This window comes from Diceros bicornis, chromosome 35 (assembly GCF_020826845.1).
Source record: "Diceros bicornis minor isolate mBicDic1 chromosome 35, mDicBic1.mat.cur, whole genome shotgun sequence".
Lineage (NCBI taxonomy): Eukaryota > Metazoa > Chordata > Mammalia > Perissodactyla > Rhinocerotidae > Diceros > Diceros bicornis.
In genome coordinates, this window is record NC_080774.1 from 30,455,668 (window position 1) to 30,527,524 (window position 71,857).

The following is a 71,857-nucleotide window of genomic DNA, read 5'->3' on the forward strand; positions in this document are numbered from 1 at the left end:
GGGAAGGGCCCTCTGACCTAATTGTGTCCCTTGCCGGGTCCGAGAAGGAGAGAGTCCCTCTCTTAGACCTAGCAATCCTTCAGGCATTTTCCCCTGGGTAAGCCGTGGGCCTGGGAAAAAGGGGAGGAGGAGGAGGAGCCGAGGGGACTCCTTGGTCCATTGTCCCCTCTTCCCTGATCTAGATATGGCGGCATAAAGGCTTAAACATAGGGAATTTTATTTTCCTTTCCTTTCTTCTTGTAGAACAATTCTAGCTGTAAGATCCTATCACAACTGAGTGACCTGTTTGGGGGCCACTTTTCTCCTGAGCCCAGTGTATACTGAGGCCAGGCTACATTACAGTAAAAGATCATCCTTTTCTTTGTCATGGGCTCATAACTGTCATCAGCCCAAGTGGCCAGCATGCACCCTTGTGGGCCCTTTTTTTTTGAATGGACGAAGTGGTGCCCATGGAGATAAAGTGTGTGTCTGACAATTAACGGACTGGGAAAAGTGTGCAGGGCCTGACTCTGGGCGTCCAGATAACTACAGGACTTATCCAATCACATCAGTGCTAAATAAAGCCAAACAGGCAAGAGATAAGATCTAATTTCCTAATGCCAGTGTAGGAGGTCAGGTGCCTAGCAGAAAGTTTCTATTTTGCAGGAATTCCAAGTCCAACTTACTTTAAACCCAAATTTAACTTCCACACAATGACAGCAAAGAAGGTGCCAGACAAGACAGACAAAGAGGGGGAAAAGATAGTCGGGCTGTGCTCTCACAGCTTCCGCCCAAGGGTTAACACACAAACAGCAGTGACTGCCTTGAGTCATACAATTCCGGCTTGACACTTGAAAGAAAAGGTTGCAAACTTTACCTCCCCACAGATGATGTAACAAGCACCGGAAGTGTGCTGTGGGATTCTGACACAGAGAAAAACGCACATGAACTAGTGAAACAACACACACACTCAACAGAACAGACCATACAGGCGTGCACACCACAGAAAAAACCAGAGACTAGTCTTCCAGATAATATACTAGGCAGTCTGTACTTTCCTTTATCCCTAAAACATGGCGCCTAAACCAGATGGACCTTGGCCTGCCCAAGACCCCCAGACAAGGGAAAAGGAATATAGTACCCGGGAGGTGCACTCCGGACCACTCACCTACCTGCAGACGCAAGCTCGTCAACTTACGGTCCAGTCCTTCACTTCCCTATCACTAAAACGTTAGAGGGAGTCAGCAAGTGAGGAAGCTACAAAGGAAAGTCCCTGGGCAGAAAAAAAGCTGCCCAGCAGCTGTGGGGAAAAGTCCCAAAACAGCTTCCTCCAAGTCGACTAGCCACGGGCAGAGGCTGGTCCCATCTGGGTCGCCAGATTTTGTTACTGAGCAATGGGCTCACTCTGCTTGCCACGATCTGAGCCAATTAACCACAATGAGTTAGAGATCGAGAAATGAAGTTTAATTAGATTAGCCGGCAAATCGGAAGACAGGTGACTAATGTCTCAAAGACCCATCTTCCAAGATTACAGAACCTTGAGGCAGTTATACAGGGAAAATGGGCAGTGAGGAGGGGGTCCAGGGAGGTTGGTCTCCAGGCATGACGGGCTCCAGGTGTCACATTGTTCCATTCTTCTGTCAGCTGTGATGGATACCATGTAGGTGTGTTCCCCCCTGTGGCCAGCCTGTTCCTGGAGAGAAACTCATAGAACAAAGTTTTAATTTATCAAGCTATTGGAGAGTACATATGTAAGCAGAGGCCATAAATCAGGAGAGAATGTGAATATTTTTTTTTTTTGTGAGGAAGATCGGCCCTGAGCTAACATCTGCCAATCCTCCTCTTTTTGCTGAGGAAGACTGGCCCTGGGCTAACATCTGTGCCCATCTTCCTCCACTTTATATGGGACACCGCCACAGCATGGCCTGCCAAGCGGTGCATCGGTGCGTGCCCGAGATCCAAACTGGTGAACCCTGGGCTGCCGCAGCGGAGCACGCACACTTAACCACTTGCGCCACCGGGCTGCCCCGAGAATGTGAATTTTTTGGAGTACGTGCAGAGCAGCGAGTAGTCACACGGAGGAGATGCTGGGGTCATTTAGTGTAACAAGATGGCCTTATGCTCACTTGGTTAGTGTGACTGAGGGAATGAATTTTAAATTTTATTTAATTTCAATTTAAACACTACAGGTAGCTACATGCTACATTTTTGGACATCACAAGTCTTGACTCTTTGGAAGTCAGCCATAAGAAATATTCATTCACAATCTCACCAACTATGAAATCCATTCCTATGAGGCTATTATGGCCTTGGAAACAAAACTGGGCAAGGCAATATAAGACCAATAATTATTAGCCAATCTTACTATTTTTTTTTTTGGTTAGGAAGATTAGCCCTGAGCTAACATCTGTGCCCATCTTCCTCTATTTTATGGGGACGCCTGCCACAGCATGGCTTGATGAGCAGTGTGTAGGTCTGCACCTGGGATCCCAACCTGCAAACCCTGGGCCACTGAAGTGGAGAGTTCGAACTTAACCACTACGCCACCAGGCTGGCTCCTGGCCAATTTCTTTCTTTTTTTTTTTGAGGAAGATCAGCCCTGAGCTAACATCCATGCTAATCTTCCTCTTTTTGCTGAGGAAGACTAGCTCTGAGCTAACATCTATTGTCAATCCTCCTCCTTTTTTTCTCCCCAAAGCCCCAGTAGATAGTTGTATGTCATAGCTGCACATCCTTCTAGTTGCTGTATGTGGGACGTGGCCACAGCATGGCCGGAGAAGCGGTGTGTTGGTGAGCACCCGGGATCCGAACCCTCACTTAACCGCTGCGCCACGGGCCGGCCCTCACTTTTGAAGCTAGATGCAAAAGTTCTGAATAATGAAACACTGGCAAATCAAATCTATAAATATCCCTAAAAAAATGTGATCAAGTATGATTGATACCAGAAATGTAAGAATGATTAACTAATCACTAAGAATGATTAATTATTAGGATTATTAATTATTAATGTAGTTGCGTCAATGGATTCAGGAAAATCAAATAAGGAACAGAAGAGAAGTCCTAAAACTGATATTTAGTGGTGGTGTTTTATAAACATTGTCTTTAAAGTCAGAAACAAGATAAAGATGGTGTGGCTGCCATCCACACCCTCCACACCCTGTACTTCCAACTCAGGGAGTGTAACTGGCCCAGGGCCCACCCTGCTGCCCTTAGGAATCCCTGGAAGCCTTGGAGCCAAGCCCACACCTCCCACATGTTGCTCCCCACCAATGACTGAGTGTGACAGACTAGTTCCTGGGAGACACTTTGGCTTGAGGACTCGCTGAGGGCTTTGCCGAGCCTTCCTGAGAGTGCACTTGCCTGTGAGTTCGTGGAGGTCTAGCGCACTTCCACCCGACCTTCCCTCCCTCTTCACTTTACCCACCACAGAGGTCTGCCACTGTCCAAGCCTTTCCCAGCTCCCTCCGTCCCAATTTTCCCTCATAGGTCGTTCCCTTAGTAAAATCCTTGCATGTTTCCTGTCTTGGCGTCTGCTTCTTGCAGGACCTGAACTAACTCAGATGTCATTATCACCACTTCTATTCAACACTGTACTGGAGATCTTGTCACTTTTATAAGAAAAAAGATTGTGTAAGCATAGGAAAAGAAGAAACAAGACTGCCAATATGTGCAGGTCATATGACTCTTTTGTTTAACAGAAACAAGCCCCAAATGGAGTCACTTGTACTAAGTCCTAACAAGATTTAATACCTAAGCTAGTTGCAGTTTCAGCCTCTCTCAGGAGTGGAATCTTAAACTAATCAATCTAGAATTTCCTTACCAGCACTAGTGAGGTAATCTACCTGATAAGACCCCCTACCTTCCCCTAAGGGAAGGTGACTTTGCCTGAAACAATCCTTTCTTTTCTTTTGCTAGTAACTTCCTTGGTCTGCCCTACTTCTGCCTATAAAAACTTTCCATTTTGTACAGCTCCTCGGAGGGCCTTTTACTTACTAGATGGGATGCTGCCCAATTCATGAATTGTTGAATAAAGCCAATTAGATCTTTAAATTTAATTGGTTGAATTTTGTTTTTTAACATTTTGCATAGGAAATCCAAAACAACAGTAGACAAACCCACAGAATAAAAAGGGTTCAGCAAGGTTGTGGGACACAAGATCAACATACAACATCAAAGGTGTTTGTATATACCACTGACAACCACTGGACAATGTAATCGGCATCCTCAGATCCCAATCACAACTACAATAGATGGTTCTTAACAATAAATTCAACAAAAGGTTTTCAAGATGTCCTTAAGAGATTTAAAAAATTTGGACCATAACAACTAATGACAGAATTAAGAGCATAACATGACAACCACTAAAATTGACTGTTAACTTGCTCAGAAGTGTTCGGATAAGAGTAACAACAAACATCATAAAAACAAAAATAAACTGTTGGAGAAAGAATTAAAATCTCCTGCCATCCCAGTACTACTTCTCTACAAAATGCAGACAAGAATGAACAGTTTTATTATTGAATAAGCATTAAATCAGACTGTGATGCATGTCACAGGCAATCTGCTAAAGAGGTTTCAATGAGGAAGCTGGGTACCTGAGGGTTACTGTAAATAGTCAATAAGATTACCTTTCAACCTTGTTTCCAACACAGACATAGATGAAAGGATGTTAATCTGGTCAATTGGTTGTTTTCTTGTTTAACCTGAGGGGTGACTCAAGGGTCACAAAGATTTATGAGCTTGTTTTACAGAAGAAAAGAATGCCTTCAAGGAAGTTATGATCACCAGCTAACCAGCCCCCAGCTGCTGTTGATGCCCAGAAGTCAGATTGCCCAAGGGCTTATCTGGAGTGAAAGAAACACCAGTTTACCCTTTGTTTCTCCAAACTCCTCCTGCCAAGCCCCTTAGCTCTATAAAACCCCCTGCTTTCTTCTCTTGTTAAGGCAGATTTGAGAGAACCTATCCTCCAGCCTTCTTGTTTTGGCCAATTAGAATAAACCTTTCTCCATCTCCAAGCACCAATGTCTCAGTGATTTGCTTACTGCACATTGGGTGCATGAAGTTGAGATTAAGAGGTTTGGTATCAATGACAGAAAGAAAGCTCACCTTTTTAGATAGCCAGGCAGATACAACCCATTACATACATGCTAACTGTCTTTGTCCAAAGGGAAAAATAAAACTTCTCTTTTTTGAGAAGCAGGAAGTTACAACCTGGAGTGAAGAGCTCTGACGAAACTCTCACAGAGACAGAGAGACAGGACCCTGCCTTCCACTACATCCACATTTCACAGAGGTGATTCCAGAAAGACACTCCTGGGATGTAAAATTGGCAAGAGGTGTATTTAGCCTTTTAAAAGATTTACATACATGTGAAAGAGACAGAGATTTAAGATTACAAGTTTTTGGGCTGGCCCCGTGGCTTAGCAGTTAAGTGCGTGCGCTCCGCTACTGGCGGCCCGGGTTCGGATCCTGGGCGCGCACCGACGCACCGCTTCTCCGGCCATGCTGAGGCCGCGTCTCACATACAGCAACTAGAAGGATGTGCAGCTATGACATGCGGCTATCTACTGGGGCTTTGGGGGGAAAAAAAAGGAGGAGGATTGGCAATAGATGTTGGCTTGGAGCCGGTCTTCCTCAGCAAAAAGAGAAGGATTAGCATGGATGTTAGCTCAGGGCTGATCTTCCTCACACACACAAAAAAAAGATTACAAGTTTTCTACAGGAAATACTGAAAGAAAAGGGAGGGGGAAGGGAAGTTCTCTTTCCCTTTTGGCACTAGGGACATGAATTCTTGAGATTAAAGCAAAGTTTTAGTCTTCTTTCATTATGAAAGACTGGACAAATAAACTCTATAATTCATTTAATAAGAACAAAATCAACTACAAAGAAAGCAGAAGAAAGGGCATAATTTTGAACACTTGAAGACAAAATAAATTAGAGAGTAGAAAAACAGTAGAAATGAAATCCAAAGAAATGAATCCAAAACTTGCTCTTTAGGAGAAAAGTAGAAAAGTCTCTGGCAGATAGTATACAGGAAAAACACAACTAATCAAAATCAGAAATAAGAAAGTGACTACAATTATGGACACCGACTATGATATTATATGAGAACAGACAGAGAGAGAAAGACAGATACAGGAGCAGCACCATGGGTATTTTTGTTGATGTTTGAATTAGGAACAAGCACACACTATCAACACTGGGAAAACTGTGGCCAGTACAACAAGACATGTAACAATGAGGTTCTCTATAGCAGTAAAAAGAGTCAAATAATTATTCTATGTAGGGTAAAAAAAAAATATGTATTTCAATGGAAAACCATGCATCCTCTATAACATACCTTTCTGGGTTATCAGATTCTAGATTACCAGATTGGATTCCTGTTTGTTGTCTTTGAGCTATTTTGCAACTCTGTAGGTTGTAAGTAACTGATAGATATTTAAGTTCTGTCTGGTCTGGTAGTGATCTTCCTCTAACTCTTAACTATGGGAAAAACCAATTTTGTCTCCTTTTGCAATTCACCTCAACATCCCATTACGTCATATAACTCTGTGCTGTTTTGACTCTTCTTTTGAATCGGTTGTAACATCTGCCTGGTGCTTCATATTATATGAGTAAAATAAATTCTTTAACACATCTTCATTCTTATATCTGTATGAGAGTCATGATTCTACCTTCTTCTGAAATTTTTCTTTTAACAATAGAAAGCTAAAAAAAGAAAGATAAAATATGGAAAAGCTAACATAATTAATAGGAGTATTTCTACTGATGCAACTGGACAGGAGTGTCAAGTATATCCAGCAATAACTGAGCAGTAAATGTATAATGGCAACAGTAATTTACAGACATGGAAGAAACCACTCTCTCACTTTCTGTCTATCCTCCAGGGATGACATTAATGACAAATATGTGGAAGCAGTATTAAGAATAACAAAATATTAATGCAACAGAATAAAATTAATAAAAAGAAAGACACGTAAATAATAGGAAGAGCAAATATTGAAAAGACATAAATTTTTAATTTATTGTTCTTGTAATCAGGACATTTTCAGTAATCTCTCTAAATAATTATAACTTTAATCTGAAAGAAAAAAAGAACTAAGAATACTGAAGAGATAGTAATTTTACCAGATATTTTACATAAAGCAATATACTATTGACCTGAGAACAGAAACCAATCGGTGGAAACAAAGGAAGCTCTCCCAAGAACTCACTGTACTATTGAAGGATCTGGTCTTCATTATCCACAGAGCCTGACCGCAGGTAGCTTAGGCAAAAAGAGGAGCTCCCTGGGAGAGGATTCCATTGAGAGGTGGCTCATCTAACTGAAGGAAACTGCCTAGCACAGTTAAGGCCTAGGCAGCTGCAGACTCTGCCCACTCTTCACCCTCCATCCTCCACCGCCAAGGGCTTTGCCATAAACCTGGCAGTGAGAAACTCTGCACAATGGCTTCCTGGCTGTTTCTCCTCTTGCCAAACATCAAATGGCTTTGAGAGAGATGGATTTGTAAGATGCATCACCTAGGAAAGAAAACAATGCTGCCAATAAAATTCTGACACCCACTGAAAGTAAGGCCCATATTGATTTCTGAGACGTCAATCTCTGATGTATCCACGATGTACAGTGAGTGACACTCCTTGGTTGGTGGATGTATAGTGTTAAAAGGTGGAACATAGTGTTAAAAGGTGGAACATAGTGTTAAAAGACAATTTTCTGGCCAATAAGCACGTGAAAAATTGCTTGACATCACTAATCATTAGGGAAATGTAAATCAAAACCACAAGATACTACCTCACACCCATTAGGATGGCTACTATCAAAAAAAAGAAAACAAGTCTTGGTGAGGATGTGGATAAATTGGAACCCTAATACACTATTGGTGGGAATGTGAAATGGTGCAGCCATTATGGAACACAGTATGGTGATTTCTCAAAAAATTAAAAATAGATCCAGCAATTCCTCTTCTGGGTATACACCCCAAAGAATTGAAAGCAGGGTCTTGAAGAGATATCGGTTACAGCCATGTCCATCAAAGTATTATTCACAATAATCAAAAGGTAGAAGCAACTCAAGTTTCCACTGATGGATGAATGTATAAACACAATGTGCTATAAAAATACAGTGGAATATTATTTCAGTCCTAAAAAGGAAGGAAATTCTGACAAGCTACAACAAGGATGAACCCTGAGGACATTATGCTAAGTGAAATAAGCTAGTCACAAAAGGGCAAAAACTATATGATTCCACTTGTAGGGATCCACTTGCACTCCTAGAGTAGGTATGAAGATTATTTTAAACTGAAGACATTTGAGATACAGCAGATGCAGAAAGAAGACTTTCTGGAGCTTCTCTTACCTGGCTAAAAGCCAAGCCTTCCAAGAGTGAGGCTGCCATAAATTCCCTCTTTGGGGGAGCTTCACTCCAGCTTGGACCACTTGCACCTGAGAAATTGCATAAGCAAGCATCCTAAACTGTCATAACTTCCATTTGTTCTCCTAAAGGCCCTTTAGTCTTTCCCATAGAAGCTCCCCCCTTTCCACTATTAAGTTGGTATATAAACCTCTATCTCTAGCTCTTCAGGGAGGCTCTTCATCCAAATGCTCCTCCATGGATGTGTAAATAAATCTTGTCTTTTCTCTTGTCAATCTGGCTATTGTCAGTTAATTTGCAGGCTCCAGACCAATGGATCTAAATTGACAGAGGGTTTTTCCTCCTAGTACACTTATATAAGGTATCTACAGTAGTAAAATTCATAGAGACAGAAAGTAAAATGGTGGTTGCCAGGAACTTAGGTGATGGGAAAATGGAGGGTTATTGGTTAATGGGTACAGAGCTTCAGTTTTGTAAGATGAAAAGAGTTCTGGAGACGGATGGTGGTGACGGTTGTAAATAATGTGAATGTACTTAATGCCACTGAACTGTATACTTAAAAATGGTTAAGAGGGTAAACTTTATGTTATGTATATTTTACTACAATTTAAAAAAGAGGGGCCGGCCTGGTGGCATAGTGGTTAAGTTTGCGCGTTATGCTTCGGTGGCCCAGGGTTTTCAGGTTCAAATTCTGGGCGCGGACCGATGCACTGCTCATCAAGTCATGCTATGGCGGCGTCCCATTTAAAGTGGAGGAAGATGGGCACAGATGTTAGCTCAGGGCTAGTCTGCCTCACACACACACACAAAATAGATAAAAACATAAAAAAAAAAAAAAAAAGAAAAGAGATGATTTTCAAAAAATGATAAAATCATGATTCATACAGACATAAAAATGAACACGTGTTAAAGATTTTATTTAACTGGTTAGTGAGGAAATTAGGGAGGTGTTACAATCAGTACTAGGGAACATCTAAAATAAGATCAAGAATATTAAAATGAATGTGCAAAAGTAGATAAAACTGGCCTTCAGAGAGTGTAACCGTGGGCCTACTAGGACCAGTTCAACTATCAACAGAGTAACTAAGAGTCGTCTTTCAGGAACTGCGAGTCCCCTCTTGTCCAGTTCAGGCCAGTTCAGACTACCAACCTATCAACTGGGACTGTGCAAATGCTCTATAAGTGACCTTTTTGATGTCAAGGGGCTGAAAACTCCACTCTCGGATCATACAAACACCACCGTTTTGTGAATGTGTCCTATGAAGAGGCATGAAGCTTGACTACGCTTGTGGAGATCATTAATTACCTCACTTCTCCTTATCTCCAATCATCTATTTCCACACTTCAGACCACCCTGCCCTTCATCCCATAAATTTTGCCCCAATCCCTGGATCAGGGAGCCAGATCTGAGAGCATATGCCTCTTGTCTCCTTGCAGATTGATCCTGCTATAAAGCTGTTTCCTTTTCCCAAAAGCTGATGCCGTAATAATGGGCTCTTTATGCGCATCGGGCAAGAAGTAACAGGAGGAGGGATGTCAACTGAATGGGGCAAAATACACACGTCTAGAGACAATCAGTATTTTGCATTGCTATCAGTTGTCTTCCAAAGTAGCTCAAAAACAATGAAAGACTAGAAAACAATGAAAGATGAGACTGGAGGAGTATGATCTCAGCAATGCATAGTTTTTCTTATTTATTTATTTATTTATTTATTTATTTATTTATTTATTTATTTTCACCCCAAAGCCCCAGTAGATAGTTGTATGTCATAGCTGCACATCCTTCTAGTTGCTGTACGTGGGATGTGGCCTCAGCATGGCCGGAGAAGCAGTGCGTCGGTGCGCGCCCAGGATCCGAACCGGGGCTGCCAGCACCAGAGCGTGCGCACTTAACCACTAAGCCACAGGGCCGGCCCATAGTTTTTCACTGAAGTACATTTTCCCCACCTATCATAGGATAGGGTCTGTCATTCAGCCAGTTCATTCATCTGAGGCCATACTAGATTCAAGTCTGAGTTCTAAGACAGATCAAAACTGACAGAGCTATTTCATTAAAAAATCCAAAAACACAAATTGACTAAATCATCTCTAAAAGGGAAACTATAGACCAATCTCACTTATGAATATTGATGCAATGGCACTGTTAAAGTAACCAGATTAGGCCCAAGATGGAGTTGCTCATGCTAAGCCCCATGTCAGTGAACTAAAATTTAACTAAGTTTCTATGCATGGCTCTCCCAGAAAAAGAGGCCTAGGTCAACCAATCAGCATTTGCCTGCTCAGCACAAGTTACCAGACCCGGCTCTAAGACTTCCCTTTGCTTCATATAAGGAAAGCAACCTTGCTTTAACCACCTGGCAAATGCCCAGTACGGCCTCCCTGTTCCTGCTCACTTTGGTCTATAAAAATCTCTTGCCTTGTACACCTCTTTGGAGCGCCTTTCTATCTGCTAGATTGGATGCCACTGGATTCATGAATTGCTAGATCAGTAAATTGTCTGTGGGAAGTTTTCTTTTAACAGCACCCAATACCACATGAAAATAATAATAGAATATGACAAAGTGAGAAATACTAGAAATGCAAAGATAGTCCAGTATGAGCAAATCTTTTAATAAAATTCACCATAGTAATAAGACAAAAGAGGAAAAAAAAAACCCCACATAATCATCTCCATAAAGGAGAAAAAATGCAACGGAGTCATATCCTCAATAATCTAAAATTTGGATAAAGGTGTCTTAACAAAACAATTTATTTCTGGGTTTAACGAAATTGACAATAACTGTCAATAAGAGAATTCTGATGGACTATCAGTCAATATTTAAAATGATAATGAATTTATTTTAAATAAAATGGGATAATTTAGACAGGCTATTAAATTTTTTAAGCCTAAAAAAATTTACTATGTAGTGTGTTTGACTCTATTAAGATATATATATATGCCCCAAACAAGCATTAAAGGGAAAACAGCAAGATGCTTTCACTCCTTTTCACACTGTGCTGTAAACAGTCTTATCAGCTCACACATTTCTTTCAACTGGATTGTTTATATTTCCTTTTGGCTTTATGGGTTGGGGAACTGTTGGAAGCATACACAAGGCTCCTTTTCTGGTAAATTGTAAGTAGGCATACATCAAGCCAGAAACTTCCCAGGTTCATTAAAGAATGATATAAAAACATGGGAAAACAAAAAGAAAATGAAACTAAATATTCATCAGACCTCTATTAAGTAATGCACATTTAAAGCTTACAACAGTAACTCTAAAAGCTAACATTAAACAAATGTTTAATACCAGTTTACAACCACTGTCTCATTTAATCTTCACACACACAAAATTTACAAGGCATATAGTACCTTATCCCCATTTTATAGCTGAGGAATACTTTGCTTGAGGTCACACAGCTAACAATTGGAGCTAGTTCTTAACATTGCACACTCTTCTCCCTCTGTGGAAGGTACTTAACTCAGACGGCAGTTCTGAGGATTAAAAGTGCTAAGTTACATTTGTTTCCTTAGCCCAGTGCCTGTCATATAGTAAACAGTCATTAAATGATAGCTATTATTATTAAATTATTAATATTAGTATTTACTTTTGCATATCCTGGGGTCCCACGTAGAGGTTTTCCAACCATTTTGTTCAATCCATGTACTTCAATACTATATGGTGCATGGGTGAGAATACCTCAAATTCTGTGATTCCATCAGTCAATAAAGAGTTAAGGCTAGGGGGGGCCGGCTTGGTGATGCAAGTGGTTAAGTGAATGCGCTCCGCTTTCGTGGTCCAGGGTTCGCAGGTTCCGATCCCAGGCGCACATCGAGGCACTGCTTGTCATGCCATGCTGTGGTGGCGTCCCATATAAAGTAGAGGAAGATGGGCACAGATGTTAGCTCAGGGCCAATGTTCCTCGGCAAAAAAGAGGAGGATCAGCATCGGATGTTAGCTCAGGACTCATCTTCCTCACAAAAACAAAAAAAAAAAGAGTTAAGGCTAGGAAGATACAAGCACTCACAGACAAAAGTTTTTAACTCACCAGTTAGTGGAATTGTGGATCAGGATGATGATATGAGAGAGTAATGAGGTAACAGGGCCATCCTAGTCGCTGGACAGTGTTCTAGCCAGGAGACCACGAGTAGCAATACTTTGGGATGGGCACCACATTCTGGAGTCTGGCTCTCAGCACCTGCAGTCCAAAAATTAGATTTAGTCACTATACACAGAATTATTCAGGTTCTTGGAAATTATTAATACAAATCAAACTAACCAAATGACTAATCTTTAAATCACATTGTCAATTATGTATGTGTAATTAGAGATATGCCTCTCCTGGAGTGGGATATTCCATGTCCTTATTGCCCTGGCAATGAGAACTCATTTTGCTCCCACATTGTGCATTGGAAATCACTTCCCTAACTGAAGTAGTTCCTCCTCGAATCCCACCAAAGCCTATTACCTGTTTTATTTTCTGTGGCATTTACCAGTATTTACAATTATCTCATTTCCTTCTTCATTAACTGTCTTCTTCCACTACAATGACAGGTTCTTGCATGTTTGTTCACTGCCATAACCCCAGCTTCTAGAGCAGAGCTGGACACATACTAGGAACTCAATACATGTCTGAACGAGTGAATGCAATGTGGAGGTTGTAAATCCAAGTTAGATGAAAGTCAATTCAAGCTCTTTTCCCTCAACAGAGAACAGTTCCCTTGACACCGGACTCTGTTTCTGAGTCAGTTTGTGCTTTCAGGAATCCCCCCTTAAAATAAAATTTACTAGGTTTAAGCTGAGTTATAGAATAACTTGATTTGATTTTTGGTCCCACATTAACCATTCATTAAAAAGAAAGCATTAGAGATAGGGGAGTGTTGGCTATGCAATAGGGTGTGGAATTCATTCCTCTCCTTCTCCTTTTTTTTTTTTTTTTTTTTTTGTGAGGAGATCAGCCCTGAGCTAACATCTGCCAACCCTCCTCTTTTTTTGCTGAGGAAGACGGCTCTGGGCTAACATCTGTGCCTATCTTCCTCCACTTTATATGGGACGCCGCCACAGCATGGCTTACCAAGCAGTGCGTCTGTGTTCCGAACCAGCGAACCCCGGGCCGCCGCAGCGGAGCGCGCGCACTTAACCGCTTGCGCCACCGGGCCGGCCCCTTTCCTTCTCCTTTTAATACATAAAATTTTAAAGCTTCTATCACGTGCCGGCAACTTGTTAGATGTGGGATAAAGGGAGTTCTGTCATCTCATTACTCAGTAATTACAAAACAAAAGCAAAATTTTAATAGTTTTTCCAGCCAAAGGAAAATGCCCTTGAATGAAAACAGCTCCATACAGCTGCTGTGTCAAAAGAAAGAAATAATCTCTATAAAGTACTGGATTTATCTTAACTACAAAGCAGTGACTCACATGAGGTGTTGGGAACTCTGCCCAGGAGTATCTGAGCCAGACTTGGGAAGTCCAGGAATGCTTTGCAGACGAAGCAGTACAAAAGATGAGACCAAAAGGATGTGTGGGAATAAGCCTGGAGAAGAGGGGGGACAGTTTGTGAGGCTGATAGAAGAGCATGAAGGCACAGAAGCAAGACAGAGTTGAGTCTGCTTGAAGGATCAAAAGAAGTTCCATATGGTGGGAGCTTAGATTTTGATAAGGAATTTCATCTATTTCTTGATTTAAGTTCTATTTCAATACATGTTTGGAAACTCTCAGACATGCCTGATTCTCCACTTGCTGGTCATTTTTCTGTTTTCTTCAGGACCTCTCAGCATATCTGGGTCCTGTCCTGTTTGCCTTTTTATCACTTATTCTTTCTCGTATTTTTTCCTGCCTCAATATTATGTGTTCCTGTCTCTATCCTTACTAGTTCATGACACACAACCATATTATTTTTTACTTGCTCTATTTTTCACATTCTCAATTTTTTAGTTGGAAGCAAATAAAGCACACTATATTCATACTTTACAAATGTAAAACAAAACTTGGACACTCATGCATTAAGTGAAGCAGATCAGCCTCCTTGTTTTCAGTTCTGCAGTACAGTTCTGGTTAAACGGAGGTGGCTTTGGAATAGTTTGGCACTGGAATTTTGGCTTTACCACTTACCAGCTGAGTGACAGTGGACATTTTATGTAAGCTAAGCTTCAGTTTCCTCATCCATAAAATTAGTATATTAATAGAATCTACCTCATGGGGGTTTAAGCAGAAAGTCTTGATATTGTTAATATCAAGCTCCTCAGGATGAGAACTGCTAGTTCTTTAACTCAGCACTGACTTTCAGTAACTAACTTCTCTGGATTCAGAATGCTAACCCTAGGGATGTTTTAAGGCGGCAATGGGTTATCATTAATATAAAGAACCATTCAAAGGGAGAAACCATTTTCTAAGAGAATGCGGGAAGGAAGCACTGCTGGAGTGATCTGTCTCGACATACCTAGGATTCCAGAAAAGGATGAGACGGTGAAAAAACTCAAGGAATATTATACCGGCAAAGGGATTCTCAGAGCCTCCACGAAGAGCCTTGCTCAGGGACCGATTGGACCCACTTCCAGCGGCAGCTGGACACGGAGCCTCACGGAAGAGCCCAACCGGAACTCCACGGGATGAGTCCAAAATGGCGGGTGGCTGTTGCAGGCGGTGGCCCTGGGCACTTCCGGCAGGGCCGTAAGTCCGTCCTTCGTCCCACTCTGCCGGCTGCTAGCGGAGTGTTGCTCCTTAGTTTCTAGGGATTGAACGAGGCCGAGGCTCTTAAGGCCCAGGTACTGCACCCTGTACCGGATCTCCAGGAGTGACCTCTGTAAGCAGGGCTGAGTTGGTCCTGATAGGTCCAGAAGGCTGGGGAGCCAGGAAGTGACACGATGGGGGTCTGGCAGGGTGAGAAGAGCCTCTTCCTCCTCCTAGGACTGGAGGTAAAGAATTTGCATAAAGCCCTTTACCACTTGGAATCACGGTTAAAGGAAAAGGAAAAGGTTAAAGAAAGCTCAAAGGGGTGTACAGGGTGGGCATCTCCACCATGGCGTTGGTCTCAGCCTTTCCTCAGCAGGTTTTTTTTACCGCTTAGGAGAGTTAATAACAACACCAGCTGTGATCTAAAGTCACACAGATCTGTGCTTAAATCCTGGCGATGTCTCACTTCCTGTGTGATATTGTTAAGTTGGTCAAGTTCTCTAAACTTCATATTTTTATCTCTAAAGTGTGGAACATAATTGTACTTGTTTTAGAGTTACTGTGAGATAATATATACATCACACAGCACTGAGCCTTGTACATAGTAAGCGCTCAATTTATACTTGCTCTTTTAACATTATGTGAATTAATGAAAACTCATGCCCACATCTTGTCCTAGTGGCCTATGGCACTCTGTTGGCAAACCAGCTAGGCCAAAACAAAGATTCATCACAAGTTGAAAACCTTTTATTTTAGGAAAGTATAAATAAGGTGGTTCACGTTGCCTTAAAAAAGGGCAAAAGAACACTGAAAGGTGGATTGTCACCATAGTTTAGGGCATTTAGGTTCATGAAAGGATTCCTGGAGGAAGAGACAACGGAAGGAAGAGAAGAGAGAATGAACACTCCAGGCCAGTGTAATAGCACATGAGAAGGCCTGGCAGTGAGCTGGAGCGTGGCAGGTGTGGGGAACTGAAGTTAGCTTTCTTTGAACTGAGAGATTAATGATGAGATGGAAAGAAGTAGAGCTAAAGAGGAAAGCAGGGCCAGATCTTGTGTAGCCTTGTAAATCCTGTTAAAGAGTTATTCAAATTATACTTCCTGATCGTGTACTTATGTATGAGTTAGATTAATAATCTTAGGATATAGACAATATGGAATTGGCAAATTACAGTTATGCCATATAGTAGCAGAGGGCAGCTTTCCAAAGAATACCAAGTAAAATGCCATCTCAGTTCTGTACATAGTGTGGCATGAAGGAATGCTCTACTTTAGGTGGTTGGTTGATCTTTAGAGAGTCTGTTTAGAGAGGATCCTGACCTTTTATCTGTTTAAAGTTCAGCCTAAAGCTGTTATTGCTAATTCCGCCTCATTCAGCAATGGTTTTTTTTTTTTATGCTTTAATGATTATTTTTTTGTTTGTTTGTTTTTTTTTGTTTATTGCAGTAACATTGGTTTATAACATTGTAAAAATTTCAGGTGTACATCATTGTACTTCTGTTTCTGCATGGGTTACATCATGTTCACCACCAAAATACTAATTACAACCCATCACCACACACATGTACCAAATTATCCCTTTCACCCTCCTCCCTCCCCGCTTCCCCTCTGGTAACCACCAATCCAATCTCTGTCCCTATGTGTTTGTTTATTGTTGTTATTATCTACTACTTAATGAAGGAAATCATATGGTATTTGACCTTCTCCCTCTGACTTATTTCACTTTGCATTATACCCTCAATGTCCATCCACGTTGTCACAAATGGCTGGATTTCATCGTTTCTTATGGCTGAGTAGTATTCCATTGTGTATATATACCACATCTTCTTTATCCATTCGTCCCTTGATGGGCACTTAGGTTGCTTCCAAGTCTTCGCTATTGTGAATAACGCTGCAGTGAACACAGGGGTGCATGTACCTTTGCAAATTGGTGTTTTCAAGTTCTTTGGATAAATACCCAACAGTGGAATAGCTGGATCATATGGTAGTTCTATCCTTGATTTTTTGAGGAATCTCCATACTGTTTTCCATAGTGGCTGCACCAGTTTGCACTCCCACCAGCAGTGTATGAGACTTCCCTTCTCTCCACATCCTCTCCAACACATGTTGTTTCCTGTCTTGTTCATTATAGCCATTCTGACGGGCGTGAGGTGATATCTCATCGTAGTTTTGATTTGCATTTCCCTGATAGTTAGTGATTTTGAACATCTTTTCATGTGTCTGTTGGCCATCTGTATATCTTCTTTGGAGAAATGTCTGTTCAGGTCTTTTGCCCATTTTTTAATTGGGTTGGTAGTTTTTTTGTTGTTGAGATGCATGAGTTCTTTATATATTTTGGAGATTAAGCCCTTATCAGATGTATGGTTTGCAAATATCTTCTCCCAATTGTTAGGTTGTCTTTTCGTTTTGTTGATGGTTTCCTTTGCTGTACAGAAGCTTTTTAGTTTGATGTAGTCCCATTTGTTTATTTTTTCTATTGTTTCTCTTGCCCGGTCAGATGTGGTGTTTGAAAAGATGTTGCTAAGACCGATGTCGAAGAGCATACTGCCTATGTTTTCTTCTAGAAGTTTCACAGTTTCAGGTCTTACATTCAAGTCTTTAATCCACTTGGAGTTAATTTTTGTGTATGGTGTAAGGTAAGGGTCTACTTTCATTTTTTTGCATGTGGCTATCCAGTTTTCCCAACACCATTTGTTGAAGAGACTTTCTTTTCCCCATTGTATGTTCTTGGCTCCTTTGTCAAAGATTAGCTGTCCATACATGTGTGGGTTTATTTCTGGGCTTTCGATTCTATTCCATTGATCTGTGTGTCTGTTTTTGTGCCAGTACCATGCTGTTTTGGTTACTATAGCTTTGTAGTATATTTTGAAATCAGGGAGTGTGATACCTCCAGCTTTGTTCTTTTTTCTCAGGATTCCTTTAGCTTTTCGGGTTCTTTTGATGTTCCATATAAATTTTAGGATTCTTTGTTCTATTTCTGTCAAAAATGTTGTTGGAACTTTGATAGGGATTGCATTGAATCTATAGATGGCTTTAGGAAGTATGGACATCTTAACTATGTTAATTCTTCCAATCCAAGAGCACGGAATATCTTTCCATTTCTTTGTGTCTTCTTCAATTTCTTTCAGAAATGTTTTATAGTTTTCGGTGTACAGATCTTTCACCTCTTTGGTTAAGTTTATTCCTAGGTATTTTATTCTTTTTGTTGCAATTGTAAATGGGATGGTATTCTTAATTTCTCTTTCTGCTACTTCGTTGTTAGTGTACAGAAATGCAACTGATTTTTGTATGTTGATTTTGTATCCTGCAACTTTACCATATTCGTTTACTACTTCTAAAAGTTTTCTGGTGGATTCTTTAGTGTTTTCTATATATAAAATCATGTCATCTGCAAATAGTGACAGTTTCACTTCTTCCTTTCCAATTTGGATCCCTTTTCTTTCTTTCTCTTGCCTGACTGCTCTGGCTAGGACTTCCAATACTATGTTAAATAGGAGTGGTGACAGTGGGCATCCTTGTCTGGTTCCTGTTCTTAGAGGGATAGCTTTCAGTTTTTCACCATTGAGGATGATATTAGCTGTGGGTTTGTCATATATGGTCTTTATTATGTTGAGGTACTTTCCTTCTATACCCATTTTATTCAGAGTTTTTATCATAAATGGATGCTGTATCTTGTCAAATGCTTTCTCTGCATCTATTGAGATGATCATGTGATTTTTGTTCTTCATTTTATTAATGTGGTGTATTACGTTGATTGATTTGCGAATGTTAAACCATCCCTGAATCCCTGGAATAAATCCCACTTGATCATGGTGTATAATCTTTTTAACGTATTGTTGTATGCGATTTGCTAGTATTTTGTTGAGGATTTTCGCATCAATGTTCATCAGTGATATTGGCCTGTAATTTTCTTTTTTTGTGTTGTCCTTGTCTGGTTTTGGTATCAGGGTAATGTCGGCTTCGTAGAATGAGTTAGGGAGCTTCCTCCCCTCCTCAATTTTTTGGAAGAGTTTGAGAAGGATAGGTATTAAGTCTTCTTTGAATGTTTGGTAGAATTCACCAGGGAAGCCGTCTGGTCCTGGACTTTTATTTTTGGGGAGGTTTGTGATTACTGTTTCAATCTCCTTACTGGTGATTGGTCTATTCAAATTCTCGACTTCTTCTTGATCCAGTTTTGGAAGGTTGTATGATTCTAAGAATTTATCCATTTCTTCCAGATTGTCGAATTGGTTGGCATATAGCTTTTCATAGTATTCTCTTATAATCTTTTGTATTTCTGAGGTGTCTGTTGTAACCTCTCCTCTTTCATTTCTGATTTTACTTATTTGTGCCTTCTCTCTTTTTTTCTTGGTGAGTCTAGCTAAAGGTTTGTCAATTTTGTTGATCTTTTCAAAGAACCAGCTCTTGGTTTTATTAATTTTTTCTATTGTTTTTTTGGTCTCTATTTCATTTATTTCTGCTCTGATTTTTATTATTTCCCTTCTTCTACTGATTTTGGGCTTTGTTTGTTCTTCTTTTTCCAGTTCCTTTAGGTGCACTGTTAGATTGTTTATTTGAGATTTTTCTTGTTTGTTGAGATAGGCCTGTATCGCTATAAACTTCCCTCTTAGAACCGCTTATGTATCCCATAAATTCTGGCATGTCGTATTTTCATTTTCATTTGTCTCCAGGTATTTTTTGATTTCTTCTTTGATTTCTTCGTTAACCCAGTCGTTGTTCAGTAGCATTTTGTTTAATCTCCATGTATTTGTGGCTTTTCTGATTTTCTTCCTATAGTTGATTTCTAGTTTCATACCGTTGTGGTCAGAAAAGATGCTTGGTATTATTTCAATCTTCTTAAATTTATGGAGACTTGTTTTGTGGCCTAATATGTGATCAATCCTGGAGAATGTTCCATGTGCATTTGAAAAGAACGTGTATTCTTCGGTTTTTGGATGGAATGCTCTGTATATATTTACTAGGTCCATCTGTTCTAGTGTGTCGTTTAAGGCCAATGTTTCCTTATTGATCTTCTGTTTGGATGATCTATCCGTTGGTGTAAGTGGAGTGTTAAAGTCTCCTACTATTATTGTGTTACTGTCTATTTCTGTTTTTATGTCTGTTAATAATTGCTTTATATATTTAGGTGCACCTACATTGGGTGCATAGATATTTACAAGTGTTATATCCTCTTGTCGGATTGTTCCCTTGATCATTATGTAATGCCCTTCTTTGTCTCTTTTTACAGTTTTTGTTTTAAAGTCTATTTTGTCTGATATGAGTACTGCTACCCCAGCTTTCTTTTCATTGCCATTTGCGTGGAGTATCTTTTTCCATCCCTTCACTTTCAGTTTGTGAGTGTCTTTAGGTCTGAAGTGTGTCTCTTGTATGCAGCATATATATGGGTCTTGTTTTTTTATCCAGTCAGCCACCCTATGCCTTTTAATTGGAGCATTTAGTCCATTGATGTTTAAAGTAGCTATTGATAAGTATGTACTTACTGCCATTTTTTAACTTTTTTTTTTCTCAGTGTTTTAGTAGTCTTTCTCTGTTCCTTTCTTCTTCTATACAGAATTGATGCTCACTTTAGTTTGACCTCTGTCTGAAAGCTGTACTCTTTAACTCCCCTCCTCCCTCCTTTTATGTTTTTGATATAATATCTAACCTCTTTGTGCATTTGTATCCATTACGTTCTAATCATGGAAATAGATAATTTTTCCTATTTGTGGTCTTCTCTTTTCCCCTTAAATCAGTCCCTTTAACATTTCTTGTAGCACTGGTTTCTTGGTGACAAACTCCTTTAATTTTTGCTTATCTGGGAAAATTTTGATCTCTCCTTCCATTTTGAATGATAACCTTGCTGGGTAGAGTATTCTTGGCTGTAAGTTTTTTCCTTTTAGCACTTTAAATATATCGTGCCATTCTCTTCTAGCCTGTAAGGTTTCTGCTGAGAAGTCAGCTGATAGCCTTATGGGGTTTCCTTTGTATATAACTTGACATTCTCTTGCGGCTTTTAGGATTCTCTCTTTATCTTTAATTCTGGACATTTTGATTATGATGTGTCTTGGTGTGGGCCTCTTTGGGTTTATCTTGTTTGGGGCTCTCTGTGCTTCCTGTACCTGGATGTCTGTTTCCTTCCTTAGGTTAGGGAAGTTTTCATCTATTATTTCTTGAAATAGATTCTCTGCCCCCTTGTCTCGCTCTTCTCCTTCGGGACACCTATAATACAGATGTTAGTGTGCTTGATGTTGTCCCAGAGGTCCCTTAGACTGTCCTCACTCTTTTTAATTCTTTTCTCTTTTACCTGTTCACCTTGGGTAATTTCTTCTAGTCTTTCTTCCAGCTCACAGATCCATTCTTCTGTATCCTCTACTCTGCTTTTGAGTCCCTCTAATGAATTTTTCATTTCCAGTATTGTATTCTTCATTTCTGATTGGTTCTTTTTTATATCTTCCATTTCTTTGTTGACATTCTCACTGAGTTCATCTATTCTTCTCCCCAGATCAGTGAGCATCCCTAACACTCTTAGTTTGAACTCTCTGTCGGGTAGGTTGCTCATTTCTGTTTCACTTAGTTCCTTTTCTGGGGTTTTGTCCTGTTCCCTTACTTGGAATGTATTCTTTTGCCTCCTCATTTTGCCTCTTTCCCTGTGCTTGTGTCTACGTATTATGTATGTCAGCTGCGTCTCCTGCTCTTGGATAGGTGACCTTATGTAAGTGATGGCTTAGGAGGCTTCCAGTGTGCTTCCCTCAGTTCTCAATGTTCCAGGGGTGGCCCCTATGTGGGCTACGTGTGTCCTTCTGTTGTGGCCTGTTAGCTCTCCCTATAGGCACCCAGGGAGGCTGAGTTATGCTCCTGGCCAGCTGTTGTAATGCTCAGCTGCTTGTAGTTGTTGTGGGCCCTTCAGTCTCTTTATCAGGTGTGGGGAGCCCCAGCACATTTGGCTGTAAGTTCTAATACCACATTTGTGTTGCAGTATTTCTTTTAAGTGAGCAGGCCCCCAGCATGGCAGGTTGTTAGGCTCAGGGCCTTACAATTGCTGTAAGCCTCTAGCCTATTAGGTCTCTTGTCAGCTCTCTGAGGATTGCAGCTGGGTGGGGCTGGCCTCAGGTACAGTAGCACCCAATTGTTTCAGGCTTTGGAAGGTGGGGCAAACCTCCTATGTGGGTCTTTGAGAAGCACAAGTCTTCTGCAGCTGACAAGCCCTGCCGCCCACAGGTCTACACACACAGTCAACACAGTCCTGCCCCGTGTGAGCGCCCCAACCTCCCCAAGTGGACCCAGTCTCTCCACAGCGGGAGCCCCACACACTCCGCCACCACCGCCCCACACTCTCCACCCGCTCCTTGTGCACACCCTGCCCTGCTAAAGTTGGCTCAGTTGCCAGGCAGCAGAGAATCCAGTCACCAATCTATGCAGGCCCACACGTTGCCTGAGGGCTTGTTGTTGGGTGGGGCCAGTCTCTAGGGTGGGCTGCCTGCCCTGGCTGAGCTGGATTAAATCGGTGCTCTAGCAGGTGGAGCAGACCCTGGGCTAGCAGGCCTCAGGGAGAACTCCAATGGCGTCTGTGTCAGCACGCTCACACCAGGCCACAACAATGGCCGCCGCCAATGTCCCAGTCCCACCCCTCACCGAGATGCACTCAAGGCCTATTAGGTGAGTCTCTTTTCACCACAGCACTGTGCACCTTTCTTTCTGGTGATTTTAGGATGCTTTCTGAAACGGGTAAGTTTGCGCACGGGCCCTTTAAGAGCCAGTTTTAGTTTCTTTGTGAACCGGGTTTTCTGGGGGTGCTCCCCAGTGCTTGAGTAGCAGGCACAGTCAGATATTATGCCGCTGGTCTCGATTGTGCTGGGTCCACAAAATGCCCACAGCGGGGGCGCTCCCGGCTCAGGGCCCCGCGCCTCCAGGGAGGCTGCGTACCTGTGCGCTGCTCCCTGCGGCCGTGAAGCTGGCGGCTTGTGAAGGCGGCGTTTTTCCTCTCCAGAAGGGAGTCTCTGCCTCTTCTACCCCAGTTAGGATTGTCCGTTGTTGCAGGAGTTCCTCTCATCCAGTTTTCAGTGCTGTCTCTCGGGTAATTGTTCCACGAGTAGTCGTAAATTGGCTGTGTCCGCGGGACCAGGTGAGTTCAGAGTCTGCCTACGCCGCCATCTTGACTCCGCCTCTCAGCAATGGTTTTTAGGACATAAATTTCTAATGCTGCACTGGAGAAAGAGGAGAGGGAAAGGGATATATGCTCCCGCGTTGAGAAATTTTCCGTTGTCTTCCTGCAGGTATTGGCAGCAAGACCTAAACGATAGAGACTCCCAAGGATGAGAAGGAAACGCTAGGAAAGCTGCCAAAGAGACGCAGTGGCTGTGCGTGGGGGCTCTGCGTGGGGTTAAACGGCCTGAGCGGAAACCTCACTCCTCAACCAAGTTATCTGGCTAAATTACCGAATCTCGTTGACCCTTAATTCCCTCATTTATAAAACGGGTACAGTAGTACCTTGATCATGAAGTTGTTCGGAGGAGTAAATAAAATACTTCACAGAGAGCTGTACCCTAGTACCTGGCAGGTAGTGAGACCTGAATAAATCCTAGTGATTACGATTATTAGTATTTTGCATCTTTAATCTTTCACATTTTTGTAAGCATGTGATCACTTGAATTTTATAACTTTGCTAAAGTGAGTATTGTAGAATCAGAAAGCTGCACTTAGATTAACTTGCCTGGCATTAGTTTAAATTCTCTGGTGTATTTTTTTTCCAGTTTTTCATTTATTTCTTGAAGGCATTGTATTAGTTTACTAGGGCTGCCATACCTGACAAAATACAGAGTAGATGGCTTAAACAACAGAAATTTATTTTCTCACAGTTCTGGAGGCTGGAAATCTAAGATCAAGGTGTCGGCAGGGTTGGTTTTTTCTGAGTCTTCTTTCCTTGGCTTGCAGATGGCCGCCATCTTGCTGTGATCTCACATGGGTTTCCTCTGTGTGCACATGTCTGTGTCCTCATCTCTTCTTCTTATAAAGACACCAGTTGTATTGGATTAGGGCCCACCCATATGACCTCATTTTATCTTAATCACCTCTTCAAAGGCCCTATCTCCAAATACAGTCACGTTCTGAGGTACTGGGGGTTAGGACTTCAACATATGAATTTTGGAAGGGGGGGTACAATTCAACCCTTAACAGCATTATTTTTCTAAAGCCTCTTTTTATGGAAACACAGAAGTAGACACAAATAGTACAATAGATTCCACTACTCATCACTCAGCTTCCATAGTCATCAACTCTTTGCCAGGCCCCTTGCAGTCACACTCACACTCTCCTCTTTCCTTCTGAATCTCTTGGAAGCAAATTCCTGACATCACATCACTCCATCTGCAAATATTTCAGCATTTATCTCCAAAGTATAAAATATAACCACAACATCATTTTATCACATGTAAAAAACTTAATTCCATATCATCAAATATCTAGTCTGTGCTCAAATTTCCAGGCATCTCATAAATTGTTTATTTAAATCAAGATCCAGATAAGGTCCACATTGTGATTAGGTGATATATCTTTTTTAATCTATCGGTTTAGTCTTTAAATAATGTAATGTATGTATAGATCTAGTCTTAGCCTGCCTGCAGACACTCTCTCTTCCCCTTCCCCATTTTCCTTCATAATACTTGTTAATACCTGTCATACTACATACTTATATGTGTACCTGGTGTACTGTCTCTCCACCTGCCCATCGTTAGAATAAAAGCTTCATAAGAGCAGGAGAAACTTTTCAGGGAGCAAAAATTGGAATATGCCTGACCAATGGTCCCTTCTAACTGTGATTTTTCTCTAGAAACTTTTTCTCCTTGAGATGGGGAGGCTGGGAGAGAGGTATTACATTTATGTTTAATGATGATTATTCTCGTCTAAACTGAAGTGATTTATTCAAGGTGATAGGCTTAGGAAGAGGAGGTCTTGTGAGTAGATGATAATTGTTTTTTCTGTTTGAAATGATACCAATCAAGATGCTAGCCTCCAAGATCAACCCTGGTAGGATTAGAGAAGGAAAATGGAGAAAAACGTAGCAATAGGGTGAAGGGGGCTGTTTGAAAGGGGGAGGTGTGGGATGGTGACTTTGGCCTGGAGCAGGAGGTAGCCTAGTGTCAAAGACAAAATACACTGGGAAGTTAAGGAGAGGATTTTATTTCAGCTATTGCAATAGGGAGAGCAGCCCAGATCCAAAGATCAGAGTGTCTCAGCAGAGTGGTTCTGCCTTAGACTTTTATAGTGAGAGATAATCAAGTTGCAGGTGCGGTTGTTTGCAAGGAGGGGAGGTCTCACTTATCTGACCCACAAACGTTTTTCTCTGTGGTTAGCTGGTTTCAGGGAGACAAACACTTGTTTTTTTTGTGAGGAAGATCAGTCCTGAGCTAACATCCATGCCAATCCTCCTCTTTTTGCTGAGGAAGACTGGCCCTGGGCTAACATCCGTGCCCATCTTCCTCCACTTTATATGGGACGCCACCACAGCATGTCCTGATAAGCGGTGCATTGGTGCGCTTCCGGAGTCCAAACCCAGGCCACCAGCAGCGGAGCGCCCGCACTTAACCGCTACGCCACGGGGCCGGCCCCGAAACAAACACTTCTAATCTCAGTTACTCAAAGAACAGAAGTGGGAGTGTGTGTGTCTAGCCTGGTCAGCAGGTTCTGGCAAATGGGTCTGTGTCTGGCCTTGCCCAAGGTAAACAAGGAGTCAGCCTTGACTTGTCCGGGAGCCATGAGGAAGAGTGGATAGCCAGTCTTGTCTTGGTCATGGGGAAGAGTGATTTTTTTTATTGACGTCTTAATAGTTTATAACATTGTGAAATTTTTGTTGGTCAGTCACCATATAAATGCATCCTGGGAAGGGTAATTTTTTGAGGTAAGCTGTTTCCTAGAACACAAATGTGGGGGTTGGGGGGTGGGGAATGGTTTCCAAAAACAAAAGGTTGGGGGATTTCTTAAACCATGGCTGTTTTTTGGGAGCACAGGGCTCAGGTAAAGTTCAACATTGTCACTAACTTGTTTATTAGAGGACAAAAGAGGTAGGGAACTGCTGGAGTTTCATTGCCTTGAGACAAACTATCCATAAACCCGCACTCTGAAGCAAGTGTCTTCGTGTAAAAACTCAGGGCAGTTGCCTAAGGCCTGGCTTGTGCTGAGCTGCAAACAAGTGGAGACTGTCTCATCTCTCTTGCTTTCCCATCCTTCTGCCTCCAGACCCATAGGGCTGGGCAGTTACTCTGAGAGTCTCTCCCTACCGTTGCTTCTCCTGAGAAGCAAAAGTTGACGATCAGATCCAAGTCATTATTTATTGGGGTGGGGAGTAACTGGCTGTGGTTTTGCTGGTGCTCTTCACACCAGGGCTCATCCACTCCCCACCCCCTTAGCTAATCGGAGCTGATAGGGTCCCAGTTTGGTCTTCATCCATTCCTTTGCCCCACAGTGGGCATACGTTATTTTTATGTTCCGGATGGATATCATTTACAATCAGTTGTATAATGGGCTCTGGAAAATGAGTGGAAGAAAATCCACCAAAGCACTGATACTTTCTTTGGGTAGTAGTGTCATAAATGGTCATTTATTTATGCACTTTTAAGATTTCTGAAATAACTAATGTCATACACAGCCCTCTCAGCCCCCTCTCTCCACAGGCCCTCAGCTCAGGCCAGAAGCAGTGCTCAGGGAGGGACTGGAGAAGGCACTGGGTGGGGACAAGTTTATATGAGCAGCTCTTCCTCTGCAGATTACTGAAGGGGAAGAAAGGCATAGGGTAACTTAGCCCCACTGCATCTCCCACAGCCTTCTTGGTCTCCTCCTGTGCTCGTCTCTCACTGTGTGGGCAGAGACAGTCCTCAGAGATCTGGGGGATGCTTCCCAGCATGAGTGAGCCCCCTGTGGCTCAGACCCCAGAGCAGGTGCAACCTGGCCCAGCCCAGTGATCTGTCTGTTCTCCAGTTGGTGCTAACTCAGCTGTCCTCCCTGTATCCCTAGGAACAACAGGCCAAACTTGCCTGTACCCTGAGCCATGGCTTCTGAGTTGGTGCCTACAGGATGTTCTGGTACAAGAAGAAACCAGAGAGCCCTCCCAGTTTCTCCTGTCTCTTTCCTCAGACTCAAGGAAGCTCCAGGCTCTGGGTCCCCAGTTACTGTTCTGGATGCTGGTGCCAGGCACCTGCTCATATCTGATCCAGCCAGTTCTGGCCCAATAATCTTCTCATTGCAACACAGAGAGACTGGGCTTCACAAGTTCTGAGTACTGTGACTCTTTTTGGTTGTTAAAAGTAACTTTTAAATGTCATGGTAACAATTTACAGGAACAGCAGTTAAAAGTGAATTTGTGCTCATGGTCACTGACTCTTCCCCTCCCATAAATATGTTTGAGAACTCAAGAAGGCTGACTCGCAAGAGCACCTGGAAACTGAGTCCTCCAGTCTGGGGTGAGCCATTATCTTCACACCTGTGGTACTGAAACAAAACTCACCAACACTGGTGACATCAAGCTGTCCCTTGTGAGAAGGCCAGACTCCGAGAGTGACAGGCAGTAAACAGAGCCCACCTGTCTCCATCACATCTGGCTTCTTACATCAGAGGCTCAAGGTCTGTTTCAACCAGGAGACTCATGGGTAATCTCACCACTGGGTGGCTCCTGCCCTTGGAGGAGGCAAGTAGAGAGCTTTTTTCTCAGCCCCAAACATCTGCCTCGGAGCAGCTGCAGTGTGCTGCATTCCAGGGACAGTGCTTTGTGTAGTCACAGAAACACTCTCACAGTGACGCTGAAGGGAAGCCAGAACTTTGGGCGGTGCTGCTGCTGTGAGAGTCGGAAGGAAGAGCTCAGGGTGGAAGAGAAACAGGGGCCGTGCAGAACTCCATGGCCCTGATCCCACCATAGGCGTATTTATGTCCTGGGCCTCACACAGGACCGGGCTCCCAGCCCAGGAGAGACTTTATTCAGCGTTGTGGGGGCACGGTGGCACTATGCATCCAGACTCCAGGTGTCTTCTGAGAGTCACCCATTACTGACTTCTCTTCATAAAAACGAGGGGAAGCGGTGCTTTAAGTTGGTTTTATAAGATCAAAGTGCTTTTTGATTGACTGAATTCACAAGCCAGATCAGAGACTTTCTAGTTCAGGAAACAATTACCTGTGCATGTCCTCCCTTATTCACCAAGCCGCGTTTACTCCTAGCACACGAATTCACTCTGGACATCATCCTAAGCTTGGTGTGGCTAGTACCTGTCTCTCGTTTTCATAGTATCATCCCCTCCTTTCATGGTTCTACTTCCTGTTTCTTCTGCATCCTGTTCTGTGCTGTTTCCAGCTGCTCTCATTCTACACGGACCCTTTAGGAGAATGTGCTGACCTCAAGATGCTCCTGGTATCAAGGTGGTACGTAATGGCATCTAAAACCCGATTCAAAGTTCCATGCTATCCCATGATGTCACAGGGGCTGAGGCCTGTGTACATGGTGACCTACTTCACAACCCCCATAAACAGCCCATATTCCATAAAATGTAGGAGTTGGGTCATTATCAGATCAGGATAAGAAGAAACCTTAAAAATAACTCCATCGACCCAAATAGGATGGGCCTGCCCCCAGTATGTTTTTCTAGTAACGCTCTTAAGAGAGATTTTATGCATAAGTGAACAGTAGGTGCAGGAGTCAGGGGCACTACAAAAGGGCGATGGGGCTCACTGTCGAGTTGTCTGTCGTCAATGGTGCTGGCAGCAGGTCTTTGTAGACTTAACACTCCCAATGTATCACGTGTAGATGGTCACTTATAGATCAGGTCTTTAAAAAATGTTAAATTAATCCAGGCAGAGGGAGAAGTGCTTTCTAGAAACTGAATTCCATAGCACATGTTTGTGCGGGGGGTGCATCCAGGGACTGTTCAGAATGAGGAGGTTCCTGGAGTTAGGAGAGGGCCTGGGGGAACTCAACAGAGAAGTCTTCAGTGTGCAGCACTGCAGGGAGAAGGATTCTGAGATGATGAGGGAGAGAGACAGAATCCGAGGAGCCTGAACAGGGAAATCAGCTTTTCTGCTGCCTGAGACCTCAGCCAAAGTCACCCCTTCTGCCCTCTCCCCATCCTGGGCAGGCAGTGCCTGTAACAATGAACCCAGGAAAAGAAAAGAAGGCAGGAAAGGGAAAAGGGGAAACAGAGGAATAGAAAAATGGAGGGAACAAACAGAAGACAAATAATAAGATTCAAGAATGGGTGGTGTTTTCTGATACCACATGTGTGTGGGGTTTTTTTCTCTGACACCAAATACGTGTTTCTTCCACACCAACCAATTCTCTGACACTAACTGGATATCCAAAAATTCAATTCAGTAATGACATTATCTATCTGGAGTTACTATCAGATCCCACAAGTTAAAGAGTTCCACAAGATTGAGTCCACTTAAGATGCCAGCTACAAATGGGGTGCCCAGGCCACCCACACTTCTACCTGGCTGACTATAAATTTGGGGGTTCCCACAACCCCCTCAGGTTTGACAATGACTCACAGAATTCAGGAAAGTACATTACTTACAATTACTGGTTACAAGGATACAACTCAGTAACAGCCAAATGGAAGTGATGCATAGGACAAGGTATGGGGGTGGGCGGTACAGAGCTTCCATGCCCTCTCCAGGCATGCCACCCTACCAACACATGCCTCCCTACCAACGCATGCCACCCTACCAACGCATGCCACCTTACAAACACGTTAGTGTGTTCACCAACCCAGAAGCTCCCCAAACTTTTAGGGGCTTTTATGGAGGTCTCACTACATAGGCATGATTGATTAAATCATTGGCAATTGATGATTGAGCTCAATAATCTCTGACCCCTCTTCTCTCCCAGAAGGTCGAGGGTGGGGCTGAAAGTTTTAATCCTCTAACTGTATGGTTGGTTTTTCTGGCCACTGGTCCCCCACACCCCACCATGAGTCATCTCATTAGCAAAAAAAAAAAAAAAAAGGCAGTAAATTCCAAGGGTTTTAGGAGCTCTGTGCCAGGGACCAAGACAAAGACCAAATATTTTTTATTATACTACACAGACATAAATCTAACAATTTATTATGAAATTACATACCAATAATAACATTATACATTACACACATTATACATTATACATTACACACATTATACATTACACACCAATAATCACATTATATAACATTAATTATGTAATTATATTACATTATATGCCAATATTTACATTAAATACATTTGGTTTAAACACATAAATTAAGAGGCAGAAACTCAGAATGGATTAAAGACTTAAATATAAGACCTGAAACCATAAAAATCCTAGAAGAAAACATAGGCAGTACACTCTTTGACAATGGTCTTAGCAGTATCTTTTTGAGTACTATGTCTCCTCAGGCAAGGGAAACAAAAAGGAAAAATAAACAAATGGGACTACGTCAAACTAAAAAGCTTCTGCATGGCAAAGGTAACCATCAACAAAACGAAAAGAGAACCCACCAAGTGGGAGAAAATATTTGCAAATCATTTTTCTGACAAGAAGTTAATTCCCAAAATATATAAAGATCTCATACAATTCAACAAAAACAAAATGAACAACTCGATCAAACAAATGGGCAGAAGATATGAACAGACATTTTTCCAAAGAAGATATACAGATGGTCAAAAGACACATGAAAAGATGTTCAACATCACTAATTATTAGGGAAATGCTAATCAAAACTACAATGAGATAGCACCTCACACTCACCAGAATGGCTATGATTAAAAAGACAAGAAATAACAAGTGTTGGAGAGGATGTGGAGAAAAGGGAACCCTCATACACTGCTGGTGGGAATGCAAACTGGTGCAGCCACTATGGAAAACAGCATGGAGAGTTCTCAAAAAATTAAAAATAGAAATACCACATGATCCAGCTATTCCATTTCTGGATATTTATCCAAAGAACATGAAAACACTAATTCAAAAAGATATATGCACTCCTATGTTCATCACAGCATTATTCACAATAGCCAAGACATGGAAGCAACCCAAGTGCCCATCAATAAGTGAATGGATAAGGAACACATGGTATATATATATATATACACACAAAGTTATAAACCAATGTGATCTCAAAAAAACAAAAAGATACAGATATTCCATGAAAATGGAAATGAAAAGAAAGCTGAAGTTGCAATACTTGTATCAGAGAAAATAGACTTTAAAACAAAAACTGTAACAGGAGAAAAAGAAAGGCATTACATAATGATAAAGGAAACAATCCAACAAAAGGATATAACACTTGTAAATATCTATGCACCCAACATAGGAGCACCTAAATACATAAAGCAAATATTAACAAACATAAAAGGAGAAATTGACAGAAACACAATAATAGTAGGGGACTTTAACACCTCACTTACATCAGTGGATAGATCATCCAGACAGAAAATCAATAAGGAAACATTGGCCTTAAATGACCTATTACACCAGATGGACTTAATGGATATATACAGAAGATTCCATCCAAAAACAGCAGAATACACATCCTTTTAAATGCACATGGAACATTTTCCAGGACAGATCACAAAACAAGTCTCAATAAATTTAAGAAGATTAAAATCATATCAAGCATCTTTTCTGACCACAATAGTACGAAACTAGAAATCAATTATAAGAAGAAAACTAGAAAAAACCCACAAACACTTGGAGGCTAAACAACATGCTACTAAACAATCAATGGGTCAACAAAGAAATCAAAGACGAAGTAAAAAAAAATACTTTGAGACAAATGAAAAAGGAAACACAATGGTTCAAAATCTATGATGCAGTAAAAGCAGTTCTAAGAGGGAAGTTTATAGCAATACAGGCCTAACTCAAGAAACAAGAAAAATCTCAAATATCTAACCTTACACCTAAAGGAACTAGAAAAAGAAGAACCAACAAAGCCCAAAGTTAGTAGAAGGAAAGAAATAATAAAAAGTAGAGTGGAAATAAATGAAATAGAGACTAAGAAAACAATAGAGAAGATCAATGAAACTAAGAGCTGGGTCTTTGAAAAGATAAACAAAATTGATAAATCTTTAGGCAAACTCATCAAGAAAAAAGAAAGGGATCAAATAAAATCAGAAATGAAAGAGGAGAAGTTACAACTGACACCACAGAAATACAAAAGATCATAAGAGATTACTATGAGCAATTATATGCCAAAATTGGACAACCTAGAAGAAACAGATAAATTCCCAGAAACATACAATCTTCCAAGACTGAATCAGGATGAAATATAAAATCTGAACAGACCAATTATTAGTAATGAAACTGAATCAGTAATCAAAAAAACTCCCAACACACACAAGTCCAGGACCAGATGCCTTCATAGGCGAATTCTACCAAACATTTAAAGAAGAGTTAATATCCATCCTTCTCAAACCATTCCAAAAATTAAAGAGGAAGAATCACTCCCAAACTCATTCTACAAGGCCAGTATCACCCTGATACCAAAACCAGACAAAGACATTACAGAAAAAGAAAATTACAGGCCAATATCCTTGATGAACATAGATGCAAAAACCCTCATCAAAATATTAGCAAACCAAATTCAACAACACATTAAAAGGATCACACACCATGATCAAGTGGGATTTATTACAGGGATGTAAGGATGGTTCAATATTCACAAAGCAATCAATGTGATACACCACATTAACAAAATGAAGGATAAAAATCATATGATCATCTCAATAGATGCAGAAAAAGCATTTGACAAAATTCAACATCCATTTATGATAAAACCCTCAGCAAAGTGGGTATAGTGGGAACATTCCTCAACATAATAATGGCCAACATCATACTCAATGGTGAAAAGCTGAAAGCTTTTCCTCTAAGATCAGGAACAAGGCAAGGATGCCCACTCTCACCATTCTTATTCAACACAGTATTAGAAGTCCTAGCTACAGCAATCAGACAAGAAAAAGAAATAAAAGGCATCCAAATTGGAAAGGAAAAAGTAAAACTGTCACTACTTGCAGATGACATGACATTGTATATAAAAAACTCTAAAGACTCCACCAAAAAACTATTAGAGCTAATAAATGAGTTCAGTAAAGTTGCAGGATACAAAATAAATATACAGAAATCAGTTGTGTTTTTATACACTAACAATGAACTATCAGAAACAGAAATTAAGAAAAAAATTCCATTTACACTTACATCAAAAAGAATAAAATACCTAGGAATAAATTTAACCAAGGAGGTAAAAGACCTGTACACTAAAAACTATAAGACACTGATGAAAGAAATTGAAGATGACATAAATAAATGGAAAGATATACCATGCTCATGGATTGGAAGAATTAATATTGTTAAAATGTCCATACTACCCAAAGAAATCTACAGATTTAATGTATCCCTATTAAAATACCATGGCATTTTTCACAGAACCAGAACAAATAATCCTAAAACTTGTATGAAATCACAAAAGACCCTGACTAGCCAAAGCAATTTTGAGAAAGAAGAACAAAGCTGGTAGTATCACTCTGCCTGATTTTAAACTATACTGCAAAGCTATCAAAACAATATGGTACTGGCACAAAAACAGACACATAGATCAAAGGAACAGAATAGAGATCCCAGAAATAAACCCACACCTATATAGTCAATTAATCTACTACAAAGGAGGCAAGCATATACAATGGAGAAAAGACAGTCTCTTCAATAAGGCGTTGGGAAAACTAGACAGATACATGCAAAAGAATGAAACTTGACTACTTTCCTACACTATATACAAAAATAAGCTCAAAATGGATTAAAGACTTAAATGTAAGACCTGAAATCGTAAAACTCCTAGAAGAAAACATAGGTAGTAAACTCTTTGACATCAGTCTTAGCAATACTTTTACGGCTCTGTCTCTTGAGGCAAGGGCAACAAAAGCAAAAATAAACAAATGGGACTACATCAAATTAAAAAACTTTTTCATAGCAAAGGAAACCATCAACAAAATGAAAAGACAACCTACTGAATGGGAGAATATATTTTCAAATGATATATCCAATAAAGGGTTAATATCCAAAATATATAAAGAACTCATAGAACTCAATATCAGAACAACCAAACTGATTAAAAAATGGGCAAAGGACCTGAATAGACATTTTTCCAAAGAACACATACAGATGGCCAACAGACACATGAAAAGATGCTCAATATCACTAATCATCAGAGAAATGCAAATCAAAACCACAATGAGATACCACCTCACATCTGTCAGAATGGCCATTATCAAAAAGAGAACAAATAACAAGTGTTAACAAGGATGTGGAGAAAAGAGAATCCTCATGCACTGTTGGTGAGAATGTAAATTGGTACAATCACTATGGAGCTTCCTCAAAAAATTAAAAATAAAACTGCCATATGATCTAGCAATTCTCCTTCTGGGTATTTATCCAAAGAAAACAAAAAAACGAATTTGACGGGTTTGGATCCCGGGCGTGCACAGACGCACCGCTTCTCCGGCCGTGCTGAGGCTGCGTCCCACATACAGCAACTAGAAGGATGTGCAACTATGACATACAACTATCTGCTGGGGCTTTGGGGGAAAAATAAATAAATTATTAAAAAAAAATCCTCAAAAAACTAATTTGAAAAGATATATGCACCCATATGTTCACTGCAGTATTATTTACAATAGCCAAGATAACGTAAGCAACCTAAGTGTCCATCAGTAGATGAATGGATAAAGAAGATGTGGCATATATACAATGGAACATTACTCAGTCATAAAAAAGAATTAAATCTTGTCATTTGTGACAACATGGATGGATCTACAGCATATTATGCTAAGTGAAATAAGTCAGAGAAAGATGAATACCATATGATTTCACTTATATGTGGAACATAAAAAACCCAAAACAAAATAAAATAGAAACAGACTCACAGATATAGAGAACAAATTGGTGGTTGCCAGAGGGGAGGAGAGTGGGGGGAAGTACCAACTTGAAGTCATAAAATAAATAAATCATAGGGATGTAATGTACAGCATAGGGAATATAGTCAACAATACTGTAATAACTGTATGGTGACAGATGGCTGCTAGTTTTTTTTTTTTCCAAGAGACTAGGAATATAAATTCATTTTATTAACATGTGAGAAAGAAGAAAGCCTCTCAAAAAATTAAACAGAAACCAACATTGGTGCCCCTCTTTTTACTGGAGAAAACAAAATGATACACCTAAAAGGATTAGACATTCCTGTAATTTGACCAGATGCCATTAGCCACTTCATTTAAAAAATATAAATATAACATTACCAAGAGTCTCCAAGTTAAGAAAAAAAAGCAATCTTCAGTGGGGTTTTTACTAGATAAAAAGATGGGTTTGTAAAATCTGTCCAATTCTTAAAAATGGAATATTATAATCTTTATGATAATTTTTTCAAATAATAAGGGAGACATGGAATCCACTTAAGATTTTATCAAATATTTACAACTTAAAAATTAATTTAAATATTGCAGTTATTGAATCTTAGCATTTGCTTCAAACTCCATGCATTTTAGTCAAGTATTTAATGCAACTAGCGTTAAGTCACTACTTGAAAACTAACAAAGTATAGAAATGAATACACCAACTTTCTATTAAATTTACTAAACCTAAGTACCCTTGCTTACTTTAACAGCTGTGAGCACTTATTAACAACCTATATTAAATCACAAGAGATTTAGACGCAAAAGTTAGATTTTCTATACCCAAAGGAAACACAAACCATCAAAATCACCTCATGCCTTCACCTCACAGAAGACATTCAATTCTAAGCTAACTGAAACTTCCTAGTCGTTTCAGAAGCCCTTATGAAGTAACATTAGTCATTATAACTATCTTAAAACATCAGCTGCAAATACGTCTGAGAAAAACCAATGCACTGCATAGATTTCCAAGGCTTGATTCGCCCCGGTGTGACTGCTTAACTGTTCCCCACACATATTCATAAAAACAATCTAAATCAGTTTAGGAGGAGAAAAGAAAATGGAAAATGTAACCCCCGAATACAAATACCTTACTTTTCCATTCACAAGATTTATGCAATAGGTCCACTTTCAGAAGTCAATTTTTAAAAATTACTAAAATATTCACTTTGAAAAATCCACAAAATTAACCATTAGGTACTTTTCAAGCTTCTGAACAAAATACAGTCCAACATAAACCAAAAAGCTTTTACTTGCCAAGTTCCCTTCCAACACTGAATATGGGTAAAAATCAAAACTCTTCAGCGGCCTACAACAGCTTTTAATTGAACGAGAGGCGTTAACAGGAGAATTAGCAAAACGAGAAAAAGCCTGTTAAACTTCCGACTTCAGTCTTTCTGCTTCCGCGAAAATGCGTAAATAAGAGACGTGCCGCCGGCCAACCATCACACATCGGAACCCCTCCAACAAAAAACCCAGCTCGGAATTTAAGGAAAGCTAAGGAAGCGAGAGAAGAAAAAAGAACGTCCCGCCACGGTTCCGCCGCGGCTGAACTGGCTGCCTGTGAAATGCTAACACCACTCGGCGCAGCCCGGCCCCAGCCATTGTGCGCGCCGAGACAGCCGCGCCCCCCGCGCAGCGCCCGGCGAGCAGCACGGAGCAGCGGGCGCGCCTCCCGCGCCTCCCGCGCCGGACCCTCCTCCTGCGGCCTTCACTGCACAACACTCATGACGTATCTTTATTTCTAGCACATTAACAAAATATCGCAAATAAATTGTCGGCAGCCCCTGCGGCCCCGGGGTGCGGGTCCCCCTGGCCGCCGCCCCCCGTGGCCCCCCGCCGGCCTCCCAACCCTCCCCGTGGCCTTTGAAGCTTTCACGTTCCTGGGCCAAGTTTTTGTCTCTGTAAAAAATTGTGGGAAATTCAATTTTTATTCCACTCGGGGAAAAGCTTCTTTGCTCTGCGCCGTGAATGTCTCACCAGATTCTGGTAGGTCCTGGGATGCTCCTTCCCGGCCCAGTCGGTGTGGTGGAGCAGCAGCTCCTTCTCGGGCCACCTCCCGGATCAGCACCTGGGCCTCCGGCTGACAGGGTCCATCTTCCAGGAACTGGGCGATGAGGAAGTAGAGCTCTGATCGCAGCTCCGAGAGGCCTGTCCTCTCACAAGACATGTTTATGGGTCACTTCCGGGCCGCTGGCGGGGACACCCCGCCACGGAGGGAAAGCGGGAATGGTGCCACCGCCTGGCCTATAGCTGTCACTGTGTGTTCCAGAGGGCTGCTAGTTTTATCAGTGTGGTCATTTTGTAATGTATATAAATGTTTTTGTTTGTTTGTTTTGTTTTTTTTTTTTTGTGAGGAAGATCAGCCCTGAGCTAACATCCATGCTAATCCTCTTTTAGCTGAGGAAGACCAGCTCTGAGCTAACATCTATTGCCAATCCTCCTCCTTTTTTTCCCCAAAGCCCCAGTAGATAGTTGTATGTCATAGTTGCACATCCTTCTAGTTGCTGTATGTGGGACGCAGCCTCAGCTTGGCCAGAGAAGCCGTGGGTCGGTGCAGGCCCCAGCCGCCAGTAGCGGAGCCCGCACACTTAACCGCTAAGCCACCAGGCCGGCCCTATATAAATGCTGAATCACTATGTCGTACACCTGAAACTAATACAATATTGTATGTCAACTATACTTCAATTAAAAAAATTATTAATTAAAGCAAAAGAAAAAAGATGTCCATACTACTGAAAGTGACGTACAGATTCAATGCAATTCCTATCAAAATCCTAATGGCAGCTTTTACAGAAATAGAAAAATAGAAATAGAATTCATAGGGAACGACAAAAGACCCTGAATAGCCAAAGCAATCTTGAGTGAGAACAACAAAGCTGGAGACATCACATTTTCTGACTTGAAATTATGTTACATAGCAATGAAAACAACATAAGAACAGACATATAAGCCAATTGAACAGAATAGAGAACCCAGAAATAAACTAACGTATTTATGGCCAACTGAGCTTCTGCAAGGGAGCCAAGAACACACAATGGGGAAAGGACAGTCTCTTCAACAAATGGTGTTGGGAAAACTGAATATCCACATGCAAAAGAATGAAATTGTACCCATATCTCATACCATACACAAATATCAACTCAGAATGGGTTAAAGAATTAAACATTAGACCTGCAACTATAAAACTCCTAGAAGAAGACAGCAAAAAATCTTCTTGACATTGGTCTTGACAATAACTTTTTGGATATGATACCAAAAGCACAGGCAACAAAAGCAAAAATAGACAATTGGGACTACATGAAACTAAAAAGATTCTGCATATCAAAGGAAACAACAAAATGAAAAGGCAATCCACAAAATGGAAAAAATATTTGCAAACCATGTATTCAATAAGGCATTAATATCCAAAATATATAAGGAATGCAAATTACTAAAAATGTAAATAACTCGATTAAAAAATGGGCAAAAGATCTAAATAGACACTTCTCAAAAGAACATATTCAAATGGCTAACAGGTATATGAAAAGATGCTCAACATCTCTCATTATCAGGGAAATGCAAATCAAAACTATAATGAGGTATCACTGTTAGCTTGGGTATTATCAAAAGACAAAAGATAACTAGTGTTGGTGAAGATGTGGAAAAAGGGAACCGTTGTACATGGCTGGTGGGAATATAAATTAGTACAACTGTTATGGAAAACAGTACGGAGGTTCCTCAAAAAATTAAAAATAGAACTACCATATGATCCAGTAATCCTATTGCTGTGTATGCATCCAAAAGAATTGAAAACAGGATAGCAAAGAGATATCTGAACTCCCTTGTTCATTGCAGCATTATTCAAGATATGGAAATAACCTAAATGGCTGTTGGTGGATGAATGGATAAAGAAAATGTAATATTCTTTATCCATTCATCTGTCAATGGACATTTATATATACAGTCATGTGCCACATAAGATGTTTTGTTCAATGACAGACTGCATATATGATGGTGGTCCCATAAGATTAGTTCCATATAGCCTAGGTGTGTAGTAGGCTATACCATCTAGGTTTGCGAAGTACACTCTATGATGTCCACACAACGACAAAATTGCCTAACGATGTATTTCTCAAAATGTATCCCCATCGTTAAATGATGCATGACTGTATTTACATAGTATTTACATTGTATTAGGTATTATATGTAATCTAGAGATGATTTAAAGTATATGTGTGCAGGTAGGTTATATGCAAATACTACACTTTTTTATATAAAGAGACTTGAGTATCCGTGGATTTTGGTGTCTGAGGAGGGTCCTGGTACCAGTCCCCCGCAGATACTGAGGGATGACTGTATTGGGATTTTATGGAGGCTCTCTCACGTAGGCATAATCAATTATTAACTCTGTTTCTAGCCCCTCTCCCCTCTCTGGAGGATGAGGGGTGGGGCTGAAAATTCCACTTCTAATCATGGCTTGGTCTTTCAGGTGACCAGCCCCCATGCAGGAGCCCACCTAGAGTTGCCTCATTAGAACAAAAGATGCTCCCAGTGTTCTTTTCACTTAGAAATGTACAAGGGTCTTAGTAGCCCTGTGTTAGGGATGGGGTTAAAGACCAAATGTTAGAACAAGAGATGCTCCTAGTGTTCTCAAAACTTGGAAATTACAAATGTTTTGGGAGCTCTGTGCAGGAACTTGGGCAGAGACCAATATATGTTTCCTGTTCTCTCACAGCCACCCACCCCCAAGTCCCACAGCCCCCGTTATACAGGCGTGCTGTGTTCTCACAGTGCTCCTCCGAAATCAGTTTTCTTTTTGGTTTGCTGACTTGTTTACTGGTCTCCATGCCCCTCCAAAGCTAAGTTCTTTGAAAGCAGAAACCTTGAATGTTTACCTCTGTATTTCCCAGTGAGAGCAGTTTCTGAGCAAAGCAGGAAGTCAACAAACAGTTGTTGAATAAATGAGTGAACTGTGCTGAGCATCTGACTTATCTATTCCCTTGATTAACATTTCACTTATCCACTTTATAAATGAGTGTTTTGAGAAGAAATTCACCCAACTGCTTGTTGTTCAAAGTGGGAAGCAAAATGAAAGAGAAACTGGTAAACAGACCAGAAGGACAAGTGCTGGAGAGGTTTTCTTTTCACCCCCAGCATTAGAACAACACTAGTGCCTGTCGATTTCATGAATAATTGAGCCCCAACTCTATCCAGAAATAGCAGTCACCACTAGAGTGTTCGCTGTGCTGTTTCTTGTTTTGATAGTTTTCTTTAAAGCCACACCCGTTCAGGAAATCCACTGCCACAGCTCCAAGACCTGCTGCTGCCCCTCTTCCCCATCAGGTCAGCTGTGCATTTTCATAAGTCACGCCATCAAGGTAGAATTAGTCAACTCCATGTCGGCCCGCTGTAGTGCTTGCAACATTTCCTGCAATTTGGTGTGTACTCGGGCAAGTTCCACTCTGTTGAGGTTCCGCCACCTGTATTCGTCCAAGTACACAATGCATTCAGCAGGGACAGGGTACTGCACACGCTTCAGCTCCTTCAGCCCCGCTAAATGCTGAAGCATGTTCATGATGCCTGACATGGAGATGACGTTGTCGTAGAACACGAAGGAATGGAGGCGGGAGCAGCAGCACAGGGCAGGCAGGAGGGCTCGGAGCTGGGCTTCCTTCAACCGGCAGCTTCTCAAGTTGAGGTGCTGCAGGGTGCCTGAGACCTCACTGAGCAGAACCTCTAGGGGCCCAGGAACCGTCTGGGACAGGTTATTGCTACACAGGACCAACTCCTTCAGGCGGGTGGCATGAATGCTCTGGGACAAGTAGGTGATGTCATTCTCGGTAAGCCTACATCCATTAATCACCAGAGTCTCCAATGGTTTTTGCAGGCCACTGTGGAGACACAGAAAGACACAGTTACTTCTTGGAAATTGGGGTGGAGTACTAGAGACATGTGGGAAAGGTCCAGAAATCTAGCCTGAGAAATTTGCACTGCCTCTACCTCAGTCTAGATGCAAATAGTGGGAGCCAGTCTTCTGTACTTGTTAAGAACACAGAGCTTGGAGCCAAACATGCTCCCATTCCCAACAGGACCTCTCCCTCCCATTTTCAGAGCATGGCATCAGGCACACTGACCTCTCTTAGCCTCAGCTTCCTAATGAGCCATGTAAATGCAATTATCACTCATGGTCCCTAAGTTGTTGTAGGAATTAACGAAATTTAGATATAGCTCCTGCACATGCTAAGGGCTAGGTTTTTAGGGGTTAGGTTTAGGAAGGTGGTTCCCCATGCTTCTATTAACCCAAAGACCAGGCCCCAGGAGAACAGCTCCCTATTCCAGGGCAAGCCACAGAGAAGTCTGTGAGAATAAATGAGGGGAATGAGTTGACCAAATAAACTGGGCTTAGATGTTGTGAGGGCAATTACCTTCCTCAAATACTACCCTCTCAACTTAACATCCTTATTCACCCTGCTCTGTGTAAGCTCTTATAAGCTGTGGGAAGACAAGACCCTGTCTGATTTTTTTCAGGGTTTTATACCCATTCTTAGCTCTACGCTTGGCATGGACTAAGTGCTTGAATGAATGAATGAGCAAATGAATGAGTGGATGAGATGCCAATCTCAGACATGTATCTTTCTCTTCTATAAGAGCCAACATCCGTTGGTTGGCCCAGGACCTCAGCCTTGGAGTCTAAGTCCATCAGTGCCTCTGCAGGAACTCATGGAAGGGGCAGTCCAGGCTTGTCTCTGCTCTGACAGAGCAATGCTTAGAGGAGTGTTCAGGGATCTTGGCCTTTGTACCTTCAGAGGGACTTTCCACACACTCACCTGAGCATCTTATGTAGCTGGCCCGAGAGACAGCCGAAGATGAGATGGAGCTTCTGGAGGTGGCCCAGTGGACTCAGCAGGGAGAAACAGTCAGCAGGGAAATCCCAGGGGATGTCGCTCATGATGAGTTTGCCCAGGCTGCTCATCTGCCCCACCTGGGTGAAGAACTGGATTAGGTCTGACTGGAAGCAGAAGCTACTCCTGTGATGAAGCCTCACCTCTCGGACAGCCTCCAGCTCCAGCATTCCCAGGATCTCTACGAGGCTGCGGAATGGCACTTGGTCAATGACCAGTGTTCGACAGCGGAGGCGTAGACAGCCATGGCTGTTCTCAACTCTCTGCAATATGTATGATGGGAACCCCGACAGGTGGAAGAAACCGAACAAACCACCTAAGAAAAGGTCTGTGTATATTTCCACAGGTTCTCGGTCACTCTGAGGCTGTTCTCTAGAACTGGGCATGAGCTGGTCTGCGTCTGGCTCTTCCAGCATGTGCGTGATGACAAAGGGTGCAGGAGAGGTCTCAGAGCATTCCTCCCAGTTGGAGTGCTCAAAGTCATGGGTAAAATCCAGCACCTTTAGCTTCGATCTCCTGTGGGGAATGAAGAAGAGGGCTGAGATTGTGACTTTCAGGATACATAGCAGGGCTGGTATGAGACTGGCAGCAGCAGACCCTGGGAAGTGGCCTCTATGCCAGCCAGCAGCCCTGGCCACCGCCGTCTGCCAAGCCTTTTAAGTGCGCTCTTTCATCCTCATCCACCCTCAGATCCTCCTCTGTCCCCATCTCTTATACAGTCCAGGGATACCACCTGGGAACCTAACCACATCCTCAACCACCTCAGCAGCATGATCAGCTCTGAACTACATCAGGTCTTTCCTCTTGGAGGGACTTGAAACAATCAATGGCCTCAAGGCCTCCCACTGATTGATGATGTACACCAGGAGATTCTGGCACATCCCTGGGCCCCATATCCCTGAATCCAGCTCCCTCCTCCTCAACTCACTGTGCCCCTGCCAGCACCCCATCTCTACAGTTACCTGGGGCAAGCAGTGTTGGTAGGAACCAATTCCAGCCCATCTAGTACAGCTTCCAACAGGTTTTGAGTTATTGACTGATCCCTTAATGATCCCAGACGGAGGCAGGGGAAAGGCCAGGTCTGCACCATTGCTGTCACGGTCTTTGTGTGTCCCCCTTCAAAGGCCACAGCAGACAGTGTTGGGAAGAGGCCCACAGGGAGCTCTTCTAGGGCACATATGGCTGAGTCTTCATCATTCAGCAGGCTCTGTGCTGCAAGATCCAAGAGACTGAGAGGGTCTTGTCTGCTCATCTCCAAGGACCTGGCACGAGGTAGGGGAAAATCCTGAGTGGATTTTCACAGTGTGCAGCTTCTTCTGTTGGGCCAGGATAACCCAGGCCTTAGCCACTTGTCACAGCAGGCAGTGAGACCCCAGGTTGTCCCCCACCCCTCCTGCATCCTTCAATTTCTAGTCATAAATCTCCAGCTCTTTCTCTGCTAGTGTCAGTCCAGTGTTCCTGACCTTGACACAAGCTGGCTGAAATGAGAATAATTAGGGTTTTCTCCGTCCCTCCTTGGGCTTCAGAGAATATAAATTGTTCCTAACTTAATTTCTTGACCTTTTCTCAAGATCATCACCACCTCCAAGGTGACTTTAAGGAACACGACTGAACAACCACTCTCTTACCCTAGCCCAACGGTAAGAGGTCAGGTGTCGAGGCTTCCTTTGCCTTCTCCAGCAGCAGGGCTTCTAAAGTAGTAATGGCACCTTTCCACATGTTCAGATCGCTCCTCTTTCCCACTCCATGGAGTGCATCCCCCTCATTCCACCAGGCTTCAGTGCAATTCAGAGATGAGAAAATAATTTTCAAAAAAATAAACAAGACATAAAACTCCTCTTATGGAGCTGGTAAAATTCAGAAAAAGAAAACGAGAGAAAGGAGAATCAGTACAATCCCACGTATAAAGTATAGATACAAAAGTTCTGAGTAAAATATTACCAAGTGGAACTAAGCAATGTCTTACAAAGAATCCAAAGGGCTTTTTCCAGGAATGAAAGGAGAGCGACACATTAGAGAATCTATCAGTGAACTTCTGATTACACCTGGACAACTGAACATGAGGGCTTTGAGCTCCCATCTGAAAACCCAAATGAAGTAAAGGAAGATCTAAAACCGGAAGGCCAAAGAGAATGAATTAGACACCCCCGCTCCTCAAGAAAAATCAAAGTTTTGGACTGCGGAAAAAGGTGGATTAGAGGAACTAGTGTGCAGACCACAGAAGCAAAAACCTAAGCCTAAGGGCGGGGGGAAGTAGTGAAGTCAGTAAGAAATCAACTGCAGAACCCACACAGGCCTCAGGGGTGAGGTGCACAAGTATGGCCAGATAGGAACCCAAGACCGTGGCCAGTACTTGGGCACTCGTGGAGTCTCTACAGACTTGTGCCTTTACCTCCAGCAGCAGCACAGCCAGCAATCCACACCTCGGGCCCAACCTTCCTCTAGTCCCCAGCCTGATTCTGCTGGGCTGCTCTCTGGAGCAGCCCTCAGCCCCATCCTACAGCACGCTGCTCTTCTGTGTGGGAGAGGGAGGTGCACTAGGGCAGGATTGGTAAATGATCATTTCAACAACCAAAATGCTAGATTAGGATCCAACTGAACCTTCTCTATTGGAGCATTTTCCACACACGTATGACTGAGAGGCTCAGGCCTGGTGGGCAGCCTATGGAGAAGGCAGGGCAGGAGAGGGAAGCACCAGGTCCCTGTCACAATCCACCAATTGTTCTGGAGGCAGAGCTCCTCTGAAGCAGCTAGAGCCCTTGCTGCAGAGGTGGCTGTGATGAGTTTGAATCCTCTCTTCTGTGATTTTTCTCAAATATCCCATTTCTGTGAAGGAACAGCCCACAGGAAGCCACACAACCACTACTGAAATGAGAGTAGCTAACTCATTGGAGGCAGAATATGCCTGGGACTCGCAGGGGCGTCTCTGCCCTCGTTCCTCCTCTGAGAGCAGACAGCTCCACTCAGCAAAAGTCAGTCCAACTACCAAACTCCTCAAGAGAGATGTATACTTTACTGACGTCTTCACAGGGGACAGAGACGATGTTCCCCAAGACACAGCACAGGGAGGGCTCATCACTGTCTCCTCCCCTGTCTGCCTGGGCAGGCTCCCTCCCACCAAACACCTTTCTTATGAGGAGCCATTCACACCTCCCGGCTTCTCCCTGCTCAGCACCTGAAGGATCCTCACTGATCCCCTGCTCTAGTTGAGGTGGGTGTTATAAGTAGCACATATTTGATTTCCTCAGGGCCTTCTCCTAGGTTCCAATGCAGCATTTCCTCTCTACCTGGATTTTCTGCCCAAGGCCCGTGAGTCTCTATCCAGCAGGACATAAGGAGTTGAGGCCTCTGGTTCCTTCCAGTAGCCAACAATCTCAGCTACTCCTTTCTTGTCCGTGAAAACCAGGACGGCTGGCCTACTCCACCATGGGCGCTACCTGAGTGTACTTCACCTGTTTGGGAAGGGGCTCCTCTGGGATTCCAATGGCCTCCAATCCTGGGGGAAACTTAGAAGAGGAAGGCTAGTGAGATAAATTACAGCCTTGGCCTCTGCAGCTGGTCTTGGGGCTACAATGGGTACTCATATTCTCCTTCCTCCATTATTTATTGTAGATTACCCTAATGATCAGCTGCCTCCTCCACTGTCCTGGGTAGCTTACCAGGTGGCCTGACTCAGACCTTCATCTGGGGGTCTGAGCCCCTCCTCACTATGCCTTCTCCAGCTAGGGTGGCAGCACTTATCTTTTTACTGTCACAGCTGGGGAAGGGAATACCAAGAGGCACCTAAACAGATCACATGGGAGTCAAACATATTCCTCCATACCCTCTGGTTTAAAAGCAGCCTGTCTCCTCCAGACGACCTGGGTCAATTACTCCCGCCAAGATGGGGGCTCCTTTCCTTGCCAACTGAGTGCTGGACCCAAAGAGGATAAGGTGTTCGGGTGGCAGCCATAGCTTATAACTCAATGGGACTCTTCTGTTGAACAATGGATCACTGCTGAGCCTACCCAACTTTATGACTTGTTGGGTTTGACACAACTTACCTCATGACAGGCAGTTTTGGACATACGGTCACCTCATGTCCCCTGGTCCTCTGAGGGCCCACAGCACTGCAGCAGTTTTACAAAGCACACAGGATTCCCCACTGTAGACTGCACACCTTGCTCCAGACCTCTAGAAGCCTGTGTTGTGATTCTCCCACCGGAGTGTGCCACGAATTCCACATGGCACCATTTCCAACCACTGATGCCTCCAATACCGAGTTCTGCCGAGTCTTATGGCCCAAACAGCAGGGCTGCTTTCACCGCAGCCTGGACTTCGCTACTCTGCAGAGAACTTGCCTACTCTGGGCTGCATAGGTGGCAGGCTTTGGTGTCACAGCCTGTGGTATACAGGCCAGAGAAGTGTTCCCAGTTATGAACTATGCTGTCTCCGAAACCTGAAGAGTTCTGTCAGGCACTGTGCTCCCCTCTTCACGTAGGAGGTGCAAGATGTGACAATTCATCCTTTACTTTGGATGATATGGCCCAGCATGCCCTCGACCACTGGGCACTCAAAGTTGTTCTTATGTAGCAGGTCCTTGAATCTTCACATGGATTATCTTCTACTCTGTGCAGTTCATTTTTCTTGCCAAGGCCTCCAATGTGCCAGTCATTTCTCACTAATCTACTTGATTAGCATGATGTCATCAAAGTGGTGAATCAGTGTGATATTCTGTGGATACCCAGATGGTAGACGGTCCAGATCTTTTCAGACCATGACAGAGGGTGGAAGGGTATAATCCTTGGGCAAAATTAAATGTATATGTCATCTGCTCCATGTGAATGCAAATGGCATCTGATAGGGATAGAAAAGAACACATTTGCCAATCATTGTTCACATACCGTATCCCTGAGCCTTTATTATCGGCTCAAGCAGAGAGAGCACGTCTGGCATAGCAGCTTCGACTGGGGCTACTATTGGGCGAGTTTATAGAACTCTCAGCCAACCTCCGGGATGAATCTGGTTTCTGCAGGGGCAGATTGGTGAATTAAAGGGAAATATGACAAGGACCACCACCCCTGAGTCCTTTACAGCCTTAAGACTGGTACAATTTTCTGTCATTCCTCCTATGATGTGGTATTGTATTTTATTTACTATCTTGACCAGGGGTGGGAACAGTTATAGAGGCCTCCATTTGGCATTCCCATGATAGTTTTTTTTTTTTTTGGTCATTAGCATACCACTTGTATGAGTTTTAAATGTTTTTGTAATACTTGTGCTATTACTGACTTAATATTTTTCTATTGGGGTCATAATAGTTTATAACATTGTGAAATTTCAGTTGTATATTATTATTTGTCAGTCACCACATATATGTGCCCCTTCATCCCTTGTGCCCACCCCCAACCCCCTTCCCCTCTGGCAACCACTAAACTGTTCTCTTTGTCAGTGTGTTAGTTTATCTTCCACATATCTCATGATAGTTTTTACCCCACAGATGAAAGACCCACTGTGGGTATTCCACCGACTTCCAAATATTCTATTCCAATTACACATTTGCAAACTGGGTAGTGACACAGAGTACCCATTGTGAGTTGGATCTTGGCCAAGATTCTATTTATTACCTGGCTCCCCATATGCCCCCATTCTAACAGAGGCCACAGTGATGTTTTGCATCTCAAGATATCAACTCTGACACTATGTTCAACAATATTCAAATTATTTTTATATCCCCCTTTCCCTGGTCCAAACAATCCTCGAATTGCTTGTATATTCCAATTCCCCTCGTTTACAGTTACCAAAGCTTGGTAGCCAGCCTCCAAAATAGCCACAATGATTCTTGCCTCCTGGTATTCATGCCCTTGTGAAGTCCCCTGCCACACCAAATAAAGCAGACCTGTGATAACCAATAGGATATTGTGGAAGTTACAGTGTGTGACTTCCAAGGTTAGGTCATAACAGACCCTGGCTCTTGCATATTGTTCTCTCTTGGATCACTGGATTTCATGTCATGGACACACTCAAGCAGCCCCATGGAAAGGTCCATATGGCAAGCAACTGAGGCCTCTTGTTAAAAACTCGCCAGGCAGGTGGGAAGCTACCTTGGAAGTGGATACTCCAGCCCCAGTTGAACTCCAAATGACTGTCGCCCCAGCCAACATCTTGACTGCATCCTCATGAGAGACCATGAGCCAGAACCATCCAGCTAAGCTGCAACCAAATTCTTGACCCACAAAAACCACATGAGATGATAATAAAAATAATAAATTAAGCTGCTAAGTTTTGGAGTAATTTGTTGCACAGCAACAGATAACTAATACACAGAACAAATGTACATAGATTCCTTTGAGGAAGTTATTACTGAGTCCACTTGCCATGGTGTTACATGGTACTGGCCTCTTCTTCAACCAAAGAGTTTCAGGCCTGAAAACTGACTCATGTCTAGAAACTTGGCAAAGGATCATGCCATTTTATTGGGCTGACTGCCCTCAGCCTCCTGATCATCCATCCTTGATTTCTTTTGATAGTTCGAGTATTACTCTTGGCGGCTGCCCTTCTATTTTGCACCTAAGGACACCGTGTTCTTTTTTTGTTTTTTTTATGGAAGAGAATTGTATTATTTCCGATTGAGGATTTAAGCACAAGTCTTTGTTATCTAATTTAAGGACTTAATCAAAGCATTCCCAAAGTTTTTAAGGCTGTTATTTTGATGTATGAACTGTGCTCTTGGCTATCCTTTATGATTATCCTTTATTATAGCGTGTTGCCTTTTTTTTAAAATAACATCTACTTTCCAGAACTGCCTACTCTCTGGCCACCCCAGAGTACAGAGGAACGCCCTGAGTTTTCTGCCAAAAAAGACTTTCACGGAGGGGCCTCTGTACCACAGGGGGAAGGTGCATCTGAAGGGCACTACTGGGAGGCAGAATACAACAGACAAAAGGCCCCTGTCTAACCTGCACCTCTGGACCAGGATGCCAGGCCTTTAACTCTGGCCAAGTGTGACTGGTCTTGGAAAATGCGGAATGACAGTGACAGCTCCCTAAGCAGCTCCTGCTAGACTGGGGCCCCAAAGGCTAAAGGGCCTGCCCTGAAGTCACCTGGGGAGTTTACCTGTGGGATTAACCGCCCTTGGGCTCCGATCCTGATGGATGGTGAGAGTAACAGCAGCAAAGGCAGCCCTGCCCTGTGACTTTCCCAGGGAAAGATCAGCTGCCCAAACCTTGCATTTCATAGATTAGGAAAAATGAGCCCTAGAGGAGGGACGGGTCTCAAACCTTAGAGCCCAAGTTCACTGCTACACTAGCACAAATAAGTTGGCTCCTCACTCCCCTGACATAAATAAGCTATTTAGTTTGTAATTCACAAAGCCTAGCTGTATACTTCACAGTTCAAAGATTTGTACAGTTTATACACATCTCCATATGGATGTGTCTCTGTATACAATTTAATTACTGCTACTTTGATTTGGTATCATTCCAACAGACACACTTCAGTGCCACTCATTACCCCAGGACTGGGGAGCCAGACTGCTGCTGCACGGTCCATGGCCACGCGTGTAAATGAAGGTTCCTTCCGGTGGTGCTGCCCAGGTCGTCAGGCAGCTGGACTTGTACCCGAGGAGGCAGGAATTAAAGGTCAGAGTCACCTTTAAAGGAAGTCCCTTTGAGGTACTACCCCCCCCTTATGCAACACAAAGGTCCCCAAAACCTGTTTTCCGTTACAGTGGAACTATTTTCTAAAATCCCATACCTTTTAAGTCCCCAAGCATCATTAACCATTTTTCTTTCCTAGTGCCAGTTAGTTTTCCTGCTGTTGAGAGCTTCTTTCACAGTGAAAAATATTACCTACTCTGGAATGCAATATATTTAAAGAACTGCTCCTATCACTGTGCTGAGGCAGAGATTTAGCGGGGGACAGCAGATGGAAACTACAGGAATCTTTACTATAATAAGAAGATGGCACAAGTGTGCCACAAAAAGCAGCCACGTTTTGCCATGGCTTCAGTTATTAGAAGACTGAGTTGATAACACCAACGTGTGCAATTAAGACGCTAAAAGAACCTCATACATTGAGGTGACTTTGCTTCTGTTTCAGTGTCCTTCCATATGGATTGACTGTCATTCCAAAGGAGAAGAGAAATGGAAATTGACCAGTATGGACAGAGTTGAAAGAGAAAAGAGGAACTGTGCTCAGAAAGGGGACGAGGTGGTATGAACATAACAACTGCTTAAATTCATTTTTTCTAAGAAAGATGACTTTTTCCTGGATTTCACTTTTTTGGCTCAGGAGTTTACGATTTGCAACCCCCCCCCAAAAAAAAAAACCCACCCAAAACCCAAACCACTTTTGAGAAAAAGCTGGATGTGAAAGTAATGGGGGAAAAGGTCAAATTGAGTGATTAATGATAAAAATTATTTCCGCTCCTTTGGTTCTTTTGACAGTAGGAAATGCTGTCAGCCTACAATTAATCATCACCATGATATTAAAAACATTGACTTTTAATTGTTCCTGTTACTCGATTTCTAAAACATCTCTTCATTCTAAGTAGTCACTGCCCAAACTTTTTTTGGACAATTGTACAACTGGGCTTATTCAAGTCATTCTAATTCGCATGCAACTCCCAGAAGCTGGCGATGTTCTGCATACTTTAAAGAAATGGGTCTCAACAACGCGCGGCTGAATTTACCTTAAAACCCCACTAGTGGACACAGCCCAGGCTGGTTGGCAAGTTCCAGCGCCCCGCGCCGGGGCAGTGCACTCGGGCCTCTCCCGCCCGCCCTCGGACCCGCGAGAGGAGAGGAAGCGCCAGCACCGGCGGCGGTGCCCAGCTTTCGCCTCTAGCTTCCCCTCCGGAGGCAAAGTCGTGGTGCGACTGCGTTTCCAAGGGGCTGCGACGGTGGCGGCCGCGGGTGGAATGTGCGCCGGAGCGGAGCTCCCCGGAGCGAGGGAGGCGCGCGTGGGGACCGACAGCGGCCGCCCGGCGTAATTGTGTCCACCTTGCTTCTGACGGTTAAATACCACCACCTGACCTCAAATGCTTCAGGGTCCTACCATTCCCGTTTCTATTAGCGAGTCTAATTCCCTAACAGCCACTCTGCCTGTCTGTCAGGACAGCTCCTAGAGGAGCACCACCACTCAACTTTTTAGTGATGCTGCTGTCCCAATCTATTGACCTTCTGCTGCCAACTGTCACAGCAGTCCCGGAATTCGAACCTCACTTAGCACAGGCCATTGCTTATTTCAGGCTTCTAGCTATCCCAGTGGCAAGTTCACACAAACTCCTGGGGTCCAGACAGGATATTAAATCCTGTATCTCAGAAGAATGCTCCCAAATCACTAAGTTCACCTCACCCATCTTACTGTTCTGGCCCTCCTTTTTATCAAGCACCCTCATAACCTAGTCCCAGGCACAGTCCCTTGCCGCCTGCTGGCTCAGCTCCTTTGGGGTGTGTTCACCCTCGAAGTCTGACCACATCCTCTGCCGTGTTACACTGGCACTGAGCCCTGGTTCCAGGCCAGGAGGGAAACTGGGGAAGACAGCAAGGCAGGCATATTCGCCTTAGTGAGAGAAGCCTCCCAAATGGAGTCAAATAAAGGAGTTTAGCTCTTAATGGGGTGGGTTGCCCCACTTCTGCAGGCTCAGAGGATTAAGGAGAATCAGGAGATTTAAGATTTTAAAGGCCTCAACCCAGACAACTCCATCAACGTGTCAGGATGCCATTCTTCCCCACCAGGGTCCTGACTGTGGCACAGCGGACCTGCCGGGCTGGGAGTTCAACCTTTGGAATTCCTCTGAAGACCAAGTTCTGGGCCTGATCCTTAGCTTTCTCTGCCCTTCCACTGCAGAAGATGAAGGCCTCTTTGTGGCTAGCAAAGAGACCCTGAGCGTGGCTCTCGGCCCTTCTGTATCCTTTACTACGGTGCCGGTGCCGACCAAGCAAAGCACTAGCCGTTCAGTCGCATCGTTTTTACCACTGCTGATTTGTCGTGCTTTCCACACGCCCGGATTGTACTGGCTAGCGCTCTCCCTTCTCGGCACCCATCCCAGTTCCCACCAGCGGCGGCGTCACCTGCGAGGCCGCCCTCCTGCGCCCGCTCTCTGACCACCCCCCTCCCCGGCCACCAGGGACAGCTCACAGGGCCGCAGGCGCGAGCGCGTCTGGAGGCCGAGCAGGGCGAGGAGTCTGGGCCGTTCCCGGCGGGTCAGCCCATCCTTTTGGGTCTGGAGGGCGGCGACGCTGGGAACGGGGCCCTATTACGGGGCCCCGGCCCCACGGCGGTCGCAGCAGCCCGCTCAGGTGCAAGGGCACCACCTGCGGGCTCCGGTGAGTAACACGTAGCGCAGGTGTCACAGCAAGGAAGGACACTCAGTTTGGAACCGAGTAACAAGGCCTGCGTCCACCTGGGAGTCCTCCCATTTCTCTACCCTGCTCATCAGGCCTTCAATTCGGAACCTGTCTGCCTCCCCATCAAGCAGAAGGGACGGGAAGGGGCCCGCCTCCCGCGCAGCCTCCTTCCAGGCCAACCAGACTGGACGCAGGAGAGCGCAGGAGCCGGGCCAGGGTCAGCCAGCTGCCCACTCCCGCGTCCCGAAGCCTCCGCCGGGAGGCCTGGCCTCCTGTTCCGCCCTCTGAGGGCCAGGCGACCCCAGAGCCCACGGGGGAGCCGGGGAGACCTCGAGATTGAGAGACGTTCCCCATAAAGAGGAACCCCAAAGGCACGACTGAGCCCAGCTCCACCTCTTCAGAACTCCTTCAGGTCCCCCGCGGCCGGGAGGGGGCAGCCTCGCACCGGTCACGTGCGCGCCCCCACCCGCGCGGGATCACGTGGGGGGCGGGCCTGGGCACGTGACCACACCGGTCACGTGGGAGGTTGGGCCGGGCCTGGTCTCCTCACACTGGTGAAGTGGGCAGGGCCTGGCCCATCCGCCCTCACACGTGGCAGGTGAATGGGTGGGGGGGGGGGTTGTTGGGGGACGGACTTAGAAGCAGCCGTGAGCTCACAGCTGCTTGCGGGTCAGACCCATTGGATGGACCTGCCAACCCCTGGGGCTGCATCAGGTCCCGTCCGCCAGGCCGGGGTGGCCGGTGGTCAGGTTCAGCCTCACCCCAGCGGGAATCTGTTTGAGGGGGCACAGAGCACGCTGGGGGCGCCTAGACCCCTGAGAGAAGGGTCTTTGTCACCAGGGTTGGAAGACAGTCCTGCCTTGAGGACCAGCTTGAAGCCCCCACACCTTTTAAAGATTTTATTTTTATTTATTTATTTTTTCCCCCCAAAGCCCCAGTAGATAGTTGTATGTCATAGCTGCACATCTTTCTAGTTGCTGTATGTGGGACTTGGCCTCAGGATGGACGGAGAAGTGGTGCCTTGGTGCGCGCCCGGGACCCGAACCCGGGCCACCAGCATCGGAGCACGCGCACTTAACCACCAAGCCACGGGGCCGGCCCCCCCACACCTTTTAGCTGGGATTCCCGTGCCGAAAGAGGTCCTGGGGAAAGAGGCAGCCGCGCTCTCTGAACCGTGTTTTGTAGAGGAGCAGGTTCTCCACCTTCTCTTTCCCCCAAGGGCATCAGGTGCCCAATAAAACCACTGATGAGTGAACGTCTGCCCTGTGTGGGGCACCCCGCAGAGGCCTTGCCTCACTAGCATCTCCTCTCTGCAATTCTGCTGTAGGCTTCTGCACGCGCCCTCATTGTCACGTCCCACCATATGGTTTCCTTTTCCTGGAACACTCTTCCCAACTTCATGATCTTCATTCAGATATCTTTACATATTTTATTCATTCCAAGACCCTGAAAGTAGACTCCTCACGTACACTTTCTAGAATGAAAAACATTTGTAGATAGTGGCTCCTGTGGACTCTAATGATTCTGCACAGAATGTGATAGCCTGTGGAGCAGGGTTTATCTCAGCAGGTAGCAGGTGCCTGTGTATGAGCCCCAGGGGTGTGAGGCCTGGGACAAGTGACAAATAATAGAAGTCACCAGTGTAGTGGGCATCAGGGTTTTCCTTTGCTCTTCCTTTTAACTGTGGGTGGTTTCTCCTAAGCAATTCTAGGCAATCAGGAAGGGAGGAGAGTTGCAGACCCCAGGGAGGTGAAGTCCTTGACCTCAGCCACCGGTACGGTAATGACTCACTAGTACTGACCTGGCCTGTTTCTCTCAGAGACAGTAAGATTCGTCTCTCTGCAGTTCCCATTGGGTCCCAAAGTGACCCTGAAAGAACCCTGTCTACATCACCTGCAGCTTGCTCCGTATCCCTGAGGCAACTTTCTGCAACCAGGCCACTCCCAGCAAAGCCCTTGGGCTTGGATTACCTGAGGCACTTGTGGTTGTGAGTGACAGAAACACACATCGGATGAGCTCAGGCTAAGGAGAGGATTTATTGGGTGGGTTATAGGGAGCTCACAAAATGAAGTGGAAGCCCAGGATCTGGAGAGCTGTGAGGCCTGCAGTGGCCCAGGGTGGAGTGCCCTCTCTTTAGGCCCACTGCACAAAAGATCCCAGGAAGGGCTTCCACTGGGCTGGCTGGGGTCTGATGCCCCAAGGAGAACACTCAGCTTGGACAGGGACAGAAGACCACAATTGGGTTGGAGAGGCAGTGTCTAACCAGGAGAAGGGGGTGGAGAGCAAGAGCCCCATGGTCCTCTCCAAGGCCTCTGTTTGCCTCTTAGAGTTTGGTTTTTGGAGGGGAGAGTTACACACCCAGTCTTCCTTCTTCTAAGGTCCCGTGCAGGAGGGTTTTATACACCTGTCTACATCCAGGCTTCCAGTGCATGCCGCTCAGCTGTTGGGGCTGCAGCATGAAGCTTGTTTAATATTCAAAGGGGTTTTGATAAGCCCTCTGGAGGGAGACACCTCATATTGGCCCCCAAGTTTATTTGCTTTTACTGAGAAAGCAGTGACTGTGTGAGGCAGAGGAACCAGAATTCCAGGCGTGGGGGGCACCCACTGTCTGCACAAAACCAGCCCAGTCAGAGGATTTCACCACATGAACATATTGAGATAGACTTGGAGGGTCGTTGATGAGAATGAGCCCCCATCAGTCTGTCAGGTTCATGTAGGACTATGCGCCCTCAGCTTTCACTTGTAACTCTGTGGGAACCCAGGGCTCCAAGCAGACAGAAACATCTACACCCACTTGGGCTCCAACTAGTTCCCTTCACCGTTCCTTTGGGCTCAAGACTCTCTGCCCATCTGCCTCAGTTCTACATCATCTCCACATCTACGTCCAGCCACGATTACAGAGCCTTGTACACCACCAGCATTTTAAACCCTGATCTGAAGGCTCTGGTCAGTGCATTAAACACGAGAGAAACAGGTTGGTCTTAGCCAAGAAGGGACAAAGTACTATTCAATATGGAGGAAGACAAGGGACTTAGATTCTCTGAAGTAACTGAAAAACGACAGAACAGCAATAACCTTTTTACTCAATAGGATACAATAAAATGTGTTTAAACGTTGGGAACCACTTGCCTGCCTCAGGCCCCATAGAATACTGATGATAACGCTCAGTGATAAACTCACAGGAACTCCACGAAGAGCAAAACAGAAGGAAATTCATGCCAGGATCTTGAGTAGCCAAACAGAATTCTGCTAAGAGCAAATCTTTACTAATTAGTTTATGATTTAAAAGGTTTTTTTGAACTTAAAAGGTTTTTTTTTTGTTGTTCTTTAGACTGATTGGAACTTGTTGAAAGAATAAAAAACCACAGGTCAGGAAACTTGGAAAGAGCAATAAAGGCACAGTCACTTTACCAGATGTTTAAAAAATAATAAAGTGACAACGTTTTAAGTGAGACGACTGAAGAGAAGAGCATGAGGTTAGCCCAGCAGAGGCAGGGGCCTGAGCCAGGGTGTCCTCTCCGACTTTCCTTTAGCCCTGTCCTGTGCAGAGGGGTGGCTGGTTGGGGCAGTCACGCAGGGAAACTGGCTGAGCCCGGGAATAGTGCGTCCCTTACTGCCACGAGGCCACCTAATGCTGCCTGCTGATAGCTCCTTCCAGGTTGCCAAGTGGCTAGAAGAGAAACCCGATTGGTCCAGGGTGGTCAGGTGCCCTTCCTTGACCAATCAGACGAGGCCTGGGAGACAGTGTGTGAGAGCAGTACTCTGAGCTCTGCGTCACCCAGAGCCATCCAGGCACCCAGCACCCTTGGATGATGGAACCTGCTTGCCACCAGTGCGAGGCCCTGGGGCCCAGGTTGCCTCGCCAGGAGCAGAGTCCACTGAAACTGAACACAGACCTCGGGCTCCCTTGGAGTGTGGCCCATGTGGCACTCCGGCTAACCCTGAAAGGTGCAGAGCAAAGAGGACCTAATGAATGAGATGGTGTCCAGAATTAAAACTGTGACCTGCTCTGGCCCAAGCTCACAGATCCAGCTCTATTTTTTCATTCCTGTGATGAGTAAATGAAAAGCAATAAGATATACCGAGGTATGAGGAAGCCATTTGGTTTAAAACTAATTTGGCCTGACCTTGTTTTTCCAGAAAGGCCTGTTGAGCATGCGTTGTATATCTGCTTTCGACATTTACAATGTCTGTAAGCCAAGAATTATGCCCCTAAAGATAGAGAGGTATGCTTCCCCCCATATCAGCATTTCTTTAGGGATAAGCATTTCTTCCCAGAAACTAAGGATTAATTAGTGACCTACTGTGCTCATCTCATGACCTGCTGTGCTAGCAAAGCATCTCGTGACTGTGGTAAAAGAAATATTCCTGTCAAGTGTGATGTAAGTTCCTTGTTCCAAGACAGTAAATAACCACTCTGTATACTCCACTTCTTCAGAGAGCTTCCTTCCTTGGTGAAGGTTCTCTCCTGGGCTGTAGTCCTCAAAACTGGCTCATATAATAAAATCACCACAATTTTGATTTATAGATTGATTATGGATTATTTGCATCAACACCTGTATCATGTTCTAATATTTCATATATTTTACTGATTTTCTTTGTGTCTATGTCTGTCTCCCCTGCTAGAATGTAAACTCCATGAGGGAAGGAACTTTTTGTCTAGTTTGTTCTTTGATTAAATATTTGCAGAATAAATGAAAGACCTTGTCCTAGTGCAGCCACAGCCGCCCCTTGTTGTTCCTGCATGAGCCCTGCAGACCCCCATGCAGGACACCAGTTGGTTTCCTCCTCCCTGAGCCCCAGGCCCAGAAACTTGCCCTGGGGCCTGTCTGCCCTCTGATTGCTCTCTCCTCCCCTGAGAGGCCTCCCCCATCTTCCCATCATTCCCCCTCCCTTTCCTCTCTATCTCCTAATCTGCCTGGATTTATTTCCCCACAGCACCCTGTGCCCTAGAAGTGACACCGCCCCCCCCCCGGAGGAAAATGTAGTTTAATATGATGAGGAGGGGAGGGAGAAGCCATCCTTTCTTGTTTATGGTGGAAGAAGGGCCAGGAGGGAGAATGGGAGATCATGGGAACATTTTTAAATAGGTGACTTCAAGGAGAGAGCTTGGGGGGCCCCAGGGTGTCCTGGGGGGCCAGGTGGGGAGGATAGTGTCCACTGAGGTGACCAGACAAGGTCCATTGAGTTGCGGGGCCTGCCAGCATTCCTCCTGCTGGGCAGTGATGTGTGGGGCACAGGACACTGGTAACTGAGGACCCCGCCCAGTGCTGGCAGAAAAACCAGCCTGGAGAGGCTCAGCCTTCGGGGAGGGGTGTCTTGGAGAGGAGAAGGCTGAGAGGCCTGCCTGGGATGCTTCCTGGGAGCCCTGGGACCTTGAATGAGGCCCCATAGAGTCCTCTGTTGGGGTGACTAGCTCTTCTGGGTCAGCCGGCCCTGCCCCTGCCTGGCAGCTTCCCCAAGATCAGGCTTAGGGCCCCCAGGGCCCCTGGGGTAATTCCCTCATGTTCTGCTTCCCCATCCTAGGACTTCCTTTTAATCTCAAAAAGCTCCTCCCTCTTGACAATCCTCAGAGCTATTCCTTCTCACCTCTCTCCTCACACCCTCGGCTCCTCTCCTGGCTTCACAACAGGATCTGTTAGACCCTCTGCGGTGACCAGCCACACTGAGCCCTCCCACACGTGGGAGGTCAGGCCCAGCCACTGTTCTGGGAGCTGTCCCCATCTCCCTCTTCCAACAAGCACATCCACGACCTAGGGGACAGGCTGTGGGGGTGTGGCCAAGAGCACATTGTAGCTGAAGATGGGCACTGTCACTTGGCAGAAGGTTACTGCAGCGGCCTGAGGGTGGGGAGAAGGTGAGGGGGCTCCAGGATAGTGCAGGGGCTTGGAAATAGGGGTTCATTGATCCACCCTACGGGGATTTATTGAGAATCATGAGTGCATCATGTGCCCTTTTGGGCATCCTGGATAGTGTGGGCAACAGGATAGATAAATACTAATCACTCATTCATTCATTCATTCTTGAAGGAGAAGATGCTTTCCCCTTCTCTACTTCCCCAGCTGTGGCCTTGGCAGCACAGGGACCAAGGCGACAGTGGGCCTTAGGTTACAGGACCCACAGGCCTGGGCCTGAGGCAGGACTGCAGTCAGGGATCAAGGAGTAGATTGGCATGAAGGAAGGGAGAAAAGGCAGTAGGGGCAGCCCCCCCCACACGTACACACCTGTGAGGTCTCAAGAATGTTCCTCCCTCCTCTCAGGGTCTAGAAATAGGCTGTACAGACCCTGCTGCTCACAGGACCGGGACTCAGAACCAGGGTATCCCCCCATCCCCGCGCTGCAGCTGTGGCAGGGACCCCTGTCTCTCGTGGGTCTGAGTGTCAACGTTAGGACCATTGCCTCTGGGTTTTATCTTGGTTTCTTGCTGGCCTCAGAGGTTCTGAGTCACTGTATTTCAAAGTCAACTGAGCTCAACCGAGCACCAACTGTGCCATTTCAGGCCACAGAAACAGAAAATGTTTAAACTTTAGGTGTAAGAAACACCCTCAGGGAAGGTCAGAAGGACCCTTCTTGAGTACCTGTCCCCCTGGTCTCTGCAGAACAGAAAGATGTTTTTTCCACGGACTGTGGAAAGCAGCCTCGGGTGACCTCTTGTAACCACATAACCTCAACAAAATGCTTTGCGCCAATGAGGCTAACTGGGACTCTCCTCTGACCTTGGCTCCTGTCCAGAACTCCAGTCCCCTCCTCCCACTGAAATAAAGCCAACTTCAGAAGTCTGCAGGTGTAACGTGTGTGGTACTGACGTCTCCACAGGGGACAGAGAAGAGGTTCCCCAGGACACGGCACAGGGAGGGCTCACCACTCTCTCCATGAGACAGTCTCCCCTCCCCTGTCTGCCTGGGCAGGCTCCCTCCTGACAAACGCCTTTCCTATGAGGAACCCTTCACACCCCCCGGCTTCTCTCTGCTGAGCACCTGAAGGATCCTCACAAATCCCCTTCTCTAGTTGAGGTGGGTGTGGTATGTAGCACATATTTGATTTCCTCAGGGCCCGCTCCTAGGTTCCAAAGCAGGTTTTCCTCTCCCTGGGATTTTCAGCCCAAGGTCCATGGGTGTCTGCTCAGCAGGACTTGGCGGGCAGGGGGAGGTGGTGATCACCGAGGCCTTTGATACCCCTGGAGTCATCCAATTTCAGCCACTCTTGCCCTAATGCAGGGGCCTTGGGGTTTTGGCACCAATGTGGCATTAAGTTGGCGCAGGATCAGTCCAGGGAGCTCCTGATGGGACAGAAGCTGCACATAGACACTTGGTATATAAGGCGTAGCCTGAAAACCAGTGGGGAAAGGTGATTTATTAATGATGATATTAAAATTGGTTCTCTGTAGGGAGAAAAATTAAGGTGGATTTTGTACCTCACATCACTAAGCAAGAAACCCAAATGAAATTAGAATAAAACTATAAAGGTAATGAGTAATATGCAGAAGAATCTTTCTGTAACCTGGAGGTGCTTGCTTCAGCGTGGCACTGAAAAAAATCAGCAAATATCAAACTAAAACTTTCTATTCAAAAAGAGAAAAGAGGGGCCAGCCCGGTGGCGTAGTGATTAAGTTTGCGTGCTCTGCTTCAGCAGCCCAGGGTTCGCAGATTTGGATCCCAGGTGCGGACCTATGCACCACTTATCAAGACATGCTGTGGTGGTGTCCCACATATAAAGTGGAGGAAGGTGGGCATGGATGTTAGCCCAGGGCCAATCTTCCTCAAAAAAAAAAAAGAGAGAGAAAAACAGAAAAGAGGCAACGTTAAATGCCAGATTACAAACTGGGAGAAGATATTTACAAGGCAGGTGATTAAGTTCTGGAAAATGAGAGAATCACCAATTATGAGAAGGGAAGGGGATCTCAAGAAACATGTGCAGACATAGCCATGGAAGGGTGACAGGAATGGCCAAATGCGCACCACTATGGTAATAAGAATGCTGAAAATTAGGGGATAAAAAGCTATGAAAGTGGTAGGCATTAGGAAGCCCTGCTGAGGCTGGTGGGGAGGTAAGGGTGTGCGAGGTTCTGAGTGTGACCTGTCAGCATGAGTGAGATGAAGGGTCCCTCCGTTCCTTCCAGCCGGCAGCTCCTCTCCCGCATGGAGCTCTGTTGGGGATGGTTTCTGCCCCCTCGCTCCCGTTTTGTGGGGGAGATGTGGGGTGCCTGTGCCTGCAGTATGGGTCAGCCTCCAGGGCAGTAAGGATGGCTTGGGAGCTTTAGACACTATGATAGTCCGGGTCCATTCTCAATGGTTCTGATTCGTTTGGTTTGGGAGGGGTCCGGGCAACAGTATGACTTTTGGAAATGTTTTCCTGAAGTTTAACATACAGAGAAGTGCACAAACCACAAGTGTACACGTCCATGAGCTTTCACCAAGGGAGCCCTCTTGTGTGACTAACATCCAGACAAAGAAACAGAACATGACCAATGCTCCACTTCTTGGGCAACAGAATTTCACAGAGCCCCCAGCTGATTCTAAGAAGCAGCAAGGTTTTAGGAACTATCGCATAGGGCAGGAGTCTCCAAACTTTGCAGCATCTTGGAATCACCTCGGATCTTTGAAAAATACCAAGGTGTGGCTCTGACCCCCCAGATGTTCTGGATTAATAGGTACGGATGAGACCTGGGCATCCAGATGATTCTAATGTGCAACCAAGTTTGGCAACCAAGGCAGTGGGGGAATGGATAGGTAAAATGTGGCATCTAGGTGATGGAGTATTATGCAACCATAAACATAGATCTCCACACATGCTGTAGAGTGAAAAAAGAGTGAAAAATAGGCTGGGCACTGCAGAACAAGACTGATGCATGTTAAAAATACTAACTCATAGAACCACTATCGTTTTCTTCAGGTATATATGTGAGAAAGAGAAAGGCAGCTCCTGACAGCTGGGAGCCTGCCTGGTCCTGTCAGCCAGGCCTCGGGATGCTGGGCGCTGGCCTGGCCTCCACAGCTCCTGTGAACATAAACAATTTCACAGAACACCAGTCTCAGATAAGGCCAGTCTGAGACACGATGGATCAAGACAAAACAAGACCCCTCCACAGTCGTATCTGAACACAGACATTAGCATTGTTCAAACCACAAAACAACCAAACGTCACCCTCCCCCCCAGGCTGGCTTATATGAGTGACTGCTGCTTCTCTACCAGCTACAGCTTTAGGTTTGCTCTAGGCTCCCTCCTCCTAGGTTAGACTCAGGACAGTATCCAGTGACAGGATCACCTGGGCTTCCTGACAGCATCCAACCCCCAACAAAGCCCCACTTCCTTGAACCCTTCCCCAAATTCTCTAATACAGTCCAAATCCTGTAATAATTCTTTTGTAACATCCTCTTACTGAGACGCCCCACTGCTCCCCAGGATGTCCATTGTCCGACATTGCAACGAGTCCATAAACCCAATCCGGTTTGCCTGTTGGTGTGTCCTGGTGGTCTTTGGCTGGAGAGCATTGACAAGGGCACAGGATTACGAATAAATCTAATCGTATTGAAGCACACTTAACACGATATTAGAATTAACACATCTGTGATGTTGCAGCAGCAGGTCTAACGGAATGACTACCAGAATTTAAATGTAGCGTTAGTGTGAGCTATACTTGGAGGTTGGTCAACAACTATAACGCGATCTGAAAATAGCTGTGATTTCTACTGGTGACAAAAAGGTATTGCCAATACTGCAGTGGTTTGTTACCTATATTCACAATTAAAGGAACTGCTAAATTTTAGTTAGACGTCAGTTGTAATAACAGGATGTATAAATTTTATCCCACCCAAGTGGTTCGCCAACCCGCGGAATTCTACCCCAAGCCGGGGTTAAAGCCCTGTCCTGGTGCTCGCCATCTGGGGCCGGCAGGGGGCGCTGTGGAGCTGTCTGAAAAGGAACAGCTGGTGGGGCCTCCCAATGGGGAACCACTCAGGGGGTTCCAAGGGGATTGAGCCAACAGGATCTTCACCCGAGTGTGACTGACTGCAGCTGTCCGCTGCCAGGACCAACGGGGGTCCCAATGGGACCAGGCACCCCTCCACACCACTGAAGTGGCTTGAGTAGGCCAGCCCCTCCCCCACCCCATGCAGTCATGGGGTACCGGGCCCTGGGCAGGCAGGGGGCCAATCAGAAAGCAGCATATTCCTGCATCTCCACCCCCACTAAGGTGTTAGCAGGTACATATTAGAGGGACGTGGGAGCCCAGCCTCTGCTTTGGGCTCAGGACGCAGCTCTGTGGGTGCCTACACCATGGCCTGGACCCCCTGTTCCTCCTCACTCTTCTCTTTCTGCCCAGCTGACCAGCTGGTGGAGTCTCAGGAAACAGCCCAGCAGGGCACCTGGGCTTCTCTCCTGCCATCCTCCCAGGTTCAGTGTGGGCTCTCAGCTCAGGTGACTGCTTTCTGTGTCTCCCTCCTTCCAGGGTCCTGGGGGCAGTCGGGCTGACCCAGCTGGCCTCAGTGTTGGGGGTTCTGGGACAGACAGTCTCCATCTCCTTGGTAAAATCAGAACTTGACACACAGTTTGGCACAGTACTCAGCATTGAGGAACCACCCACAGTTAGAGTGTCCGGAGTGTCACTTTGGGAGTGGCCAAGGTGGGCTGTGACCAGCATCATCTCAGCGGGTATGGGCAGCCGGGCAGCAGACAGCTGCCTCCACATTAGAGTGGTCCGTGTTGCTTGGCTCACTGATGGGGCTGGGGAGAGGGGCTGGAAGGCAGGGAGACAGAGAGGCAGCCAGAGCAGCCCCTTCTCCCTGGGGCCAGTGAGGAGGAAATGGGCCTGGGGCAGCCCGGTCCCGCTGTGGGGACCATGGGGCCGTGTGCACCATGGCCTGGACCCCTCTCCTCCTCCTGCTCTTCTCTCACTGCACAGGGAGGGACAGGCCTTAGGGGCACCGGACAGCCCCCCAGCCTGCATCAGCCCCCTTCAGACCCCCGTCAGTTTTACCTGGGACCCTCCTCCTCATGTGGATGTGTCTGTGTTGACAGGTTCCCTCTCCCAGTTTGTGCTGACTCAGTCACCCTCCTTCTCTGCGTCCCTGGGAACAATGGCCACACTCTGAGCTGTGACATCAACATTGGTGGCAAAAAGGCACTCTGGTTCCAGCAGACGACAGTGCCCATTCCTGGGAATTAGTCCATAATGTGAAGTAGGAGCGTGGGGAGGCTGAGGTAGAGGCCAAGAGGTGACCTGAGGGAGAGACTGAGGAGGTGTGCTGGAGAATGTTCAACAACTGGCTCTCCAGGAAAGAAAGCTCTGGAGTTTAGTGTTTGCCATTTTCCGTGGTGTAAATGCTCCAGCCATGGCCGATTTCAAGCTACACACATGACATCACTGAACAGGGAGTTGGAGAGCTGTACGTGATCAGCTCTCGCCAGGTGCAGTAGCTGCTGTAGCACACTGCTGCCCAAACCCCAAGATGCTCTGAAGCCTTGGTCCTCTTGTGTGTATTGGGACACACAGGTTTTTCTTGACCAGGACAATTGGGCAAGGGACTATTAAGTGCTCCAGGGAATCCCCTGGGCTCCCAAGAAGGTCTTCATTGCTGCTATTGTGTAAGAGAAACTCATTTCCCTCCATCAATCTGGGTTAATTACCCTGGCTGGTACAGTGACCCTGTTCTCAGCCTGTTGGTTGAGCAGCACGAGGAACCCAAATTTCTGGGGCAGATTCAGCTCCTTGTTTGTCCATTTAGTCCCATGTAGTTAATTCTTGTTCTGCTTGATCTTGGTTAGCAGTTTCATGAATGCTCAGTGTCTCCACTAGGGTTCTGGAGATCCTGACTCAGCCCAGTGGGATGGTCTCAGAGTTGTTTAAGCAGTGCTGTCAGAAGCCTGTGCCCCAGGGTACCTGGCATAGTCCTTTCCATGGGTCTCAGAGACAGTCCCTTTTCATTGAAGATGGAGCACTCTGGCCTGCTGCTGTTTAGAAATGCTTTTGGAGAAGAATCAGAGTGAAACAAAAACTATCTGAGGATGACAAAAGACTTTAAATGGCCGTGGTTAAAGATCTGATGAGAATTCATCATAAAAATAGCACAATTTATAGGGAAATTTGATTGTTTCTGTAACACACACACCATTTTAAATATTAACTAGAATGAGTGATGATATTGTACCAGGACATATCATGCACAGCAAAGGCATTGACAAATTTCTGGGAATGTTACACAATTTCTGAAATACTTATATTAATAGGATTTACTCATACAAACATAACCTGGGAAGGTAAGCGTCTCTTTTTAGTTGACAACACTTCCCATGCTGTTTAACATATTGAATAAGCCTTATTATTTTTAACATCTCTCCTTTCACAAGGTGAAAAGAACAAATCCTTTGAGATCTTCCAGAGGCCCTCTGGGAAATCCCCAAGTCAGTTAAAGATCAAGAGCACTTCATTTAGGGTTTGGTTTTATGACTGCAAAGTTGTCACATGTGTCAAAAGGTTTGAACACTTGACCACATAGGGTCCTAGGTCACTGCGAAAGAATACTTAGTTATCTACTTAACCAAAGTGACAATAAAAGAATTCAAAAGTAAATATAGGAGGTGACATGATTGTTAAAAATGCTTTAGCTTTTTCAACAGTGAGAAGATTTGGTTCTCTTAAATAGTCAAGGACATGATAAAGTCAACATAATGCACAGGAAACTATTTTGCTAAGACACAAAATCTTTGTTTCCTAGGTGGGTTACTCAGAGATAAAGAAAACTGTTTATAATTTCTTGTTAAGAGGAGACAATAGTCCAAGAAAACTTCGTTGTTTTAGGAGAGAGAAACCAAACTCTAGTTTGCATTCATGTACTATTAATACTAAAACCCATTTTGAAGAAAACCGTATAAATAAATCCATCCAACTAGCCAACTTTGATCACACAATATAGGTTTCCTTTTCTGCAAACCTTCTACAACTTTCTGGGTCCATTTAGGTTTTGTCCTACTCTTTCCCTCTTTCTTATTCTGCAACAACCGGTCATTTTTCTTCAGGGCAAAATTACTCTCCTATAACTGAGGAAGTTCTAGCAAGAGTTTGTCTTAAACTGATCAGCATAAAACACAAAGCTTCCAGGTCAAACCTGTAGGCTGACACAGTCAGATACATCAGCTCATAGCAGCAAGAGAGATCACAAACCTGAGGAACTGTAGGGTGTCTCACTAAAGAAGGGAAAAGATAGAGTTATTATAGGGTTTGCAGTAAAGGTGGAGTTTAGGAATTTAAATGAAGCAGTGTTTTGATAGGCTCAAAGCAAATCAGGGCTGTGTGTGTTTTATTTTTCTTTTGTATCGATTTCTAGCTGGGACAACTAGAGATCCACATGAACAGAATAAAGTTGGACCCTGTTATGGACTGAATGTGTCCCCCCAAATTCATATGTTGAAACCCTACTCCCCAAAGAGATGCTATTAGGAGGCAGGAGCTCTGGGATTCAGATTAGATGAGACCAGGAGGGTGGAGCCCTCATGAATGGGATTAATGCCCTTATAAGAGTCAAGAGAAAGCTTGCTTGCTCTCTGCTCTCTGCTGTGTGAGGTTACAACGAGAAGTCGGCAGTCTGCAAGCCAGGAAGAGAGCTCCCACCAGGCTCGACCATGCTGATGGTGCCCTGATCTCAGACTTCCAGCCTCCAGAACTGTGAGAAATAAATTTCTGTTGTTTAAGCAGCCCAGTCTATTGTACTTTGTTATAGCAGCCTGAACTAAGACAGACCTCTAAATCACAACATATACAAAATTAAACTCAAATGGATCAAAACCTAAATGTAAGAGCTAAAGCTATAAAAATCTTAGAAGGAGACATAGGAGTAAATCTTTGTGACCTTAGCTTGGGCAATGTGTTCTTAAATATGACACCAAAACCACAAGCAACAAAAGAAAAAGTAGATAAATGGGGCTTCATCAAAACTAAAAACTTTCATGCATCAGAGGACACTATCAAGAAAGTGAAAAGAAAATTCACAAAATGGGAGAAAATATTTACAAATTATATGTCTGATAACGGTCTATTATCTAGAATATACAAAGAACTCTTACAACTCAACAACAAAAAGACAAACAACCCAATTTAAAAATGGGCAAAGGACTTGCATAAACATTTCCCCAAAGAAGACATACAAATGACCAACAAAGGTCATTGAATGAAAAGATGCTCAACATCATTAGTCATTAGGGAAATGCAAATCAAAACCACAATGAGAGCCATTTTACACCCAGTAGGATGGCTATAATCAAAAAGTCAGATAATAACAAGTATTGGTGAGGATGTGGAAAAATTGGAACCCTTGTGCGTTGCTGGTGGAAATCTAAAATGGTGAATTTTGTCCCAATAAAAAAATTTGATTTCTATACCTTTCCCTTAACTAGATGAGAAATTTAGCATACTCTCATGTCCAGTGGTCTCCCTCTAATTAATTCTGTTGATACTTCTCCCAAAAGTGTTTCCATGCAGACCTTGGGTGTCAAAGCTTCTGAGGCCTTTATGATTGAGACTGATTCTATTGTGCTAAATATTATGCTCTCTCATTAATGAAAACTTGGCTAGATATGAAAGGCTATGCTTAACTTTTTTCCTCTTCATTACATTGAAAATATTTCTCTATTTTCTTCCTGCATTCAGAGATGTGCTGTCAGTCTGATTTTTGTTCCTTTGTAGCTAACATTTTTCTCTCTTGAAACTTTTAGATTTTTTCCATATTTTTTTTTTATCCTTAATTTTACTATGTGTCTAGGTGTGGGGTTTTTCTTTTCTCTCCGTGGACCATTTCAATCTGAGGTTTTTCATCTTTCTTTAATTTTGGTACATTTATCTCCACTATTTCCTCAAATATGTTCCTTTCCAATTTTTTCTCTCCTTTTGTATCTCCTACTATGTGGCTGTTGCCCTTTCTACTTCTGTCCTCCCCACTGGCATTCTTATCTTAGTAAATGACTCTACCAGCGCCTCAGCTGCCCATTCGATGACCTGGGGTCACCCTTGAATCTTCTCTCTTACTCAGCAATCCATCTCTCATCAAGTCTTACCAACACATCCCACAAAATATGTCTATTATTACTAACAGTTACTTGAAAAAAACCTCTATTTTGGAGGACTCAGCTTTCTTTCTTTTTAACTTTTTTTTATTGAGATATAGTTGACATATAGCATTATATTAATTTCAGGTGTACAACATAATGATTTGATATTTGTATATATTGTGAAATGATCAGCACAATAAGTCTAGTTAACATCCATCACCACACATAGTTACAAATTTTTTTTCTTGTGATGAGAACTTTTAAAATCTACTCTCTTAGCAACTTTCAAATATATAATACAATATGATTATAATTGTATAATTATAATTTTAATATAATAGCACTGATGAGAAGCAAATAGAGTTTGCTATTGGTCAGGATGGCTCCTTCCAGACACTGCAGAGTCACCTCAAATCTTGTGTTCTTAACAAACTCCCTTGGCTTCAAGGACATGCTTGCATTCCATGGCAGGACCTAGTGTCTCAGTTTCAGTGTGGCGGCTTTGAACTTGGAAATGCTCTTTGGAGTTTCTTCTGAGATGGCGTCTTTTACCTCTGGACCGGCAGGCGAGGCCTGAGCAGCAGTGGCTGGGTGTGGTGTCAGGGAGGGAGGTAAAAATTCTTTTTCTTCCTCAGTTCCAGGAAAAGCCTCTACTGCTCCTGGTGAGAATGAGAGCTCCTGCTGAGGATTTCCTTGCTCTTCTTCCTTCTCCAAAGAGGCTTTATCAGCCTTTCTGCAAAATGCTTTTTCATAGCCAGGATTCCTTAAAACCCTTATGTCATCGTACCCAGCCTCTCTCTCCAGCACCAGTGCATCCAAGAGTCTTTCTGCATCCCGACTTCAACATGGGTTCTGAGGGCCGTGCTCCCCATCCACAGCACTGACAAACACTCCGTGAGTATCTGCTAGCGTTCTGAGCATCAGGCGTTGAGGGGCCAACTGGACGTCTTCCAGGGCCGTGTCTGGTTCCTTCTTTCTGTTCACTAAAAGCTAACGTGTTTTTCTGTATTTGTTTGGATCTTTTTGGTTCAATGCTGTGGGAAAAACAGATTGCCAGTGAAGACTCTTCTTCCTCTGAACCGCAGTCATCACAGTAGTCTGGGCGTGGATGATGCTCAGAACCATTGGCTTGACCTTGCCTTTGAACTACCACCAATTTTGACTGCGAAATCTCCTTAGGAAAACCTCCTTGAGCAAGGCAGCCCATAGTCTCCTCCAAGATATGATCTTTTTCTTCTCCATTTGCGACACCTGCCTCTGGCTCACTGTTCCGTTCACCCAGCAGGTTTTCTTGTCTCTCCAGCTCTTCTAGTCGAGCCCACAGTTCCTCATCCATAAGCAGATCATCCACGGACTTTACATTATTTTCAAAATGTGAAGTTTTGGGTTTTGAATGAGGTTTGTGTGCAATTCAGAGTTTTCTTTTCAATTCAGAGTTGTTTGGAACATGTTTTCTATGTCGACAAAATCGCCTGCCCCATCACACCGTCCCTGTAAATCCCCTGTGAACAAAAGTTTAGATTCAAGGTTTGTCATCACTTTTTAAAGTCATCCAGTGCTTTGCTTACACATTGCTTTGTATGCTCTTACTAGATCCACCGCTTGCTTTGCAGAGCACTGGCAAAATCAGTTGTCCCCGAGGAGGACAGCAATTTTGTTGGTATCCACAAGGCTTCCTGGCGTGGAGACAAGAAGCCCAACTGGTGCTGTGATCTCATGAGATGGCCTATCGGGCAAGGTCTGGAGTTGTTCCTGGAGGGGGACGTAGTCACTTTCTACCTGTCACCGGTGCGAGATTTCATCTCAGCAGTTAGAGACCATCTTTTCCCGTTCTTCCTGGAGCCTCACCGCCTGTTGGTCATGCAGCTGCCTGGAGGCGGCCGAGGAGGCTGGGCTGAGGGGCAGACACCGCGGCTCTATGGCTTCCTCTCCTGCGTGTGTGCAGTGTTCCTCCCTGCTCAGGCTGAGGCCCCGGGTCGGGAGATGCAGTGCCCGGCTTCCTCTAGCAGGGCGACTTGTCAGATGGTTTCCCCAATCAGCCCTCCCAGCCCCTCAGAAAAAATCCTGTCAAAAGAGAAATCATCTGGAGATGGATGGTGGTGATGGTTGCACAACACTGTAAATGCACTTAATGCCACTGAACTGTGCACTTAAAAATGGTTAAGATGGTAAATTTTATGTTATGTATATTTTACTACAATAAAAAAATATAAAAATCAGTCCCACTTAGGGTAAGTATCACGAGAACTTTGCTGTTGGGGCTGTGATTTTTCTGGAAAAACTTCTCAAGCTTCTAACTAAACGAAATAAAACACAATGTCCATTTGTACACCCATGTTTATAGCAGCATCATTTATAATAGCCAAAAAGTGGAAGCAACCCAAGTGTCCATTGACAGATAATGGATAAACAAAATGTGGTATATCCATACAATGGAATATTATTCAGCCTTAAAAAGGAAGGAAATTCTGACACATGTTACAACATGGATAAACTTTGAGGATATTATGCTAAATGAAATAAGCCAGTCACAAAATGACAAATATTGTATGATTCCAATTATTTGAGGTACCTAGAGTATTCAAATTCATAGAGACAGAAAGTAGAATGGTGGTTGCGAAGGACTAGGGAGAGGAAAAATGGAGAGTTGTTTAATGAGGACAGAGTTTTAGTTTTGCAAAATGAAAGAGTTGTGGAGATTGGTTGCACAACAATGTGAATGCACTTAACACTACTGAACTGTATGCTTAAAAATGGTTAAGATGGTAAATTTTATGTTATGTTTTGCATATTTTACCACAATTTAAAAAAATACAATGTCACACTTTTTACACGATTGTTGCATTAAAGCAAAGTTTGGTGTATATTAAAATATTGCAAGCAATTATTTTATGATTATGTGTGAAATGGAATTAAGTTCTAGACTTATATTACTGGAAATAAGTTTTCCACCCACAAGAACTTTTGGTGTGGCACTTGAAAATTGATTCAGATGGGGGATAATTCTTTGTTGGGTGGAATAGTGTTGAGAATTGCAGAGTGTCTGGTGTTCCTGGACCCCCCTCCACCACATTCAAACAGGTTCCTCAATCGCTGTGACCCCACAGGGTGTGCCCCCCAAGTAACCTGTGGCCTGGCCCCCTTCTCCATCCAAATTTACATCATTCTCCTCAATGGTTCTCTAGGCCTCAGCCACATTGGCATCTTCTATTTCCAAACACACATCAAGCTCTCTCCTGAAACGTTCCCATATCTCTACCTGGTACCTACATCCCCTATGAATTATGGGGCTGGCTTCCTCCACTTCTTGGGGGGGCCTTTGATAGCCACCTAGTCCATAATAGGTTCTCAGATATTGTCTCTCCTGACACATTAAAATATGTAGTTGTAATTATTCACTTATGATTCCTAACTAGACTTTAAGTTCCACGGGGGTAGGGACCATGGATATTCATGGTGGCCATTCTTGACCAAAGAGTCTCAAAGAACAGCCTACATGTTAGATGAAAAGAGAAATCATATACAAACACAAATCCCAATTTCTCCTGAAACGTCAGAAAACTGAGACCTCCCTGGTTAGGAGCACTAACTCTGTGATATTATGGTTTATAATAAATATATATTTGGTCTCTGTCTCATTCCTGGCACAGAGCTCCCAAAATCCTTGGAATATCCTAAGTGATTAGAACTATAAAGGTATCTTTTGTTATTACTAACAAGCCCCGTTCAACCACACCTGCGTTTACGTTAATGAGATGACTTTTAGGTCACCCAAGGACAGGCGCCACTTGCCAGTGGAGCCAACCATGTGATTAGAGGGTTAGAACTTTCAGCCCCATCACCCACCTCCTCTGGGGAGGGGAGAGGGGCTGGGGATTGAGTTCAATCGCCAATGGCCAATGATTTAATCAACTATGCCTATGCAATGAAGCCTCCATGAAAACCCAAAAGGATGGCTTCGGAGAGCTCCCAGGTTGCCAAACACATGCAGGTGCTGAGATAGTGGTGCAGCAGAGAGCACGGAAGCTCTGAGCTCCTCCCCACATACCTTGCTTGTTCATCTGACTGTTCATCCATATCCTATATAATATCCTTTTTAATAGACTGGTAAATACAAGTAAATATTTCTCTGAGTTCTGTGAGCTACTCTAGCAAATTAGTTGAATCTGAGGAGGGAGTCGTGGGGAATCTCTGATTTATAGTTGGTTGTTCAGACGCACAGGTGACAACATGGACTTGCGATTGGCATCTGAAGTGGCGGCAGTCCTGTAGGACTGAGCCCTTAACCGGTGGGATCTGACACTCTCTCCAGGTAGTGTCAGAATTGAGTTAAGTTTGTAGGACACCCAGTCAGCTTTTGCTGAGAACTGGAGAATTGTCACTGGTGTAGGAAAAACACATGGGAGGGCATGTGCTAGGCAGCTGGCTCCACTTTCAGATGGGACAGGGATCCCTCAGTTATCACAATCCTCTTTATTCAACTAGGTTCCCTACCTGGTTATTGTATGCATCTGAGTTTGTAAACCCTGGTTTATAAAGGGGGTTAGAGAAACGCCCATGTCTACCAACCTCACTCACCCATTTCTCAGATTCCAGGTCCTGATGATATTGTCAAACGTCTCAATGAATGTGATACTGGCTCAACACAAGGTTGACATAAGGGAAGCCATATTGTAGAAAAGAAACCATATGGTAGC

At 44.2% G+C, this 71,857-nt stretch overlaps 2 protein-coding genes across 9 annotated transcripts; both read right to left on the minus strand.

Moving 5' to 3' along the window:
- Window positions 1–6,978: 6,978 nt before the first annotated feature.
- LOC131398481 (bromodomain and WD repeat-containing protein 3-like) lies at window positions 6,979–37,087 on the minus strand. Of its 8 annotated transcripts, XR_009216894.1 has the most exons (4): window positions 36,887–37,087; window positions 11,939–12,529; window positions 8,336–8,421; window positions 6,979–7,500 (listed from the first exon to the last, which is right to left on the minus strand). XR_009216894.1 is itself a non-coding variant. In XM_058532047.1 (3 exons), the coding sequence occupies exons 1-3, from the start codon at window positions 37,074–37,076 to the stop codon at window positions 12,523–12,525; spliced, it is 312 nt and encodes a 103-aa protein (XP_058388030.1). In that variant the 5' UTR covers window positions 37,077–37,087; the 3' UTR covers window positions 9,255–12,522. The 8 variants fall into 8 exon arrangements, 2 of the variants coding, with proteins under 2 accessions (XP_058388030.1, XP_058388031.1); XR_009216893.1 differs by lacking the exon at window positions 8,336–8,421; XR_009216895.1 differs by lacking the exons at window positions 6,979–7,500; window positions 8,336–8,421 and having other exon boundaries at window positions 9,255–12,187; window positions 12,380–12,529.
- Window positions 37,088–40,139: 3,052 nt separating this feature from the next.
- On the minus strand, window positions 40,140–43,106 carry LOC131398675 (melanoma antigen preferentially expressed in tumors-like). The gene is made up of 3 exons (XM_058532302.1): window positions 42,753–43,106; window positions 41,716–42,306; window positions 40,140–40,779 (listed from the first exon to the last, which is right to left on the minus strand). Exons 1-3 carry the CDS (start codon window positions 43,040–43,042, stop codon window positions 40,254–40,256), a joined length of 1,407 nt encoding a protein of 468 aa, XP_058388285.1. The 5' UTR covers window positions 43,043–43,106; the 3' UTR covers window positions 40,140–40,253.
- Window positions 43,107–71,857: the final 28,751 nt, after the last annotated feature.

Bases quoted from the DNA above. Each gene is read 5' to 3' on its own strand.
- LOC131398481 (XM_058532047.1), bottom strand. From the start codon at position 37,076: ATGTCTTGTGAGAGGACAGGCCTCTCGGAGCTGCGATCAGAGCTCTAC. The intron at 13,864-36,886 runs GTGAGACATTCA...CCTCTTCTCCAG, and splicing joins CCAGGACCTACCAGAATCTG to GCTTATTCCCACACATCCTT.
- LOC131398675 (XM_058532302.1), bottom strand. From the start codon at position 43,042: ATGAGCAGACAAGACCCTCTCAGTCTCTTGGATCTTGCAGCACAGAGC. The intron at 42,307-42,752 runs GTAACTGTAGAG...CATTCCCCACAG, and splicing joins ACCAACACTGCTTGCCCCAG to GAGATCGAAGCTAAAGGTGC. The intron at 40,780-41,715 runs GTGAGTGTGTGG...GTGTCTCCACAG, and splicing joins CAGCTACATAAGATGCTCAG to TGGCCTGCAAAAACCATTGG.